Here is a 72089-nt window from a genome sequence, read left to right on the forward strand (position 1 = left end):
GTACTCATCACTTTACTGACATACCTGTAACCATTCTGTACAGCATCTTTGCAAGAAAATAAAAATTTAAAAATATAGAAAAAAAGAAAGTCTTAATATTAGGCTATAATAATGTGAAATGAAACTTTGGTTGAAATAATGACTTTTCTATTTGTGCCAAATGGTGTTTCTTGAAAATGTCTGAAGGTATCTTTAATACCATATTACCTTCTATATTGTGTCCTAATCTTTCCCCATTATCAAGAGGCTGATTGTTCTATATGTCCTTGAATTTGGCTAAGATCTGGAGGAACTTTGATCATTAGATCCTGTCTAGGCATGGTGGTGTGTACCTGAGATTCCATCTATGAAGGATTCCAGCCTGAGGCTAGCCTCAGTATGAGATCCTATCCAAAAGATAACTAAAGGAAAAAGGGTTGGGGGTACTTGCCAAATAAGCCTGAGGCCCTAGTACTATAAAAAATTCTAGTACTATAAAAAAGAAAAGCAGAACACAGTAGAAGTGACACTGTGCTAGTTCTTGGTGTAGCTCTTACCTGAATTTGATTCATGATCTTCCATAATTATTAAAGAGAATCCCTGATCATCCTGCATGCTCACTGTCAGAGACAGCATTCTATAGATGAATCATGCACTAATTAAGACATAGAAAAAGGCTTATGGAGTTACTTTAGTTCCCAGCCCTAGCCATTCTTCCAGTGGACAGTCACCATTGGATTATCATCTGAAGTTGCTATCTTGTATGTCAAACATAATTGAGTCTTCAGATGACTGCCACCCCAGGTGATTTCTGTGTGAGAAATCATATCCAATGAATCATGAACTATGAAAGTACTTTAACTCTTGAAATAGAGATGACTTATACTTGCTCCATAAAAACCTACAGCCCATTTGAAAACTTCAAAGTTGAACACTGAAAGTTAAAGATAATATTGCTTTTTTGTTAGACTCTAAGTTCCTATATGTAAGGAAATATGGCTGTTCAACATTAAACACTCAGTTGAAAACTGTTTAGACTCACTAGGTATGTGTAGCCAATAAATGTTTGCTAGACAAATGGTTCTTTCCTTTCTATTATTAAACTCAGTCCAATTTTTCTACTGAATGAAATGTCTATGCATTTGCATGAGTTATTTTGTAAATTGAAGTTGTAATCCTAGTTCATGATTGCCAAAGAATGTGTTTCTGATGAGTGGACAAGTTTCAGCGTATACTTATGAAGTGATTAGTAATGCTGAACCTTATATAAGGCTTTATTAACACTACCTATGCATGTAGGTGCATACACAGACATTTACACGCAAAACAGGCCAACTTTTCTTTAGTTATTAACCTACTGGTCTGAGGTGCTTTTTTGGAAGCTATGGTACAGAATTTATATCCTTCTTGGATGTATCTTACTCTCTGCAAAAGTTTAAGTCATACCTAAACTCTTAAACACACGCAAAGGCTTAAATGTAAATCTAATTTTAGGAATAACTCCGAGGGTTGCCAGTTCCTCAGAGTAAACATAAAAAGATTCCATTTCAGGTACATTTTAAAGTATCATATAGGTCCATATTTGACACTATGCCAAGAAAGTTAAAAGTGACAATTTGCTCTCCCAATGTGAATCTGAATGTGAGCACTTGACACGCGATGTTCACGTAGGATTCTCACTGTAATGAGGAGGAAACTGAAGTCTGAGCATGTGCTGGCATATCTAAGGATGCACAATGAATAAAGTAGATGGATTTGACTGCAAAACTGCAATTCCATAACCTGTAATCCTGACCATGATGACATGCTACCTTCTCTAATGTAGAATACATAAAGAAATTTATGTACACAAACCCTTAATAAGGGCCTTGTGGCTCAAAATGTAACTAGAATGCATTCTGTATTTGTCATTCTGATTTGTAAGCTGCCCTGCCACCAACTTTCCCAGATGAACTTCTACATCTTCTCTGAACCCCAAGTATCACCCAGCGGATTTCCAATTTGGTAGGATAAGCTCTTTATTTTGTGTCATCTTATATTTCAGGATTCTTTCCTCTTCCTCCCCAAGAAAGACAATGTTCACTAGGCATACCCTGTCTGGAATCCTCTTAAACCTGGAGCAAGCCCCACTGCTCCTCAACATCATAGCAGGGACCATTAGCCATGCATTGAAGAGACTGTTACTTATCATTGCAAGAGAGGATATCCTAGAAAGTCAATTGTCCCTCTTACTCTCCACCATTAGTGGGTCTACTACTGCTTCCTGTTAGAGGGCTGCAGAGGTCCTCTGTGATCTCAGGTAGCATCCTTTTCCCTTGTCAGTGTTACATTAGTGCATAGAATCCTATTTTTTGAAAGAACAAAGTTTACTTATGGCAGGTACAATTGTACTTGGTAAACTGATTTGTTGTTTAGTCTTGTATATTCAATCTTGTACCAGAAAACCAACTTTTAAACGTATTTTGGAATTGGGCCAGGTACTGGTGGTATCTCATGCCTGTAATCTTAGCTACTCGAGAGGCTGAGATCTGAGGATTGCGATTCAAATCTAGCCCAGGTAGGAAAGTCTGTGACTGTATAATCTCCAATAAACTACTAAAAAGCTGAATAGGAGCTGTGGCTTATGTGGTAGAGCACTAGCCTTGAGCAAAAGAGCTCAGGGGCATTGTCTGGGCCAAGTTCAAAGTGGGTGCGTACACACACACACACACACACACACACACACAACTTTGAGTTAGACTTAATTTTCATTATTGAAATTAAAAGTGTTTATAGAAATACCACCATCCACAAAACCTTTCAATTAGAAAAGGCTATTCTGGGGTTTTCTTTATGCAAGTTTGGGGGATTTACTTTGGGACATTTCAGCTGACAGACTGTTTAATTAACTAATTTACTTAGCATTCTAATGAGGATGAGCATAGATTCCACTCTGCCCAGTGTGTCCTTCTGGCCCTTAATGCCCTAGTGTGGAAATCTACACACCACTCAGAAGACAGATCTTTGGGACAATATCAGTGGACCAATCTCATATGCTGGTTTATTTGCAACAGCTTGAGGCTTATAAGAAAACAAAAGAAAACTATAGCAGTAGTAAATAGTGAGCAAATAGTACAAATTGTCAGTAACTATTGAGATTTTGTAATGCCCCCCTCCATTCCGCAGCTGTTTCCCAGCTTCACCAGCAGGTGTCACTATAATCACAGAACAAACATTCCACAGCATGGTAGGTAACTTTTATTTTTCTAGTATAATAATTTAAAGTATTTACACACTGCACACTGTCTTACAGATACTTATTCATATTCCTATGAACCACATCTAAAGATTTCTTTCTAAAGACTCAACACACTGGGGAAAAGAGGGGTTTTCAAGCACAACGGAGGACAAAAATTTTGAGTCTTTTAAAGACAGCCATGTGGAGCATCTGCAAAACCCAGTGTTTCCCCCATGCTTTAAGCTCTCCTGGGAGACTGCTACAGCCTATCCACGTGTTGCCATTATCTTGGTTAAGAAGGGTATCGTGGAACAACACGTACACAACATTTTCTCTAGGACCTACAAAATCCAAACCCAGTCCTTATCTTGAGAAAGGCTTGTATCTCCAAGTTATCTTGGGGACTGAAACGTTTTTTACAAAGACAATGATAAAGGGAGAATCAATCAGCAGATTGCCACTAATGCTAGCAATGCATGGTGCTCTTTATGCATTTTCCAGTTAAAGGACACACAATACAACCCAGTTTTGTTTTCCCAACTATGAGAGGGGGTTGTTTGGTTCACTCTGAAAAGGACATAGAAAAGTCTATCATTGATTTTACTTCTTTTACACAATTTGTACACATACAGTGGCTAAAATTATCCTCTATATTTTCCCTCCTATTTTACTCAGTTATGAGACACTGCTAGCTCACGACGGCTTCTGAACTTGGCACGTGGCTCTACCGGTGAATACAGGCAGCTATGGTTCAGAGCTCAGTCCTAATCTAGCTTCCATAATAGGATTTTAAAGGATATTTCAGAGTTAAGTTCCACCTCTTCGGAGTTGAACCTTTCCAGAGTAAGAATCAGGGTGCCTTCATTTTTTTCTACCAAGCTGGCTAAGATTATTCTACCATCATCAGAGGCAGAGGCTTGGACCTTGAGGTGAACTCACAATTCCACCAGTGAATTTTGTACTGGTATGTGAAGTAGAATGTCATAAAATGAGATTTCTTTGCTGCCAGCCCGGGCTTCTGCCAGTGCCACTGGTCAATAGGCCAAAGGCATGGATGAACCAAAATGAAAACATTATTTTGGTCTACATTAAGCTAAAATTATGAGAAGTACAAATTGCATCACCTTTTCAAGCTGAACATTTACATTTAGATGTCACGACCTAAGCCTACCTATTCTGAAGTTAACTTTGCTATTCTCGCTTCCTTTTCTTATTTCCCTTTTGCAAGGGACGTCAGCAATGGATGTGAAAAATCAAGATCATTTTACTTCTGAGGGATTTCACTAAACAACCTAAACAACTGATATCCAATTACAATTAAGAGGGAGAAATCTAAGGAAGGAAAAACTATTTGGGACACACAATATTCAGCAAGAACATCAGGACTAGTGAGCATGCACAGTTAAGTGCTCACCAAGTCAGGTCAAGGAAGATTTTCTGTCCTAAGTGCTCTACTATGTCATGATGCATAGACACAGGCCGAGGACTGTGAGGAAGACAAGAGAGGGACGTGGCAAGGAAGACTGGAGAGCTTTGTGATAAAGTCTGGGCCTCCACATCAGAAAAACTAGCAGAGTCCAGTCCTTGGTTGAGAAGGGCTTCCTGGGGTGGACATGCACAATGGTGCTTGAGGCCCAAATAGCCAAAGAAAAAAAAATAAAGAATATATGGGCCTCCATGAATTACAGTGGCAAAAAACAAGGCATGGTTATTAGTAAATGTATGATTTCATGTTTTTGTTTAATGATGAGTAGTTAAAAGAGAAAAAAGTTACAATTTAAGCCAGGGCACAGGGGGAAATAAAGTCTAAGAGCTCTACTGAAGTTGACAAGAAGCCTGGTATTTACCCTATGACATTGCCATCACCAGACCTTTTTATTCCTACAGTAATAGTGGTTTCAGATGCGTCAACCTGAAATACCATGTGTGTTCATATGGACAAGCAGCATCGAGAGGAGCAAAGATTGCAGTGACATCCTTCTGCATTCTGAAAAAGAGACAGCTGTTAAGAGGACTCCTTATGGGGCTCAGTGTGTGAGAGTCAAAAGCACTTACAGTGGAAGAGATAACTGTCCTCTCGAGAGGGCAGAAGGGGTAAAGACGCCCTTCAGAGGGAAGGAGGCCACTCCACCAGGACGTGGCTGGTGACAGATCAGTAGCAATGGGAAGGGCAAGAGGGAACAGCCAGAATAGCTACAAACAACTGGTCACCTGCAAAGGGAATGCTGTGTATGGTGTCTTTGTATGTGTAGTATACATAGTAACCAGGTACACACATAAATATTTAATATATAAAAAATAAAGTGCTTTCTAACAGGTCCCTAGGCAGGGACATTATAAAACATTTCACAAAACTGCAAAACAAAATTGATACAAGCAAAAGAACACTACATCCAATGTTATGTGAAAACAGCCAAACGCCTATGTACAATCTGGTGGTGTCCAGGACAAACATCCTGTCATATACATGGTATATACATATATACTCTTTCACTCAATATATTATGACAATATATATTTTTAAAACTTTGTTATAGATAAAAACAACCACAACAACAAAACCAGAACAAAACAAAAACCAACGACCAACCCTACAAAAACACGAGAAGGATGAGGCATGTGAGTCCCAGGCTGCCAGGCGGGCTGCTGCCTCTGCGCGGAGTCCCGTTGCTGCTGCTGGGGAAGATGTGCCAGCGTTCCTTCCTCGGGTGCAGCGCCTCCACGTCCTCCAAGGCACTGTGGGCTGCGGCAGTGAAGTTGGCATCACCGGTGGTGAGCAGGTCAAAGACACAGGACTGGAAGTAGATGTCCTTCACAGGCATCTTCTCATGACACTGAGAGTTGGCAGTCTCCAGTGTGTACCCTGGCCAGGCTTGCACCAAGGAGGTGTGAGGCAGACTGTGCCCTACGATGGCAGACACCTGGCCCTGCCCGTCATCAATGCGCTCGCTCAGAGGGCAACCGTTCACACACAACTGCAGGTCCTGGCTTTCCTCATAGGACATGGCCAGCTCCTCTGGCATTCGAATGGCAAGGGTCAGGTAACGACCCAGCTGTCTTACAAACACGGTGGTGCCTATGTAACGGGCGTGCATCTCCACGTACCGCCCGCTCTCCCTCTCTACGATATGGAGGCTCTTGGTTTCGCCATCCCCACCACTGGTGGTGCCATCCACAAAGGCAGCTGGCAGGTCGTCTGTCACAGCTTGGTACACTTTCTGGTCAGTACACTCATGGTGAGCTTTGAAGATGATGGTGATCTGTGGGAGAAACACGGGCAAGTTTAACACATGGGAAGGAAGAACTCCATTCGGAGTTGAATGGCTGGAGACAGAATCTCCAACTTCAATTCAAAAAGTGCTGCTTCACAAATAAATGGTGAAAATAAAAAGTCCCGTGTGTTCAGAATGAAAATTTAACATGTATCCAGGAAATGTGAATCAGTAAAAAAACATTAACAAAAAACGAACTCCCTTTCCTAAGACAGAGAAACAACAGTGTTGTTATTGGGATATAAGCATTTCTTTTCTTCTTTTTTAATTTCTTTTTTTATTGGTTGTGGGGCTTGAACTCTGGGCCTGGGTGCTGTCCCTCAGCTCTTCAGCTCAAGGCTAGCGCTCTACAACTTGAGCCACAGCAGCACTTCTGGTTTTCTGGCGGTTTGTTGGAGGTAAGAATCTCACAGACTTTTCTGCCCAGGCTGGCTTTGAACCATCACCCTCAGATCTTAGCCTCCTTAGTAGCTAGGATTACGGGTATGGGCCACCGGCACCTGGCTTTATTCTGAATTTCTGTCTCCTTCCCCAAATGCAGAAGCCATGGCTCTGGCTTCCTGTCTAAGTTACATAGAAACCCAAAAGGAACCTGTAAGACTTAGGGAACATTATCTTGGCCGGAAAGTTGCTTTCTGTGAAGACTCCTCACTAGCCTAGCCCCATATATATCCATTCATCACTATGAACAGTATCAATATCGAGCAATGAAGGAGAATTGGGGTGGAGGGAGTGTCAGCAACAGCTACCAATCATGTGACTCAGGAAAGATTTCTCTTAAGCCCTTAATCAAACGTTTCACATTACCAGCTAATCCCTGTGACATGGAAATCATTTGGCAAATACAGCTCCCAAGCGTTGGCAGAGACCAAAGACTCCAAACCTAGTTACAGCAAATGTTTTCTTCAAACAGCAGCAGGGTCCTTCAACTCCTCTAGCAGCTTCCCTATCAACTCTCAATACCTCACAGCCCCAAGGGAATGAAAAAGTCTCCCAGAAAATATAAAGGCTTCACTGCAGCAAACTCCTTTTTTCCCCTGTAGAATTCTTTAACTGGAACAACTATTTAATCAACCACCACCACAACAAAGAAACCCAAACCAAAAAACACTTGAACCTTCAGACACCTTTGTGTCCAACATGGTGGGGGGAGAAAGGAAATGAGGAAGACAGGGGTTTCAGGGTCACACAGAGAGGGAAAGGGCTGTACTTGGTAATTGAGGAAAACAGCTTCTTCCTTCTTCCTTTTGCAAAGTGATCAGGTGACTTCAGCCAAGAAGGAAGGCGGATAGATATTGGTGCAAACACCCTTCTAGCTCTGGCTAGGAACTAATCACAATAGACCCTTGTTAAAAAATGCCAGAAAACGCCCCCCCCCCCCCCAAGTCCTTTCTACCACCGTCAAGTTTATGTCTGAAGGCTTTCCCCAGCTCAGCCAGCATTTGCTCACACTATTTAATTCCACATGTTCCCACTGGTGTTACTTGACTGGAATTTTCCAGCCATTTCATTTTACTTCAGCCAGTTTTAGAGCCAGATCTGAACCAGCTGCACTGTAACAACTGGTTAAACTCATATCCGTTGTTTGCAGCTGCAACTAAAAGCCAGACAATGTGCTATGAGAGAATGCTGGGCTTTCTCTCCTCCTAATTACTTAGTCACAATTTGATTTCACTACCAGCCTTCTCATATTTCAACATCATCTTAACAACTCAAAGGAGGTGAACTAGAGATTTCAGGAAATTTGCTGTGCATCCAACCATAGTACCTTCCAGAGTGAATGGGGTTTTGAGCTAGATATCTAATGGGACTATAAAATAGATTTATTTGGTGGTTCTAAAATCAGTTTGACAAGTACTTTTCTTTCCCTCCCTCCCTCTCTCCCTCCCTCTCTCCCTCTCTCCCTCCCTTCCTTCCTTCTCTTTCTTTCTTTCTTAGGCACACTAGGATCTGTTGCAGGTGAAAAGATTACCTCAAGTAAATTCTACACCTTGAGGGTGAAGGTTAGCAATAGAGGTGATAAAAATAGAGTCATGGACTTTTTATATAGTCACTATCCTCAACCATAACACACTCAAAGGTTGAATAAAGTCTACAACAACTATTAGTTTCTAGTCTAATAAACTTCAAGTTTAATCAACACAGCATTATTAGCAAGAACCAGCACTTAAACAAAGACGATTTGCTTCTGTTAGGACAAAGCAGAGATACTCAATTCCAAACAAGTTTCCAAAAGGACAATCTAAATCAATATTAAGATGAGTGAAATAGTTCTGTGTGTCAAACCACACCTGTGTTTTTTTCATTAAGCACACCCATTTCAACTCAGGAATCCCACAAGAGTCCTTTCAAGCACCTCAGGTTTGTGTCCTCTGCTATGCCTTTGACCCTACCTAAAATACCACACTACCGAGAATATCACATAAAGAAAGGCCTGACTGCTTCTCTAGCATCTGCACTTCTGAAATAATTTACTTCAGATTTTGGTGTCTTTCCATTTTGCTAGTAGTGTTTTTCTCAATGAGAGCATTATGGCAATACTTCTCTTGATGTTCCTTTTCTTTGTCCTATTGAGTGAGAGAATTCTCACACAAAGCATCTGCATAGAATTATCTACGCAATCAACAAGCTGAGGTGATGAATTGATCCCAAAACATGAGCCAGTTTTCCTGAGATCACCTCTGTAGTTTAAATTAAGAGGTACCGAACAAGTATCTGGATATATCATCAATGTAAATGTAAAAAAGTCTGGGTAATAGTTGCATATGACTTGAGTTTGGTAACAGAATTTCATTCCTCAGAACAATTACAATGCAAGCTCATAAAAAGCAAGCACTCAGCTGTGAAGAGCAAGAAATTCATTTTCAGACCAGCTTCCTCTTAGAAAGTTAAGATTCGTTCGCTCTTAAAAATTCTTACTTCAAAAACCGTTAAAATTTAATTGGATGTTTGGAAGGTTTAGAAATTCCAAACATTTTCTATTTCCAAATAGCAGCCATCACAGCAATATTAAAAAAAAAAATTCCAAATTGTATTCTAAAGCTTTCATACAACATTTAAAAATTTAAAATCATCAGTTCTGCGGTTCACCCACCCTCCAAGAACTAATCCATATACTGTAATAACTCAATTTGGCACATCTGTTCTATGCCACACCATTTATTATTGATAGATGGCATTTCTGTGCATTTAAAACATCAATGCCTTTTGTTAAGCCTCCCCCTTCAGCCCTTCTCCACCCCACCTTACAGAAACTACTCTAGTTCTTCTCATTCATTTTTAATGTTTCATTCCTTGAGATCTTTGCCACCCACAAGGTCTATTAGGAGAAAAAAGACAGCAGCTACAAATCAACCTTTCCACAGAAGAGGCAGAATACCTTAAGAAGGTTTGTTGTGAAAGATCAAAATTAAGAGGCACCCGCTTCTCCTTTCCACTGGCAAACAAACAAAAGTACATTATGTGAAAATGAAGTACCCCAGGAAGTACCCACTACCTCTCCACGAAATACAGAGATCTCTTTCCTCATCCTAACAGCCTTGCAAAATGCTGCACACAGGGTATTTGGGGAAGGGAGAAGGGGGGCTTGAACCTAAGGCCCTGCACTTAGAGGCATATGTTTACTACTAGAGCCACACCTCCAGCTCTCTTTGCTTTAGGTTATCTTCAGATGAGGTCTTGTGCTTTTTGTTTAGTTTGGTGGACCACTATCCTCCTACTTATGCTTCTGAATAGCTAAGCTTACAGAAGATGCACTACCGCAGATGGCCTAGTTGTTGAGATAGAGGTTTCAGTAACATTTTCCCCTAAGTATTAGCTTTGAACCGTGATCCTCACAACCTTGGCCTCTTGAGCTCACATTACAAGTGTGAGTCACTGAATCCAGTCTGCACAATGGTTGATAGTAAAGAATTCTCCAAAGGATTTGTATTAATTAGCATGCATATATTTTGGAGGGAACATTTATCAGTGTTTAATCAGACCAGTTAGCACTGAAAGTACAAGGACCTTTGTAGAATCTTCAAATATCAAAACTGAACTTTAGAATGAGAAACCAAACAACTTGTGGGTTAGGATGGGACTGAAAACTACAGTAGATACAAATTAGCTTGAATTATAGATAGAATTTTAATATAAACCTAGTTAAAATTTTGCTTATGTGAAGTTAAAATAAATTTTATTTTATATAATTAGCTTATTTGTCATTTCTGACTGTAATTATATATATATGTATATATATATTTAAAAACAACAGTAGATTCAGCTGGGTGCTGATGGATCACACCTGTCATCCTAGCTACTCAGGAGACTGAGATCTGGAACAGCCCAGGCAAGAAAGTCCATGAGACTCTTATCTCCAATAGACCACCAACCAGAAGTAGAGTTGTGGTTCAAAGTGGTAGAGTGTCCTGAGCAAAAAAAGCTCAGGCCCAGAGTACAAGCCCCAAACCAACCAACCAACCAACAAAAACCCAAAGAAACCCAGTAGATTCTAACAACAAGTTTAAGACTGTTCTTGGGTCTTACACATAAATGTAATGTACAGCCTTGACAAGCAGTCCTCTAAAAAGAACATCAAAACCATTCTAACAAAAGTATAAACCTCAGAGAAGAAAAAGAAATATGCAGGCTTTATCTCTATCCCTAACACAATTAAATTCTACTTTGGATGGTTGTTTTTTCTGAGAGTTGAGAAATGAGTGACTAGGAAGCTGCTAAAGCCCCCAAAGGAAACAGAGTCCCAAGAAAGAACCTTTCTCGGGTATCTCCCTGGTCCTCCCAGGGTAAGTGGACAGTGGATGTCAGATGGAGTGGCAGGGAGGCAAGTCTACTTTGGTTACATAAAAAATGGGGAGGAGACGTCTGCCTGTCTTCCTTTTGTGGGGCAGGGAGAAAAATACCAACCACACACATTTATTTAGAATGACTTTCTGTCTAAATAATTCCATGCAAAACCCAGAGGGCTTTTTTTTTCACATGTACCAAATTTAACAAAACAACGAAAAAATATACTGAGCTGGAAATATGTGAGGTTATTGGCATTTTTTCCAAATAATTAAGGAAGACATATGTGAGGAATCTGTGAATTCAATATGCCAGAATATAATTTTACAGTTAGTATTCAGCCTACATATCAAATATCTGACATACAGAAAGCTTAAAGATTCATAAACAGTACAAGGTATTAAATACTTTTACTGGAGAAGATACTAAGGGTACATATGTCTACCCTAGACTTCTTTTAGGGCTTAAATGAAATTAAGAAATCTACCTTCAAAACAGATACCAACTACATGGGTTTCTCAACCCTTAAGACTGTTTCCACAGTGATCTCTTCTCAGAGCACTTATAAGATCCAAGGAAATGGAATGATCATACTTAATTCTTCAGTGTTGCCCTAGGTAATAAATACATGCAGGAACAGGGGCTGCCTTGACTGCTGGAGGGGTACTTGGCAGCAAATAGAGGAAGCAGCCGCTAAACCAAAGGGTAAGGACACCCACAGCTAAAGGCTGCTAGGGTGGTCCAGTGAAGCATGGAGCTCATTGGCTAGAAAGAACTCCAAGAGTGAAGAAGCTGGTCTAGGAATGACAATGAAAGGGACAGGCACACAAGCACTGACAACTTTCAGGAATCATTTCTATACACTTAAAACAAGAGGCAGGGAAACTGGCTAGAGTCCTGTGTCAAGCTTGAGGAGAAAGGGTCTTCAGGCTTGTAAGTCTTGGCTATTGTAACAATTCCAAAAGGAATTCTTCCTCGGCTTGTCTGATAGATAGGGTTAGACTTTGCACTGTAAGGAGGCTGTAACACGTAACGTAGGAAGTCACGGTGCTTCTACAGGTGAAGGTAAGCAAGCACGTGTAGACACTATTATAACCCAAGGCTGCCCCAGCCTTTCAGACTAGAGGCCAGAAGCATTTCTCAATGTTGAGAGTCTGAGCTGTTGGCAGTAACTCTCAGCATGCCAGAATCTGCCCCAGCAGCTCTTGCCTCCAGGTATCACCTCCTGATGGAAGTAGGGGGCAGAGACACTGATCTGGAGTTTTGCTGGAACCTTAGGCAAATGCTCCAGGCCTAGGCTCATCACTGTTATTCCCCAAATTGATGGGAGGGAAACCATCACCCTTTTGATCGCTGCTCAGCACAAGGAAGTACATAACCAAATAAAAGGGTGTGAAGGCCTTACAGTACACACAGACCTGGTCACTTCTAGATTCAATTCAGGCCCTTCCCCCTAAAAAAAAGTGGGGGTCACAGAAAGGTGGAAAGAGCAACAAAAAATCCAAACAACTACCCAATCAACCACGCAGTCACTACCACCAAGAACAACAAAACAGGGTCTTTGGGAACTCAGGAATGAGGTTAGAAGCAGTGACGATGTATTTCAAAACGCCAGCTAACTGGAATGCTACTCACCAAGACATTTTCTCTTGGCAGTACTTCATGTATGTAAATGAATGTCACATACCTTGAGTGGAAAGATGAAACTCCCCTTCCCTAGTCTCTACAATCACCACACAGCAGATGAGAAGTAGTTAATGATGTCATATCAATTCAATCCACAGTGCACATACTATGTTCCCACATGAAACAACTCCATCAGAATTAAGATAAATGTTCTTTTGGTTCAAAACTCTTGCAATATCCTGCTAAGTGGAGCATAAAAAAGAATTCCCTTCTCTGAGCTGAGGTGCGCAAGTAGGGGGTCCTGAGTTCTAGCTCTCTCTCTCTCACACCCCCCCCCCCCCTCCTCTACTATCCACAGAAGCAGTTTCACTTGAGTTGTCTTGATCCAACAGTACCAGGTGTTTACTGCAAGGCTGTCCCATTATTAGCTTGCATTTTAGATGTGTGTTAGCTACTCTTATTACTTAACACTTAAAACTTGAAGAGTTTCAAAGTCCTTAGGTGACTCCACGCATGAGAACACAAAATTTAAAACAGTGGAAGAGCAAGTTCTACTACAGTTAAAACAAATAAAGACAAAATGGGTAAGGTAGCAGTATCCATTGTTCAACACTGTAGGTAACTACTTTTACATGCCACATTCCACAGAGGCAGAAATTGTTTGGTTAGCATTAATGGAAGCCAACAAAAAAAAGTCCCCACTATCCAGTGTTTCCTTCTTGCCCCTTTCCCTCAAAATGTTGACTCAAAGAAAACTTAACCAGGCAGAGAGATACATTTGGACATGTGACAGAAAAACAAGTTCTGACTCTCAGCTGTGTATCAGACTTGGCTTCCTGCCTCTGGTTTAAAATATGGAGGAGTGTGGATTTGTTTTAAAGCAGCAAAGGCCCACCACACCCTCATGGAATCCTGCCTAGCTTGGACAGACCTTTGGTTAATTTCACTTACAAATGGAGGATTCTGAAGGATTCTTCCTCCTTCCAAACCACATCTGGGAAGAAGCAGTGGCACTCTTAGGGAGATTACAAAGATGGTAAATGACTTCTTACCTAAAGTATTACTATTTTTTTGGATTGGGTACTCTTCCTGAGCTCTTTTGCTTAAGGCTAATGTTCTACCACTTTGAGGCACAGCACCATGTCAGGTTTTCTGCTGGTTAATTGGAGACAAGAGTCTCACAGACCTTCTTGCCCTTGAACTGTGTGTGATCCTCAGATCTCAGCCTCCTGAGTAGCTGGGATTACAGGTGTGAGCCACCAGCACCTGGCTTATCTAAAGTAATTAAAAGCACATGGAAAGCATAAAGATATACCTGTGTGACAGTATAGCAGAAAGAATAACCAAAGTGGGCCAATACACCTTATAAAATGAATGATCTTTCACACTTACAGGTTTATTATCTAGCTAATAATTTCTCCTTTCCTTGATTTCTTTCACCACAAGTACTTGGAAATCTTTTTACTTCCAGGCACTTTATTGAAACTATTATAAAGTGGTGTAGTTCCTGAGACTATGATCTTATAATCCAGTACAAACAAGAGCCTTATAGGCAATAGGAAAGGACAAATGAGAACACTGGCTCCGGAAATTATAGCTGAGATCTATGCTTCTAAAATCCATTCTTTAATATATCAGAATTGTTTCTAAAATAAGGTGAAAAAGGCATGTATAGTATGGTTCCCTGAGGGTTTAAACAATGAGATGGGACCCTGAAAAATGATTAATTAAGACAGATGATTATCAACATAAAGAAAGATAAACATGAGGGGCCATCTTGACTGCGTAAAATGAAAAAAAACTATGCCAAGTCCCAGGAGTAAAAACTGTCCCTTGGAAAAGCAGCCAACTTAGGAAGGGGTATGCCCTGGGAAATCATGTGAGCTAACCTGTAGCTGATCTCTCTGGCCTATTCTCCTTCCTGTTCATGACACTCATGTCAACTTGCTAATAAATAATCTCTTGGAATCAGCCCACTACAAGGGTACTCCGTAAACCTCTGAGTAAATATACAGATCCATATTTTTCTGCTGGTTCTTGCAAATTTACGTGCTTAGACTGAAGCAGAGGCTACAGTCGCTCCATGTCTCCCACACAGTGGTTCCTTTAATACTTAGGGCTGCAGATCACGAAATGAATCTCACACTTATCGGACACTTGATTAGACTGAGCAGGGCATTTTCTCACTGGTTCCCAGTATGCCTCAATCAACTCTATTAGCATCACGATATAAAGTTAGGAAAATTTTAAGTAACACATCCCCCAAAGCAAGAATTACCTGTAAAACACATTTTCCTAAAAACAAGTAAGAAATTTGACATTTATAAGGATTATTTACAAATGTATCTATAAGACAGTGTATCTGGAAGAAAAACGATTTCTCTATATATTCTCAAAGAAAATGTCATTCTCCCTAACCTCCACAACACTGTCACATACAAGAACAGTAATGTCCCTACCTTGCAACCACAATTCTGCCAATGGGAGAAGGAACATCTTAGTCTATAAAGCTAATAGGAATCACTAATCCATAGCACACATAGTCTTTGCAGACATACTAAAAACATAATGGGTTATAAAAACTTGGCTCCAAAAACTGTACTAGGTTTGAGGTCAACAGAGGACAGATTTTCAAACCTTGATCCAGAGATATGTTTAAATGACAGTTGAAAGCCTTTGCAATGCAGGCATGTCTGGCTCTGATTTTGTAACCAACAGAAAATGATCCAGAACACTGATTAACAGGCCCATATGCTGTTGCAGAAAAAATACATACACGCTAAGGGTCAATCAGCACAGAAAAGTGGACACACCTCATGATCTAGGAGTCTATAAACAGGCCGATGTTTCATTTCAATGGCGAACTGTTATATAGAACTTGTGTAAGGTATTAAACCATAAACAACACTGTTTCTCTAAATCTCTACTGAAAGTGTAAGGACCTTCTGAGAAAGTATCTGTAGAATTTGAGACTAAGGGATTATTACAGAAATAGGAAATACATAAACACTCCTGATGTGCCCATTAGGGCCTACTGCTTCTGACAGGCACTGGGTACTGCCCATGGGATTATCAGGAGCTGGCAGATGATGGCAGGGGCAAGAACATTCACAACACCCCAGCATGTCCACTTACTAGGCCAACAGTCATCTGGTTTGGTCAAGCACAAAGAGCCCACTCACTCTCCAAATTCACACTGCCTTAGGGAAAACTCTTTTTCCTCTTTTTCAAGGAAGAAGCACAGTAAAATACATAGAAGATCTGGAATAAGGCCGGATGTTGTTCCAATCAATTCCTCTACTTCTTATTTTGTTTCAATGAAATTAAGGATAGTAGAAAGAACGTAGATGATTTAAAAATTTTAAAATGTAACCTGGTGTTCATTCATGCTATGCAAATTTGTACAATTGAGATAAATCCTGGCTCTATTGATTTTAATATATGCTACTAGGAATTCATTTATAAAGTACAAAATCATTTCCATAGAATAAAGAATTTACTTCTCAATTGCTTTCTGTGATTATGGCTGATTCTCATAGAGCAACTCTGTTTATGTAGACACTCACAGATAAACAGAATAAACTAGAGTTGATGCTGGGAGGGCAGCAAAGAATGTGAAAGAGAATGAGAGAAGCCAAACATCTCCACAGATGAGCTAGTTCCTGTGGAATACGTTGAGACACAGGGGATTTATTCACATGTGTCTTCTGTGGGATACCTTCTCCCGCCCAACAAGAAAAATTGCTCTTTCTCCCACTGTAGATAACTAACTCTGCCAGATCTAAGCTTGTCCCTCTCATTTCAACTCTCCCTCAGTTACCTGCATGCCTGCAGCTGCCTCTCTCAGCCAAGATGGGGAAGATGGCCCAGAGCTGATGTGGATCTCAGCCAAGGTGTGTAGGTGTGCCAGAAACCCTGGCAGCCTTGGGGTGGAGAGATGAAAAACCTGCCCTGGCTTCCTCTTCACGAACACGTCTACTCAAGCTGGCCAACTGGTACAGATTCTCCAGAGAGCATGAGAACAAGCAGGGTAGTGGATGGCATAAACAAAAACAGTGGCCCTGAAAAAGCAAACCTGCACATACCGTGACTGCTAGTAAAACAAGCCCTACCTTCCCAGGGAAGTGGGCAGTGGTCAGTGGACAAGGGGAGTTGAAGCAACACCATATTGAAGGCTGATGTGCTTTTAAAAATCACCATTTAATCAAAATCATTGTTTATCACGTGGAAAAAAAGGCTTCCCTTACAACCTTTAAAATACAGATAACTTCATGTTCTTTCATTCTGTTTCTTAGATTTTGTGTGTACTTCTGATGAAGGAAAGGGGAGTGCTTTGGGAACAGGAAGCCCTCACTAAGCGAAGTTTAAAAATGGCTTAAGAAATCAGGCTCCCAGAACTGAGCTGCGTTTGTGACCAGACACGGCAAAATACCTTGGATCCTGTGCTTCAGTATACAGATGAAAGCAATGAAATGAATGGGTATTTAAAGAAAATATTTCCACTACAAAACCTGGCCAGCCAACACTTGTTCAGATAAAATACTTGGCCATACAAGGCTGCTTTAGTATCTACAATGCATCGTTGGCCACATAAGGATGCTTTAATATCTGCAATTTACCATACTGGTTATTCAATACTGCTTTATGTATGTGCTTGTTTTAAGTAAAGTTGTGTTATGGTTAGGGGAAGTATCTTGCCCTATCCCTACAGCCCACCTCTCACTCCCCAGAAAACTTGTTGACATGTTACTTCCTGATGATGGATTTAATCATTGAGAGGTGAATGGATTGTTGAGGGCCCTGGCCTATCAATGTATGATAGCATTACAGGGAGGGGACAGAAGTAGGTAGGGCCCAGTTGGAGGAAGTAGGTAGAGGGAGGGGCACACGGTAGAAACAGAACCTTGTCTCTGGCCTTTCTCTCTGCTTTCTGATCAACATATTATGACAAGACTTTGCCATGTACTTCTGTTACCAGGATATTCTGCCTTGCTTCTACCTAAAGCAACTGCTTTAATCAATCTTAGACTGAAACCTCTGAAACAATTTTTTCTCTTTAAACTGTTTCTTCCAGGTACTTGTCACTGTGACAAAAAGTCTAACACAAGCTGGGACTCACATGAAAAAATCCTTATGAAATACATGTGTATACTATACACAGTACACCCAAGGGAAAAATCAGATCTTGTTTAGAACTTATTTTGTAAGACATGCTTTTTATACCTCATATGCTTTTTCTTCTTAAAGTGTTTATTTGACCCTGGGTAGGTAAGAGTGTACTACAGTTTTTTTAGACCTTTGCTTAGTTTCACCAGCATGTACCATACCAACCTTGAGACAGACCATCAAGAGTAACCTTTCAGATGCTTATAGGGCCCTGGAGAGACTTAAGAGAAAGAAAGGGCAGAAAACAATAATGAAAAACTCCCAACAACTATGAGAGGTCCTGAAGCCATTCAGCAATTTGCCTCTGATACAACATGGTCACCAGATGTGTCAAAATAGTTTCGAATAGTGTAATTAAAGAGCCACACACTCTCCTTGCCTTCTTGAATTCAGGCCAATAGACCAGTTTTTTTTTCCCTCTCTTCTTTTCTGAAATGGGTAAAACCTTTGTTAGTTGCCAAATAAAAGGCTAATACAAAATTATACTTTCATTTGCTGCAATGAAATCATTTTAAGTACCTTGGTGTGCATTGTTCCACTGATATAATATTGTACAGGGTTACTGGGTGTCCCTCAAATATTTTCACCATCATCAGTAAAATGTACAGAACTTTTGAGTCAAATGACAAAAAGAAGTGATGTGTGATTGGAAGGAAGGCATGGGAAATACTATTTCCAAATGCACCAGCTCTCATTAGTCTCTGTAGTCTTAATCTGAAGTGATCCTTCCAAGTCCTTAATTATTTGAACAACTGCTGATAACTTTCCCATTCCCAAGACAATTTGCAATGACTATTCTCAGGTTTTTAGATGCCCTGCAAATCTGCAGCAACAATAGATTTTGGTTATGATCTATCTTATAACCTCACAATGGTGTATTTTCATAATATGATTTATAGTAAATACACAATGTGAGATAGAGCTATGAAAAATTACTTGCTTACATATAAAAACCATAGGAAGAAAAGTAAGTTGTAGAATTTGGTAAGGCAAAAGGTAAACTTGAGCTTTTACTGGGAGTTAAAAGATAAAGCGTTTGGAGATCCCCTAAGATGTCTGGACCAATGTGCATGTCATCTTTGTTCAGAGCAATGACTTCTACTTTTAGATTTGTGACATCCCTAGGAGACTCCAGGTATCTCCTAAAGTGTTATAAAATCCTTCTGTCTCACAAAATGCCACATAAAATAATGTTTAAATTCATTTAAGACAATATGCCATGCATTTTAAGATAAGGAAAGGTGACCTGGAATCCAAAGAATAGTCTTAAGGATTTTAAAAGCTTGATCCTTGTCAACTGTATTTCAATCTAACCCAACTTAAGGTATAGTATACTTAGGAAATTAAAGTAAGATGAGATGGTCTGTGTGCAGTTTTATGGCTGGGGAAGAAAGGGAAGAGAGTGGTTTACTTAGAACACTATTCTAATAGAAATCATGATTTTATCTAATAACGATTAAATCAGCACTAAATTAAATCAGCAGCTAGAAACCTCTCCAACTACGTCTGCTAAGACAATGGTGCACTGAAGTTGGTGTCAACCATCTCTGTACATTATCAGCTTCTTTGATACAGACAAACATGGACTACAGACACTGAGTGGCAGGAAGGCAAGTATGACTCAATTTTGCCAGCTTTTCCCTTAGCTTCTGATTTAAACTGTTAACCTGCAGCCATGACATTGCATGAGGTGAATATATCATTGTTCTACAACATTCAAGTCTTTAACTTCCTTGGTCACTAAGAAGTTAATAACTAAAACACCATTATGGGCTTGACACTGGGAAGCAAGGTTCATGGCCAATACATTCACTATAACTTTTTGTTTTTTAAACTGTGAAAATACCATACAGAGGGGTTACAATTACATGAGCAAGGTAATGAGTACGTTTCTTATCAAGCATTGTTGCCTCTTCCTTTGTTTCCCCTTACCATCTCTTCCCATCTCCCTCACCCACCACATCCCCTTCGCCCCCTCTGCCGCCCGCCCTCCCTCCCTCCCTCGGCGCCCCCCCCCATTCACTATAACTTTTAAAGCTCCAATAAAGTATGTTTCTTGATGGGTCACTGCCTTAGGCTTGACACCTTCCCTTATCCAGATCACCCACTTCAGTTATCTAATAAATCTGAACATATTTCCTTAAGAGTCACACGCATATGCACTCAAAAGGTATTACTGAAAAAAAGGGACACATTTTTTTCATTAAGTAAGCTTGCCTTTTCTCTCTGGAGAACTCCATTTCAATGTTTACTTTTTATTCTTCGTATCACTGCCCATTTAAATTTAGACCCACATTCTAGAACGAATTCCCTACTAAACAATTTTTATTTAATCTTTTACTAGCTCTGTAATTGCTTTCCAAGAAGACAAAGTTTTCTCTAAACTAGGCCATTTATAATAGATTTCAAAAGTTGTCTGAAGAACTGAACATCTGCAAGTCATGCGCAGAAAGAAAAAGAAAAAGTAAACTTGCCTTGTTTGTAGCAGTAGCACTGGATCCAGGAACTACGGGTACATTTGTCACTTGAACTGAAAGATAATTATTATCTATGAGTGGCCAGGCACCTTCTACTTTGCATGTTTGGAAGTGATCCTTGAAAGTTCTAAGGTGAGGATCTCCAAACAAGCCACAGAAAAGGTAGTTGGGAGGGATCTGGTCCCCTCCCCTGTGTTCTCTGGCTCCTGTGTGGCTGTGATAATTACAAGGATCATGGGTCACTTCCGGGTTGGTAGAAGACGTGGGTCCATCCTTGGAGCAGTTCCTCTGGCTCATGAGGTCACTGATACCTAACACAGCAGAATGGTATACTAGATTGCCACGGCAGGCTTTTGAAGTTCGCTGGGTGCAACCAGCATAGGCACGCAGTGCCTTGCAAAACTCAGAGTCAAAGCCGTCAATGGCAGAGTTCAGGTGTGAAGTCAGGGACACAAAGTCTGTGGTACACTTTTGGATTCGGCATTGGGCTGGCTGTTGGCAGTCACCTATGGGAAAGAAGAAAAACCAAACATGTGTAAATGCTTCATAACTTCCTGAGCTACATGAGAAAATGACATTGACATTCTCCTCTGGGAACTGTCTGTTCTAGTTCATATACTCCTATTTTAAGAGTCCTTCAGGAATAGGGTTGTGTTATCCTTACATGTCTCTCAAGTTAAGGCACTGTGAGAGAAGCTGCATGCAGTGGGTTAAGCTTAAAGCTTCAAAACGTGGGCCTTCAGGCATGAATCTGAGTCAGGTCTACTGTTCCTCGGTTAAAATTACAAGGGATAGTGATATTTTATGAATTTTGCTACATTTATAGAATTCGACAAAGATTCTTTTGCACTAATGCAAAGGTGAAGACATGAACTTTGTTTTGATTTTAAAACTGTGTAATTTGCTTCGGAAAGCATTGTAAGAGCAGCACTTTGCAAGAACTATGATTAAAGCCTTTACATTTGGGGAAGGGGTAAAATCCTAAATGATAGTATAGATTACTTAAAAATTTTTTTTACTTTACTCATAAGTTACAGGATCAGAATATTAGGGCGAAAATCTTGAGGCATGTTAGCAACAAACATGGTCACAATTTTCTCGTTTCTATAAAAATGTCAATTCTCTGCTTACAAAAAAAAAATGGAGTGATTCATTTGATCAAAACTTGTATTACTTTTCTTCATAAACATCCAGTGCTGTCACCTCAGCATACCAGCTCTCAAGCAGATTACAAATGCACTACATTAAAAAGTATACAAAATCAATGATGACCTCTATAATTTTTTAAAATGTAATTAGAGATCTTTAGAGCAGAGAATTAGTAATTATGTATCAACTTTACTTCTCCTCTCAAACCAGAAATTCATATAACTCTAGCACAACGCCCTATGTTTTGAAAAAAGAAAACCAAAACCAAAAAACCAACCCTTCAAATTAACTTTTTTTTTTGTCAGCAGCCTATCAAATAACAATTTATAAAAACACAAGAAAAAGAAATCACAAGAACTGTGAACACTACATTACTCATATCTGCCAATCAGTTTAACAATTCTGTTTCACAAAATTGGAATAAAATTACTGAAAGAGAAATACTTTATCAACTGCAGATTTTTACGGGAATGAGCTGTCATATATATTTGTCTTACTAAGTTCTTTTCAGGCTTTTAAACTACAGAAGTTTCTTAATTTCTCAAGTTGGATTAGGCCTCTCCTTTGAGAAATGAGGTGGTACTAAGATGACCTTTGTGACCTCCAAGCATAAAGTGTTTTACAAAATTGAAGCCAGGGGCTGGGAAGGTGGCTCAGTGGTAGAGAGCTTGCCTTGCATGCATGAGGCCGTGGGTTCGATTCCTAGCACCACATAAGCAAAAGGAAAAAAGCCGGAAGTGGCGCTGTGGCTCAAGTGGTAGAGCACTAGCCTTGAGCTGAAGAGCTGAGGGACAGCACCCAGGCCCAGAGTTCCGGCCCCATGACCGGACCCAAAAGAAAAAAAAAAAAAGAAAATTTAAGGCCAGTGGATTATGCGTTTGCTCATTCGTTGTTTTTCTGCAATGGTCTGCATGAGGCCCAAACTGGCCTTAATTACAGATCCTCCTGCCTCAGCCTCCCAAGAACTAGGATTACAGGCATGGATCACTCCTGGCTAACACTAGTGGTTTATTTTTATTTTTTTGATTTGTCATGGGGCTTGAACTCTGGGCCTGGGTGCTGTCCCTCATCTCTTCAGCTCAAGGGGAGTACTCTACCACCTGAGCCACAGCGCCACTTCTGGTTTTCTGGTGGTTAATTTGAGATAAGAGTCTCAGGGAGGGCTGGGAAGGTGGCTCAGTGGTAGAGTACTTGCCTTGCACACATGAGGCCCTGAGTTTGATTCCTCAGCACCACATAAGCAAAAAGAAAAAAAGCCGGAAGTGGCACTGTGGCTCAAGTGGTAGAGGGCTAGCCTTGAGCTGAAGAGCTGAAGGACAGCGCCCAGGCCCAGAGTTCAGGCCCCATGACTGGACCCCCTACCCCTACCAAAAAAAAAAAAAGAGACTCAGGGATTTTCCTGCTAGGGATGGCTTTGAGTTGCAATCCTCAGATCTCAACTTCCTGAGTAGCTAGGGTAACAGGCGCAAGCCACTTGCACCAGTCTTAGTGGTTTACTTTTAAATACATAATTATCTGAATGTGGTTCAAATAGTACAGTACTTGCCTGATGAGGCATTGAGTTCAATCTTTAGTACCATATATGTGTATGTTTATATGTGCATATATGCATGTATATGTATTTCAATAAATATCAGAATATTATCAAGATTTTGGACTTCATCTGGGAAAATTCATCAAACATTAATCCTAATATTGTGTTAGAAAGACATTTTAATATTTTCAGTAGCAAACTGCTTTTAAGTTTGAAATAAACAGCCAGAAATCTATTTCTGGCTTTACTTAGAAGAACGGGGGGTGGGGGGGGGAGGGGGAGCCCCACAAACTCTGATAACAACTCTATCATTTAAACATTTGAAAGACCAAACAAGAAAAATATTATACCTAGACTTCACATTCATTTTAACTGCAACATAAGATAACAGCAAAATTATTACTATCTTTTAATTTTTTTTTGGGGGGGGGGTTCTGGTCGTGGGGCCTGAACTCTGGGCCTGGGCACTGTCCCTCAGCTCTTTAGCTCAAGGCTAGCCCTCTACCACTTGAGCCACAGCACCACTTCCGGCTTTTTTCTTTTTGCTTATGTGGTGCTGAGGAATCGAACCCAGGGCCTCAGGCATGCAAGGCAAGTGCTCTACCACTGAGCCAACTTCCCAGCCCTATCTTTTTTTTTTTTAATTTTATTTTATTTTATTTGTGAACATACTGTACAGAGGGGTTACAATTACATGGGCAGGATAATGCGTACATTTCTTACCAAGCATTGCAGCCTCCTTCACATCTCTTCCCAGCCTCCCTCCTCCCCCCCAATCCCAATCCATCCCCCCCCCCCCCCCCCCCTGCACCAACGTTGCAAAGTTCGTTTTGGTCATGACAACTTGTACTTCTCATTGTTGCAACAGGTCCACCTGTATCCTTAAACAACTGGTTTTTCCCCATCTCCTCCACAAGTTATACTGACATCAAATATAGTGAAAGCAGGGGTTATACTGTGGGGGAGGGTCATACAAAGCAACAAAGAGATAATCTTATAAATGCGTTTGAAACACATGCATGAAAGAAAAAAACATTAAAATACATATCTAAGTGTTCATTTTCCTGACATCACATTATCGGACCTTTTCCGCTTGACTCATACATATACTAGATATTGCAAATAAGGGAAACCATGGGACCTATGTTTCTTTGGGCCTGGCTTACTTCACTTAATATAATTTTTTCCAAGTTTTTCCGTTTCCTAACAAATGGGGCAATGTCATTCTTTCTGATGGAGGCATAGAATTCCATTGTGTATATATACCACATTTTCTTGATCCATTCATCTACTGAGGGGCATCTGGGTTGGTTCCATATCTTAGTTATGGTAAATAATGCTGCAATAAACATTGTTGTGCTGGTAGCTTTAGTGTGGTCTTGTTTGTAAACATTTGGGTAAATGCCCAAAAGTGGGATTGCTGGGTCATAGGGGAGTTCTATGTGAAGTCTTTTGAGGAACCTCCATACTGCTTTCCAAAGTGGTTGAACAAGTTTACATTCCCACCAACAATGAAGTAAGGTTCCTTTCTGTCCACATCCCCTCCAGCATCTGTTGTTGTCAGAGTTCTTGATTTTTGCCGTTCTAACTGGGGTGAGGTGATATCTCAATGTTGTTTTGATTTGCATTTCTTTTATGGCTAGGGATGTTGAACATTTCTTCATGTGTCTATTGGCCATCCTTCTTTCTTCTTCAGAGAAGTTTCTCTTTAAGTCTTTCGCCCACTTATTTATTGGGCAGTTGTTTCTTTGAGGATTTGTTGTTGGGGGGTTTAATTTTTTGAGTTCCAAGTATATTTTAGATATGAGACCCTTGTCCGTTGTATGGCTAGTGAAGATCTTCTCCCAATCCGTGGGCTTTCTATTGATCTTGCTAGCTATGTCATTTGCCCTGCAGAAGCTCTGCAACTTTATGCAATCCCATTTGTCCAACCTTTCTTTGATTTGTTGTGTTTCCGGGTCTCTATTCAAAAAATTTCGGCCTGAGCCAAGGAGACCTAGGGTTTCTCCTATTCCATCCTGTAATGTTTTCAGAGTTTCTGCTTTGACTTCAAGGTCTTTGATCCATTTGGAGTTGATTCTGGTGCAGGGTGATATACAAGGATCTAGCTTTAGTTTTCTACATGTTGTTAACCAATTTTGCCAGCACCATTTACTGAAGAGGCTGTCTTTCTTCCATTCTATTGTTTTAGCTCCCTTATCGAAGATTAGATGGCTATAGGTCTGTAGGTTCATTTCTGGGTTTTCAATTCTATTCCATTCCCAGCCCTATCTTTTAATTTTTTTTTGCCTGCCCTGGGGCCTGAACTCTGGGCCTGGGCTCTGTCCCTGAACTTCTTTTGCTCAAGACTAACACTCTACCACTTGAGTCACAACGCCACTTCTGGTTTTTCTGAGTATTTTACTGCAGAGAAGAGTCTCATGGACTTTCCTGAGCAGGGTTGGCTACAAACTACAATCCTCTAATCTCAGCCTCCTGAGTAGTTAGGATGACAGGCATGAGCCACTGGCGATTGTTGCAAAATTAATTTTTAATAGTTTTGAACCTAAAAATTTATAGCATTTTACAAAAATCATTTTAGAAAAGTCACAAAACCACTGTCATATATTTGGCCTGTTTTACACTTGCTTGGTCCAAAACTGATAAAAATAGCTCTAATCTTTACAGGATAATACCTTTCTCCATAACAGATTATACCATTTTCAGTGAAAAACAAAGCCAAACAACTAACATTTACTGAAAATCAAAATGAAACAATGACAAAAACTCCTAAAAGGCAATACAAGCCATTTTACAGCTGGGAAAACCAGCAAATGGTATTAAAGGCCTTGAGCTGTTAGGACTGTGCACAGCTGCTCTGAGCCAGAATGTGACACCTTTCCTCAAATCTTGTTTACCTTCTACCATAGGCTATGTCTTTATTTAATTCCATAACAACAGTATTCTTGACAGCTGAACAAAAGACTATTACTTAAAAAAAGATCAGATTCACAGTAAGTAGAAAACAAAAACAGGGCCAAGATCACTCAGTAATGAACAACTCTTAGACTACAAATGACGGCACACGCAAGAACTTTCCGCTAAACTTGCAGGGCCTATTTGTTCTTTTTATGGTCTATAAAATCTATCCTAGCATACGTTTACTTATAATTACTTCAAATAGTCATAAAATACCAAAAGTAAGAATAGCATGGAAATTAGGATGGAACGGTGCAGAAGGTAAAGGGAAACACAATTTGGCTTCTGAGCTCCTTTTCCTCTCTTTTCTTCCCCACCCTCACTCTCAAGCTTTCCCTTTTTCCTAACAAGTAGGTGCTGATGGCTCTGGGAAATTACACACAAAACACAACTCTAGTTCTTTTCCTAGGAGCCATTTGAAGCAAGAGATGACTGGAGGGAGGAGGGCTAACCAGAGAGAAAATGCTTCTGGGTCAGCATTTTCAGCTGCATTTCAGGCTCTGGATAATGACTAATTTGTAGCATACACCCAGAAATATCCAGGCTTCATGAATTTATAATGACAATGCACACTTTGCCTGTTACAGGCGGTAAAGTAAGCCGTCTGTCAAACTGCCAAGACAATGCAGAGCAGAAACCATCTCAAGAATGTAGCCAAGAAGGCCATGAAGTATATAAGTAAGCAAGTAACTCCCATACCACATCTCTATTCAGGAACTGCAGAGGTTTGCTTAAAATAAAATTTAAAACATGCATGCATATGTAAATAAGCAAGACCCATTTCCCAGGGGCAAGATTTGAAAGCTGCACTTACACGTTTTTCTGTATGAGGGGAGATCATCCATAGTTGCTGTGACAGTATTTTCAGGCTAGATATTGAAAGTGGTAAAGGATTTGTGGCTCTAGAGCTTTCATTTCATCATTTTTTAATGAGTCACACATAAAAGGCCTCACCATTCAAGGCAGTTTCCCTAATGCCAGGACTGCATGTGTGAATTTGCAGCACAATTACCAGTTTATAAGAAAAGAAATGAGATATGCTGAAGCCGAATTGAGTGAAATGGCAGGGCCATATGGGGTGCTGAGGCAAATGATACGGATCCAGACATAAAACATATGCTAGTCCATCTGCAAAGGGCACTTGCTAGGCTCTCTACTCTGGGAAACAACCCCTGCATCTCAATAGCACCACTCTTCAAAGAGACTTCTCAGAAAGCGCCTTCTTTCTATAACCAGATTAATTGTTCTACTCCAACAAGTTGTCCACAGAAATCAAGACTCATCGACTGTGCTAAACTGAATAGTGACTAGTGTGGACACACAAACACTGAGAAAGGCCTCATGTTCCAAATCTAAAAACTAAGCTGCCTTAATTTTGTGAGCCTTTAAGCAACCAACCTTCTTTAGGCCTTTCATGGGTGGCAAAGAATTTTCAAGGACCACATTCCAGTCTCATCATAGATAGGGCTATGACAATTATGGGAAACAATATCTAAGCAGCCAATGGGGGCTTGCTAGCTCGCAGTCCAACTTAGCTATTTCCATTTCATAAAACTCACTTTAGCATTATGGACACGTTTTTTTTTCTTCCACAAAGAACACTTACTAATGTATCCGGTTGGTACATTAATAATTTTTCCAGAAATTGCATGCAGATTGATACTATTTTCTAAGATTACTAATCTAAAGCATTCATGTTCTAAAACTTAATAGTTTTTTATTAAGACTTCAGTCCATTTCTCCACATGACAGGGTGAAAACGCAGCGGCAATTTTACATCACAATGCAAAATTACACAAAGTACATGAAGCCCCATCTTTCCATGACAACTTTTCCTGTACTCCTTAAAAGACCTTTCTGATTTTCAGTGAGACTGGTATAACTGAATAAGGAACAATTTCTCTGCACAAGTTGGGTGGCATCACAGTGAAGGACTTTCCCAATCTGGGCCTTGCAACTGCTGCTCTAGACAAACCTGGGTCAAAAAAAAAAAAAGGACTTAAGAAAAAAGAAACTCATCTAAGGCTCTGGTTCTCAAACATGGGGGATAATTCCTCTTTCAGTATTGGCACTCGGGAAAAATTCCGTGTCTAGGCAAACGCCTGGAAAAAAAAAAAAAAAAAAAGCAGCGCCTATTTGTGAGAAGGCCCACAGGCAGGTTTATTTCCCTAAGAAAACATCTCTGCGAGCAGCGTTTGCAGGCAGGAGGACCGCCGGCCTCCGGAAGGCGGCCGCTGTCACCCCCCTGCACGGAGCCCCCTAAAACACGCGGCCAGTCACGAACCCGGGTTCCACCCCCCCGTTCCCTCCACCCCCCCCCCCGCAGGGGCCACGCGCTGAATTCAAAGCAGCTTGGACAAATCCTACAACTGAAGCTTAAGTAACTTCGCGATGAACCTCGGGGTGTTCAAACTCGGGGGGTTGGGGGGGAAGGAATCTCTCCATCTGGTGCAACTGCTCGGCCTGGCCGCCACCCCCCGACTCCAGGGCGGCCGCCGCACAAGGCTCCTTGTCTCCGCTCCGAGGCGGCGGCGGCGGCGGAAACCCGATCCCCGCCTGACTTTCGGTAAACACCAAGGCCGAGGGCAATAAAGCATCCGGAGCATTTGTCTCGGGGGGCTACAGCCCCCCGCCAACTCACTACTCGGCTGCGTGCGGAGGGAAGATGAAGCGGGGAGGGAGAGCGCCCCGGGCGCACGGTCGGGCCCCAGCGCCCCGGGTGCCCCGCACCGAGCCGTGGGTCCGGCTTTCTCGAAGGTGCCTGTCGGGGAGAGGGCCCCCCCCAGACCTTTCCCGCCCGCTGCACGCCACCTGATGGGGCGCCCCGCGGCCCGAACCGGAGGGGAACAAAGCCCGGCCCCCCCCCTTCCCCGCCCGCGCCGTACCTGCGTGGGGCAGCCCGAGGCTCAGCAGCAGCAGCAGCGGCAGCAGCAGCGCCGGCGGCGGCGGCGGGCAGAGCCCGAGGCGGCGGCGCGGCTCAGCCCCGGCGGCAGCGGCGGAGGCGGCGGCGGCGCAGGAAGGTGCTGCTCTCAAGCCCATGCCCGTCCATGCAGGTCTCGGGGGCTCCGGCGAGGGCGGCGGCGCGGGCGCCGTGGCGGGTCCGGGCCCGTGGCTGCGGCATGGGCCGGGGGGCTCGCCTCGTTTCCTCTTCTTCTTCCTTCAGGCCGAGGTGGAAGACGGGCCTCCGCCACCGCCGCAGCGAACGGCGAGCCACGGGCCGAGCGAGTCGGCGGCGGCGGCCACGGGGCGCGAAGGCATCGCGGCGGCCGGAGACGGCGGGCAGGAGGGGAGAGAAGACACAAAAGACCGTGAGCGAATACGAACACCAGCCCCGAGCGCTTGGGCGCCCCGGCCCGGGCCAGCGTGGGCTCGGCGGGCGTGGAGCGCCGGCGTAGACCTTGCGGGAGGGGCGGCAGTCTCAGGGAGCAGCGGCGGGCAGCCCGGATATCTCCGCACGCCGGGCCCCGCGGTCAATCAATCTCAGTCCTACATTGTTGTTCCGCCCCCTCCCCGCACCCACCAATCCGCGTTGTTCCCACCTCCGGTCACACCCCTTCTCCTCTTCCCATTGGCTGTAATCAGACGTCCGCCCTGCTGGGCCCGCCACTCTTCGGTCTCAAAGCGCCTGCACCCGCGCTTCCTCCCGCCTCCTTGCCTGCTTCTGGCAACTCAAGTTCCGTGTCTGCTGGCTGCGGGTGGCTTCGCGGCTCCCGGCCCTGCCTTCCTCCCTTCGCCTTCTGCTTTCTCTCCTCCACCCCCTTCCGCGATGTACTGCTTCCTTGCACCCAATGGGAAACGGCGATAATTCCAACATATCTTTAACCTCCCCTTGCATTAAAATGATCAGGTTCCCTCTCCCCCAAGATTTTTGCTAGTTTGTGTTTGTCCATCCATCTCCCGGCCGCTCCAGCTTCTCGGAAGAAGCTGGTGCCTTTTCTGAGCTCGGTGCAGCAGGTCCCCCATCTCAACCAATCACAAATGATACCCGCGGTCGAGCGCGAGCTGCTGGGAGGGACTGGAGGGTACCGGAGAACTCCAGGAGGAATTCGCTGGCCAGCACCAGAGGATCCGGTGAGGATCCGGTGTTGTTCCTTTGACATTTCCCTACCTCAAAGCAGCGAGGAGAGGGGTCTGAGAGTGGGTGAACATCCACGTGTTCGCCTACAGTGTAATTACGCAGTGTAATTGTGCCACGATTTGTTGTTACTCAGTGGCTTTTCCACAGATTTCCAGTCTTGTGAGATTAATTCTATGTCAGGTCACGTCCTACTTTTAAATCTTTCCCCCAAATGGCTCTATTAAGTGGAGATAAAGCAGCGGTGAGATCGATGACAGGCTCCAATTTGTTATCAGTAAGTGTGAAGTGGTATCTCCTCTCAGAAATGGCCCCAAGTCTGGGAAACATCGCTTACTGGCCTGGCCTCTGCCCTGCCCTCTGCTCAGGACTGCCGTTCTAAAATCCACTTACTGCATCCAAATTATAGTTTGCTCCTTTACCCGCTACGTTACTCAGAATCTCTAATTAGGAATTTCGTATCAACCACAGACACATTAACATTCCAAGTTACAATGTGCTAATCAATGGACCAAGATAATTGGGGGCAAACCTTAGATTTCACCAGCTTAGTCATTAGACACATTGTGAATTGCTCAAACCACTAGGTCCCCCTAATGAAGGATACGTATGTGTTTTTACTGTAATTTTTCATTACTTATTACATACTGTGATGACTCAGCTGGTAAACACACCTTTCACTACCCACGATATAATCCAAGCCCTGTATCTATCTTTAATGTGCTTAATAATAGCTTCACAGTTGCCCGGAGAAATGACTTTTGGTGGGGGGGAGGGGTAGGACATATCTGACATTTTTATATAATGCTGAGGACTAAGTACCTTAGCCCAAAATTACTCTTTTGAACTTGCTATATATAATCTGTGAAGTAAAGTCTACAAAATACTCGTAAATGTCTTTTAAAAAGTCATACTGTAATTCATTTTTTGAAACTGTTTAGCTCACAAAGACTAACGGTAAGCTGTAGGGTTTTCTTCTTAAACCAAGATTGAATACGGTCCCTATAAAAAGCACCCCACTTCGTTAGCAATACGTCAATAACCAAAGTGAAGGATCAGCTGATGAAATTTGGTTTGGGTCTTTCTATTGGTGACTTTCTGTGTTCTTCCTACTACTTCATTCTTTTCTTTATACGAGTGGCGTAGACTTTTCTTATCGCTAGAGGGAAACCTCGAGTTACTTCAAATGCTGGTGTCATGAAACAAGAACTGAAGAGTCCGAGGAAAAACTTCATCTCCGCTAAGGTGCTTTATTGCTCCTCTGTTGTAAAATTTGACAAGCTCAAGATTTATAAGCCTAACAATTCACTTTTTATTGCTGCCTAAGTGTTCAGCCGCTGTAAGAAAAATGCTAATTTTCCCAATTAAACCGCAAGGTGGTTCCTATTTTCAAGACATTAGCTCGGGTGACACACTTGCGAATAAATCGGGACTGTTGGCCAGATCAAGAATGGCTTGAAAATCAAGAGTGTGCTGAATGGTCATGTACACCCCAGCCATCCCCCAGGCTCGCATGCTTCAAATTTAAGGAAGATTTTTGAACTCAACAAAGACAAATCTGGGAACGCAAACGTGAAAGTGATGACTTTTTATAACTTTTACATTTTAATTAGAAAGAATCATGAGGTGGCTGGCGACTTGAATAACTGAACAGATTCAGCCTGCTTGTGGCCCCTTGTATTCGTTCTTCCTTCCCCCTTTGTTGTCAGGAAGGAAAGATCAGCAAAGCATACCCCAGTATGGATATGCAAGCGGACAGCATTAAAACGCATGCCAGGAACATTAATGGATTCTAAAGCAGATGCGGTTTCATTTCCTGAACCCATACACGTTGTCTTAACTGTTTCCCAGTTATAGCTCCGTTTCCAGAAATCTAACACGAGGAGGACACAGAAGCCAGGAATCAGACCTGGGGTTGCAATTTCTGCAAACCCATTCTGGAGGAAGGGCTCCCCTGCCGCTCCCGGTCCACTGTGTAAGCGAAGCAAGGGCAGAAATAGCCAGAGCCCAGCAGCCCAGCGGCCAGCAGCTCGTGGTTTGTACTTACATCATTCTTAACCCTTCCGCTCCTGGAAGGGGCTCAGCGGGATCGAGGGGCCCCCGAGCTCCGGAACACGCAGGACCTGGGTGTAAGAGAAGAGCCCCAGAACTCGACATGAGCGCAGAGACCCAGGAGGGCGAGAGGCCTGGGGGTGCGAGGGGTTCATCCCCCGCGCTTGCCCCTCGGGCCCGGGATCCCTGCGGACTCGAGCTCTGCTCGCCTGGCTCAAAGCGGCAGGTGCAGAAAGCATTTGGGAGCCGCTTGCCAGCGCGCGGAGGTAATGCGCTTCCTGTCCATTTATCTCAGGAAACCAGCTCAGTCTTCCCTTCGAAACAAAATTAACCTCTCATTAGCCGACCAATCACTCCCAAGAAGGCCTTAAAAGCGTTACCAGCTCTCTAATGTATTTAGGCTTTTCTGCCAGGCCCAAAGCAGCCTCTGCCGGTGACTAACTTCCCACCCCAGGGGTTCTTCTGGATCCCTCCCTCCCCAACCCCACTTCACCAGGACCCAAACATCTACTTCTCTCCAGCCTAAACTCTGGAAAAGTCTGGCTAACCTATCACCCCAGTTTGTATTGCCCGGCCAAGCTGACAACCCCTACACCAACTTCACTGCAGAAGCCTCTAGAACACCTTCCCTCTAATTTCATAGGTGCCCTCCATGTCAGCTCCACTTTCCTCAAGGAACAAGGAAGGGAGCTTGGGACGAAATTCAGTGTTCAGCTTCCCCCCCATCCCCCACCCCAGATCCTGGACACTGACTGCCTTCCCCTGGGGCGTGCAGCCAGGCTCTGGGGTGGAGGGCAGCATTAGTTAGGATCTAGTCGGTTCAGGCATAGAGAACGAGATGGGGTCCTGGTCTGCCAGTGGGAAGAAGGGGCTTTCTCACCCTGCCCCCCCGCCCCCCCCCCCGCGCCGCCCTCAGGCTGGCAGATTTATACCACACAGGTGGAAGGAGACCAAAACAAAACAGTCCGGGGGCCCGCTGCCTGCCGTCCGCCCCCCACGTCCTCCTGGCCCACCGCAAACTTCAACAAAATAAACAACTCACCACAGGCATTCCCTTGTCTGCAGCGCGACGCTTGCCAGCTGGGAAAATAAGCCGCAAGCCACGCGGCCGGGGCGCAGAAGGACGGCGGAGGCGCGGCGCCCGCCCCTCTGGTCCAGGTGTAGGGGAGACCCGGGCCCCCCGGGGGCGGGAGGAGGCCCCGCCCGTGCGGGAGGAGGGGGTGCTCGCTCAGCTCCCTGACGCTGGAGTGGGAGCAGTTGCACCCTCCCGCCGGCGTGATCCCTCTGCCACCTAGGGGAGAGGCCGAGAGCCAGAGCCCTCAGTCCCTCGCCCTCACTTCCTCCCTTCAGTCTTGCACCCCGCGGAGCGTGCCTGCGCCTCTCGGAGCCCACAACCTCCCCAGCTCCATTCCAACCCCTGACGGGGTCCCCCACCCCCACACACCAGGTTCTAGTGCGCTCCAGGGGTGCCTGTGCCAGTCTCCCCGGCCCAGATCCCTACTTTCAAGTCCCGGCTCATCCATCTTCTCCCCTAGTCCCCCCCCCCCCCCCCCCCGCTCTCGCACAAAGACACTTTTCACGCCGCCAGTGCCACCCTCCGCGCTGCCCCGAACGCGCGCGCCTTACCGCCTTGGCCCACCCGTGGCACCCCCCGATTCCGGGGGGCGATCGATGCCTTGGGCAAAGCAGCACTGACCCACCCGTGCGGGTTGTGCCCACTTCGCGCCTGGGCACAATGCCTTTCTCTAGCCGCTCACCAAGGCCTCGAAAGACATCCCTCTCCACAAGGAGACTCGGGAGTCGGCTCGACGTGCCTAGATAGGAGGTGTGTGTGTGTGTGTGTGTGTGTGTGTGTGTGTGTGTGTGAAAGAAAGGCATCTCTAGACTTATGTGGAAGAAAAGGAATCGAGTGATTCCCCCCCCCCCCCCCCCGTTCACAGGAAGTGCCAATGTGACTTGAATTTATAGTTTAAGAAAACCCAGGGTGAAGAAGTGCGAATGACCCGGCGAGAAAGAAATCCCTGAGACCCTGGTCAGGAAGGACATTATAAAGACCATGTCTAGGAAAGGCTCCAGGGCACCAGTCTCTTTGATCAGCGTGTGTGTGTGTGCGCGCGCGCGCGTGTGTGTGTGTGTGTGTGTGTGTGGTGCGCGCGCGCGGGGGGGGGGGGGGGGACGGTTCCGTGGTGATGCTCTTTCCTAGGCTAACCTTCCAGGTAAGCAAATAAGCTTCCCAGATATTCAGTGGTAATTATTCAGCGGGTTCAATGTTGCTTCTCTTTTTAAGGTAAATGTTGAAGCATCTTGACTTGCAGTTAGTTCACGATGACCCTCTCTAGCCTTTTCCCACTCCCTAGCTGATCTCTCCCCCCCCCCCCCCTTTTCCAACAGTTCCCGCATCTAACGCTAGAGGCTGCATGGGTCAGGAGTGGGACTCCAACAGGAAGGATTTGGTTCTAACTCTACGTGTAGATCTTTGGCAACTGATTTCACATCTTTGAGCCTTGGGGTCACTAATGAAGAAAGATAGCTAAGAAGTAATGACCCAGTTTTTTCCATTTCTGAAATTCGATTACAACAGACTCCTCTTCTCACTCTTTGCAGATTCCGACGTCTTGGTGTTTTCCTGTCTTGCTTTATCTTTTCCAAATGCCAATCAAACTGGTAAAACAATAAATAAATAAAAGAACGTTTCAAGGTAAATGTAAGACACATTGAGACGTCTTGTTTGGCTATTGAGAATTAAGACGAAAAAGTAAAAAAAAAAAAAAAAAGAATCTCAGCTCCTGGTCCATAGAAACAGGAATTTTAATGTTCCCACTTGCTTTGCCTTTGAAAAGGCACTTCAGCAATCAGCAAAGCAGACCTTTGATTCAGAAACTAAAGGCTGGTCTCCTGTGTTTTTCCTTTTCCTTCTACCAATACAAAGACAAGCTGCCGCATAAAATAATGATGAAAGAGAGTTCAAAGCAAACCCAAAGAGCAAACTCAGAGGATGTTTTCCCAAAACTTCCCCAGCCCCTCACTATTCTCCTTTGCTAAGCTGTACGGATGCAAGCTGACACCATCTCTTCTTCAAGCTACCCATTTCCTACAAATACTGGTCAGAATAACTGGGATGCTAATGTACCCTATGTAGTCATATAAATAACCACCAAACCATTCATTTAATTTTTCCCTAGTCTCATGACAACTTACACAGTCTTGAAATAGTGATAGTTCCAATAATATTATTAATAAGGAATATATTTTTTGTATCAAATCATTTTATTCAATTTGTGTTCCTTTCCAGAGTCAATAAATGTGATGCAAAATGATGTTAAAAAATGCCTTACACCTTCTCTCTCCTGTTCTCTGCACCTGGGGACAGTCTCTTTGATAACTTCACTCTGGGATCTTCCATTTGGTCAGCAAATTAGGTTGAATTGACATCTTATTCCCCACTGACTCATTTGCAGAGGGGTTCTGTTAAATATAGGATCATATCTGCATAGGGATAATTTGGCTTCTTTCTTCCTTATTTGAATCTTTTTTTTTTTTTTTTTGCCTTAGTCCTCTGACTGGGAGTGCTAGTACCATAATAAATGAGAATGCTAAGAGTGAACACCTTTGTCTTAATCCTGACATTAGGGGAAATAATTTCAATTTTCCCCAATTTAATATGTTATGATTGCATTCTCCATGTGTAACTTTTTATTAAGTTCAGGTATATTTCTTTTATTTCAGAACTTTGATCATAACACTTTGTTGAATTTTATCAAAGGCTTTTTTTTGCATCAATTGAGGTGATTGTGTGAATTTTGTTTTTGATTCTGTTTATGTGATGTATTATGTTTATTAACTTCCCTATATTGAACCATCCTTGTACCTCTGCGATGAAATGAACTTGACCATGCATTGCTGAATTTGGTTTGCAAAATTTTATTGAGAATTTTTTAAATGATTGGTCTATAATTCTCTCTCTTTTGTTTCATTTCTCTGGTTATTTTTTGTTATACTGTGTTATTCTGGCTTCATAGAATAAGTTCAGTAGTGTTCCTTCCCTTTGTACTTCATGGAAGAGTTTGAGGAGTAGTAGTGTTCTTTAAAGGTCTGAGGGAATTCAACAGTGAATCCATCTGAACATAGGCTTTCCTCTGTTAGGAGGCTCTTTATTACCATTTTCATCTCATTGTTATAGATCTGTTTACTTGGAAAACACTTATTTTTTGTCTATATGAAAGCTATTTTTATGCTTATTTTAGTCATTCTAAAAGATTTTATACTTTTCCCACAGTGTAAAATAAAACATAAAACAGCAAAGGCTGGTGGTTTTACTGTTGTATTTGTAAATTACAATCACAGTCTATAAACAAACACTCACATCTCTTTTAGATCTTGTAAGATGCATCCTAAGGGGCAAATACTAAAGATAATTATATTTTCACATTAATTTTCCTCTAAATTTCACATTATACTTTCTCTACAAAATGAACTTCAAGAAGTCAATAAAAAGCCTTTTTAGAGGTAAATGACAGTGAAGGTACACATCTATTAACCAATTTACACCTAAAATCTCTTTGTTGACACTTTCTTAAAGCCACATGACAAAAAAATCATAACACCAATAAAAATGTTGTATACTATAATCCTTAAAGTACCATGATATCTAAGATAAAGGGGAAATTGCATACTCTGTATTCTAATAACCCATACTACTAATTAAAACATTAAATGAAAGGGAAAATAGGGCATATTTTAATATATAGGTAAAATATGTTTATATCTTAGCAATACTTATATATTAACAAAACTAGCAAAAATCCTAAGAAATTTTTCAGCCAATTTAATACCATGAAACAAAAATATTTACAAATACAAAATATTCAATATTCTTTTCCTTCTTATTTTTAACCATCCCATCATTTCAAATTGTCTGAGCTACACAGGAGGGTTAAGTAGTATTTGTATCAGAAGCAACTTTAGAGTCAAACCTGAGGCTAAACCCAAGACTACATATAGTATATACTCACGAGAAGTTTGCATGAAAGAAATCTCTCTAAATTCAGAACTGTGCTTATTTCAAAAGAAGATAGCTTGGAAAATAGGGCCGGACTCTCAGAGGTCTTGGCTGTGGCTATTGAATCATTGAAATGCTGTTCAGCTGTCTCAGCTGTTACTGTCCATCAATGAAGAATGTGAGGAATGCATGATTGGTGCAAGTTTCTATGTGAAGATAGATAAAGTTTCCTTTCCTTCCTCTTGGGGAATGGGGGCTGACAGAGGAGATGAGGATCTACGCCTTTACACACCCTACTAAGCAATCAACATCATTCATATTTGCTCTCTGTGAAAGAAAGGTTCTGATACACATTCATGTTTGATTAGAAACCCTTTCATTTTTCATGAAGCAATATTTTTGGACATCCACTGATGAGACTGGCAATCTTCTAAGACCTTGGAGGTAATGATTGTAAAGAAATAAAATGAGCTCCTTTGAATGTATATTCTTGTAGTGGAAAGTTAAGTTAGGAAATAAGTCAATAAACAAGCAAGTCAATAATGTTATAAGGCAGGGAGTGTTATGGTAGATACTAGGCAGGAGTGAAAAGGAGAAACTACTTATAGAAAGGGCAACTTTAGATACTACGTGAAAGCCTGAATACAACATAATTATGTAATAAAATTGGGGAAAGGGCCTAGAAAGAGATCAATACCTTCAGGCAGGAACAGTTTAGAACGTTCAAGGAACAGACAAAAGTTATGGCAGATTTCTTGATTGTTCTCAAACTCCAGTGACATGAAGAAAGGAAGCATTCTTCATTATTGGTTACTATTAGTCATTTCATCTGGAGTTCACACTCTCCAAATTGTATATATCATCATAACCTCACTCTAAACCTCACTCTGAAGGAAGTGGAATATCCTTATACAAAGAATGAAATTGGACTCTTAGGTTACACTATACACAAAAATCAACTCAAAATGAATTAAATATAAGATCTGAAACTATAAAAGTACTAGAAGAAGCAAGACATTGGTAGCTCACATCTGTAATCTTAGCTACTCAGGAGGCTAAGACCTTGGAGGATGGAAATTTGAAGTTAACCCAAGTGCAAATGTATATGAGACTCCCTCTCCAACTGACCAACAAAATGCTAGAAGGGAGGTATGGCTCAAGTGTTGGAGCACCACCCACGATCAAGGAATCAAAGCAAGATCATGAGACCCTGAGCTCAGGCTCTGGTATTGGCACCTACCCCCTCCCCCAAGGGACTTAAATAAATATATATATATATATATATATATATGGAAAATTTTTCACAGTGACTTTATAGATAGTACATCGAAAACAAGAGCAACCAATGACAAATGAAATATATCCAATTAAAAATTCGTCTTCTAGTTATATTAAATCTTTCTGCTCTGTTGGGTATGAAGTACAAATTAAAGGAAAGTTAATACTTAAAAAATTCATCTGTAAAGTAGTGGAAAATAATGAAGAGTAAAAAGGCAAATCCTTTTTATTGGAAAACAATATTTGTACACCAGGTATCTGTCAACAAGTGAATCTCTTAAATATAGAAAGAACTCTTATGACTCAAAGGCCAAAAAAGAAAAATAAAATGAAACAAGAATCTAATACTCGAATTAAAAAATGTGTCAAAGACTTGAATATACATTTCTCCAAAGAAGACACACAAATGGCCAACCTATGTGAAAAGATACTCAATGTCACTAATCATTAGGGCATCTCAAATTAAAACTAGAGTAAATTAATATTATAATAAGATATTATTTCATACCTGTCAGAATATTTGGTCCTTTAACTTTTTGTGTTCCCAATTTTAGAACCCAGGTTACTCCTGTTTGGATAGTCCAGCATTGTCTGTGAACTTGTTGGAAATGTAACTACTCAGACTACTGAATCAAACTCTCTAGAAATGGGAATCAGGGGCAACCTTTACTTTTAGCAAGGCCTTCCAGTGATTCTGGTTCATGCTTTGGACTAGGCCTTTTGCTATTCAGTTTCTTTCTTTCTTTTTTTTCAGTTTAATTCTTAAATCAGCTGCAAAGTTATCATTTGGAAGATATAAAGAAATCCAGATTTCTTTTTTATCTTTTTTCTTTTTTTCATGTATTTTTTTATTGTAAAAATACTGTACAGAGGGGTTATAGTTACATGAGCAGGGTAATGAGCATTGTTACTTTCTCCTTTGTTTTTCCCCTACTATCCCTTCCTTCCCAACTTTCCCAACTCCTCCCTCCCATGCCCCGCCCCCGAAATTGTAAAGCTCATTTTCAACATAGTGTCTTGTACATCCCATTGTTAAGATGGGTCAACCTATTATCCCTTCCCCTTTCCAAATTATAAAAATGTATATACAAGATGCAGGACACCGGAATCAAATACAGTGAAAACAAGGGTTATACCGTGGGGGAAGAACATACAAAAGAAACAAAAGAATCACATAGTGCATTATAAGTACATTAAAAACAATAGCAAGCAAGAAAAAAAACCCAAAACATTTGTGTAGCCGGGTGTCCATGGCTCACGCCTGTAATCCTAACTACTCAGAAGGCTGAGATCTGAGGATGGAGGTTCAAAGCCAACCGGGGCAGGAAAGTCTGTGAGACTCTTACCTTCAATAAACCACCAGAAGACTGGAAGTGATCCTGTGGCTCAAGTGGTAGAGCTCTAGCCTCAAGCTAAAGAGCTAAGGTGAGGGAGAGTGACCAGGCCCAGAGTTCAAGCCCCACGACCAACAAAAATAAAAACAAAAAAACCCACATGTGTCCCTGTCTTGGGGTTCGTTTCGCTTAACATCATCTTATCTGGTCATATGTACATAACTTTTGATCTAGAAACTCAGATTTCTTGACTCTAGTCAAGACACTGGAATAAGAATATCCTTTGTGATACAAGTGGACCCGTCGCAACAATGAGAAGTACAAGTCATCAGGTGGAAAACGAACTTTACAACTTTGGTGGGGAGTGGGGGAAGGGAGGGGAGGCTGGGAAGGGATGGGAAAGGTAAACAAAGGAGGAAGCTGCAATGCTTGATATGTACTCACTATCTTGCCCATGTAATAGTAACCCTTCTGTACAGTATTTTCACAATAATAATAAAAAAAATATCCTTTGTTACCCGGCCCCCCCAACCAGGGTTAAACTTCAGGCCTAGGTGCTGTCCCTCAGCTGAAGGCTAGTGCTTTACTACTTGAGCCACAGCTGTACTTACTAAGAATATGCTTTTAAACAATCTTCTCAAATAATTATATATCAAAATTTGACAATTTCAACCATTTTTGTATGGGTTTTCTTTTGGGATCCTTGGGGTACATAAGGAAATAACTTAGGGAACTCTGAAAAAATACCCTCAGAGATTAGGATTTAATAATTCTACAATATTATCTAGTCACTAGAGAGTTTCAAAAAGAATTCTCTAGGTGTTTCTGATAAGCAGGCAAAGGTTGAAAATCACTGCTTCAAATGCACAAAGATTACTTACTATCATTTCTAATAAGCTAATTCATTATTTTTGATTCTGAAATTCCTTCAAGCAATCTTAATCTTCAGCTACATTAAATGAAGGGTAAAAGATCATTGTTTCAGCTTACTGTAAATGATTAGAGCACACTCAAAATGCTATCTTCACTTCTGGTAACCTACTGAAGAAGAATATAGAAAAACTAGAGCAGGCTTTAGAAAACAATCATTTGGTAAGAAATGCCAATGGGAGTGTATAATGTTTTTTTCAGCCAGAATGATTCTTTTTTAAATGGGCATTAGATTTATTTCTTTGTCATGTCTGGTCCTTGGCATTGCATTTAGAAAGAAATTGCCCTTTTGATTGAGGCCCTATATGATCTGATGCTGCCTACATCTCCCACTCTTCTCAGGCTATTACTCCACCCATTTCTCTCCTTTCCAGACACAATCACATTCCTTAATGATCCAGGATGATTTTTGAGAGCTTTCTTATGTTAGAGTGAATTCCTTTGCTCTTCTTTCTACCCTCTTTTTGTTGTTGTTGTTGTTGTTGTTGTTGTTAGTCATGGGGCTTGGGCCTGGACACTGTCCCTGAGCTCTTCAGCTCAAGGTGAGCTCTCTACCACTTGAGCCATAGCACCACTTCTGGTTTTCTAGTGGTTATTTGGAGATCAGGGTCTCCCAGACTTTCTAGCATGGGCTGACTTTGAACTTTGATCCTCAGATCTCAGCCTCCTGAGTAGCTAGGACTGTAGACGTGAAACACTGGCACTTGGCTCTACCCTCACTTTTTATTAGTATGTTTTAATTGTACAAAGTAAGAAATTTCAGGGGGGGGGAGCAGGGAGGATTGGGTGGGAGGGGTGGGGGGAGGATGGGAAGGGATGGGAAGGGGATACAAAGGAGGAGGCTACAATGCTTGATAAGAAATGTACTCATCATCTTGCCCATGTAATTGTAACCCCTCTGTACAGTATTTTCACAATAAAAAAAAGAAATTTCACTGTGATACTTCCATCAATACACATAATGTAATTTTATCATGTTCATCTTTCGCTATGATTCTTTATACTCCCCAATCCTCCTGCTTTTCTCTTTCCTTTTTCTCGTTGCCTTTCTTTTTTCTCTGTTAACTTCCACAAAGGAGAAAAAAAATGTAATAATTTGTGAGACTGATTTGCTTCACTGAGTGTGATAACATCTAGTTCCATATGTTTTTCAGCAAATGGTGAAATTTAATTCTTATTAATGACTCAGCCTCTTTTGTGTATATATACCACATTTTAGCCATTCATCATCACCTAGGCTAGTTTCATGGTTTACTATTGTGAATAGTGTCATAATAAAAATGGCCATGCAGGTATGTCTGTAGTAAGCTGATTAATTCTTTTGGGATATACTCACAGTAGTGTGACTGAATCATTTGGAAATTCTAGTTTTCCGTTGTTGAGGAACCTCCATACTGATTTCCATAGTGGCTGGACTAATTCACCTTCCCATCAAAAGTGATTCAGTGCCTTTATCATTGACAATATTTGTTACTTGTTTTCTTGATGATAGCCATTCTGACTGGAAAGAGATAGAACATCACTGTAGTTTTGATTCATATTTCCCTTGATAAAAGGATGTTGAACTTTTTTTTCATGTATTTATTGGCAATTTGTGCTTCCTCCTTTGAAAAGGGTCTCTTCAGTTTCTGTCCATTGACCTTCTCTCTTGGCTTTTCCCCTGGGTGGTGCTTCAACTTTCAGGTATCTACTGCATTCAACAGCCTGTCCTATGCACCTTTCAGAAATAGAACTCTACATCGTTTGTTTCTTCTTTATGGTCTGTATCATGTGGATTTTCCTTAACTGTCCTATTTGCATCTTTACTTTATTGTTTCTAATCTACCTGGTCAGAAGGTAAATCTAATTAAGGGAGGTATTGCTCTTATTTGTTGCTTAATTTTAGGATCTAAAGTAGCACCCAGAACAAAGTGGAAGCATTATAATGGTTCCTTTGTGAATGAAAAATGAAGGAAAAAAGACAACTTTGGTTACTGTGATTGATTTTCAGATACTTGAAAAAGAGTGACTAGAAACGGTTTTTTATTTGACTGCTTCAAATTTTAGGACTGAAATTAAAAAAGAATGGATTGGGTTGGGAAGGTGGCTCAGTGGTAGAGTGCTTGCCTTGCATGCATGAGGCCCTGGGTTCAATTCTTCAGCACCACATAAACAGAAAAAAGAAAAGCCAGAAGTGATGCTGTGACTCAAGTGGTAGAGTGCTAGTCTTGAGCTGAAGAGCTGAGGGACAGCGCCCAGGCCCAGAGTTCAGGCCCCATGACTGGACCAAAAAAAAAAAAAGAATGGACTGTGATATAGTAGGTATGAAAAAAAATCACAAAACTTAAACGAACAAAAATAAAACCAGAATTGAGCTGTCATAAGTAAATAAGCACATATTTTCAGCAGGGCTATTAATAAGGTGGGAAGCTTAGTAGTTTGAATGACCACTGATATCTCATGATTCTGTTTTTTTTTTTTTTGGCGGGGGGGTACCGCCGTGGGGCCTGAACTCTGGGCCTGGGCACTGTCCCTCAGCTCTTCAGCTCAAGGCTAGCACTCTACCACTTGAGCCACAGCATAACTTCCAGCTTTTTTCTTATGTGGTGCTGAGGAATTGAACCCAGGGCCTCATGCATGCAAGGCAAGCGCTCTACCACTGAGCCACCTTCCCAGCCCCTATCTCATGATTCTGTAAAACAGGAAAATGAAAAAGGGCTGCTTTGGCCAGGTTCATTGTCAAAACTGAGATAACAGGGAAGGCAAGTTTATAGCAATGGAGAAAAGCAGGAACATATCAATGGTCAGGAACAAGACTGAAAAATAACACAATAAGTTTTGGTATTTCTTTTGTGTTTACAAGCAAACAACTCTACACTTATCAATAGGTTTGACCAGCACCACTAAACCATTGAACAATATCATAATATTTTTAGAGTAACATTTACATTTTCCTCATTTAAAATACGAATTTTTTCATCTTTGTTAGATTATTGTAAATGTTATGTATTTCATTAAAACAGTTATTATTGACTATTTTAATGACTTTTGAATATACATTGCATAAATAAATTATCTTTTAGGAAACCAACCCATCTCATATTATACCCCTACGGTAAAATACTTGTGAACAGTTATGATCATGTTGTGAAGATCAATTCCTAGAAATGAAAATATTAGGTTAGAGAGTACTTAAATACTTAAGGCTTTATTAGTTATTATTTATAATGATAAACTTGAGCAATCAGTGTTCCTCACTGGAGAATTAGCTAATTTATATTAGAAAGAATTCTATCCAGGAGGATAGCAATAAAGTAGAAAAGGGAGGGGTAGTGAATCTGATCACATTAGATTTTAATGCTTATAAGAAAATGTCACAATGAAACCTTTCATTCTCTACAATTAATATACACCAATGAAAAATTCCACAAAAGAAATTTTAAAAAATATTTAGCACATAAAATTTTGAAGTCAATCTTCAAGAGTCACCAGGTCAGAAATATCTATTCATCTAAGTTTCGTAGAAGAGATACTCCACTTTCTCTAATTTGTATACATGGGCTATGTTAATTGAATCAAGATATGGTTAATATTGTAGTTAATCTACAAATGACCTCACTGGTTTCTGTTGGCATTGCCCCTAATGGCAGAGAAAATATACTGTTGTAATAAGTTTAACTCTTTTTTTCCACTAATGAAAAGGGATTAGTGAGCTAAAGTAGCTTCATTTATTCATCTTTCAATGACTACATTAAAAGATATTTTGCCTTCCACATCACTTTGATATTTAGATTTATTTATCTAGATATTTGTCTATCATGGTGTTTCTAGCCAGCAAATCGGTTTTTGTTGTTGTTTTTTGTTTTTGGTCGGTCATGGGGCCTGAACTCTGGGCGTGGGCGCTGTCCCTCAGCTCTTCAGCTCAAGGCTAGCACTCTATCATTTGAACTACCGTGCCACTTCTGGCTTTTTCTGCTTATGTGGTGCTGAGGAATCGAACCCAGGGCCTCATGCATGCAAGGCAAGCACTCTACCAGTGAGCCACCTTCCCAGCGCACCTAGCCAGCAAATCTTACCACAAAACTTCAGTGGACATTTTGTAGAAAGGCACAGGACTTCACATATGTAGTAACTAAGTACTAAGGTAATGCATACCTCATTTTCAGTATTGAGGAGTTTCTTTTTATATTGTTCCTCTATGCATGGTTATTATCAAATTGCTTATTACAGATGAACTCTGTGCATAGAATGTATTGGAAAATTACTTAGTGAAATGATTGATAGGAGCCCTAACAGAGAAATAGAGCTTGATTAGTTAAAAAATTCACAGAAATTAAATTATAGCTCACTATTGCTATTGCCAGTTTGATTCATTGTTAGAACTTGGAGAGAAAATTTTTAAACAGTGAATAATATGGTTTGTGTTTATTTTCCATATCCTGATAGAAATCCCCTCTGGTATTCATATGTCTTCAAGTCTGCTCTGTTATATTTAGCTTTCTTTACTTTCCACACTATCTAATGTGTTTCCAAAATTTGTTATTTTTATCTTCACATTATTTACTAAATTTAGTCATTTCCATTGTCTATATCCACATTAATCTCTCATGTTCTCATCTCATTCTTGATTTATCAGTTAATGCAATGCTCATGGGGATTGAGGTTGAAAAACTAATAATGATAGGGAATTTTCTCTAATGTAGGCATCATATAGACATTGCAAACAAGATTTCATTTTCATCACAGTCATAGATGATACATTATTATACCTACTTTACACATGAGACTATTAAGGCACTAAGATGTTCATTAACAAAACAGTTGGCTAGTGGGAACATATGTGTGCATGCTTTCTTCACAGCTCTTTCTACAACATACTATTCCTATAATTACTGGAAGTCTCTGCTATGTCCCAGAAATTAAGTCAGATAAATAGATTGTGCAGGTATGAAATGAACGCAGAATAATCTCTTTCCTAGAGAAGCTAATAGGACCAATCTTTTCAAGTACATTGGGAAAGAGGTAGAATGAGCCGAGTCAGAAAATAAAGAAGACAGTTGTGATTCACAGATAATAAAAGGAGAAAGAATAGAGAAAAGTAAAGCTGTGTGAAATAAAATTTTTTTCTGTGATTTGCCTTTCCTATTTTTTGCTGAAAGCTGATTTCTAATAAAATTGACTGTAGATCATGGTCTGGCTAGATACCAGGGTTCAACCATTGTTGCTGGAGATAGGAGACAGGCACTTGTCCACACACATCTCACTTCTTTACTATCTTGTCTTGTTTAACTCTGACCTGAGAAAAACACCTCCTGGTCCCAGCAGCTGTCAATCTTTTGTGGTCTAGGTTTTAAATCTCACGTCAAAGGGCAAGATTCTTTGCCCAAGGATTCCCTAGAAGTGCCTTTTGGTTTCTAACTAGGTTAAGCGTCTATTGCTGAATTAACCAATATAGCTCAAGGTAATGTGAGATACTGATTGGCTTAGATATAGCTGAATCTCCAAGGTGGGCACGGGAGCTCACATAGACCCATGGGCTAAAAGAGAGGCCTCGCTGCCTTTGGGACATGAGGAGTATGAGAGGATGGTGGATGGAGAACTAACCAACCACAGGAGCTCACTTTCTCCACAAGATCTTGTTTTGTTTTTGTTTTGCCAGTTCTGGGGTTTGAACTCAGGGCCTGAGCTTCTTTTGCTCAAGGCTAGCCCTGTACCACTTGAGCCACAGCACCACTTCCAGCCTTTTCTGTTTATGTGGTACTTAGGAATGGAATACAAGTGTTCATGCATGCTAAGGCAAGCAATCTATCATGAAGCCATATTCCCAACCCCTACACCATATTGTTTTTATAGTGTTTCTTCCTTTAAAAAATGATTTTATGTCCATATAAATATTCCACTATCTCTTTAATTCAATTCCATTTAACAACAGAGTACTATTACACAGAGTACAAAATAACTATTTTATGCTGTTTTCAAATTGGGAGAGTATCTGTGGAATTTTTTAGATATTTGTGACTTCCTTCTGTACTGCTTGAGGGTCTTATATATTATTAAATAAACATGGGAACCCTGGTTTGGATGGATATTTTCAGATTTATAGAAACACATTTCAGTTCTTAGCAATACTGAATTTGATTAGGAAAGGCACATTAAAGCCAATTTTAAAAAAATCAATCTTTTTTTGTCCTTATAAGATTACATGATGTGAATAGAACCATTTAGACTCTGAAACTATTTAATGTGATGAAATTGCTACTTGATGTAATAACATAGTAAAGAATATTCACAAAATTAAAATGTTCTTTGCAGAAAATGCAGTTTGTACATTTGCACATCAAAAATATTCACGTTGAGCGCTCATGAATATACCAGCTGAAAAACAATGCAAACTGACAAAACAAACTTACTAAACACCCCTCCTTCTGTCTACAATATTCTCACTGGTAAGGGAAATTAGACATTTAAGATGTCTTCCCTCTGTTCTTTTAATAAGGTGTCAGGAAAGAACGTGAAAAAAATTTTTTCTACAGAAATTCTCTGCACAACTTGAACATTGATTTACTCAGTCTTTAAAATTTCAAATAAAATTAGGAACATGTTTCAGAACAGAGAAGTAGTTTTGTGTGGGTTGTGCATTCTATATTTCTGTGGGCTCACAGAGTTGCTGCATTTTATAGTTTCTAGAGGCCACAGTCCCAAGTCCACAAAAAATGTTATCCTATGGATTTGTCTGGTGTGGTGCAGTGTGCAGTTTGTCCTATGTGGTTGAATGTAGGGGCTCTTCCTTGAATCTTGAATCTATTTTACATTATCGTTAGAATAAACAAGTGGAGAATTATTCTCATAATTAGGTGTTTTTTTAAAAAGCAAATTCTGACTGAGGCATAAACAAGGTAGGTAGGAACTTTTCTACAGGCCTCTACCTCAGAGACAGCTGTGGGAAAGGCTGGTTTGATTTGTAAAAATAACCAAAGGAGGCAAAGGAGGTGTATGGGTTTGGCAGAAGAAGAAACAATACCATGTGTGCCAAAACAATGATGGCTGGTATGCCAAGGATTTTGCTATGGGCGAGAGTATTAAAAAAAAGACAACTTCAGGGCTGGGAAGATGGCTCAGTGGTAGAGCGCTTGCCTTGCATGCTCAAGGCCCTGGGTTCGATTCCTCAGCACCACATAAGCAAAAAGAAAAAAGCCGGAAGTGGCTCTGTGGCTCAAGTGGTAGAGCACTAGCCTTGAGCTGAAGAGCTGAGGGACAGTGCCCAGGCCCAGAGTTCAGGCCCCACGACCGGACCCCCCCAAAAAAAAAAAAAGACAACTTCAGTATTTCCAGTTATAGATGGCAGCTTTCATTCATGGTGAGCTTTTGGCATTCTTTGTTTTTGTTTTTTTGTTTTGTTTTTGTGTTTTTGTTTTTTTCTGCCATTCCCAGGGCTTTAACTTAGGACCTAGACACCATCCCTGAACTTTTTTTTGCTGGAAGTTAGCATTCTACTACTTGAATTATTGTTCCCCTTCCATCTTTTTTGGTGGTTAATTGGGTATAAGAGTTTCACAAACTTTCCTGCCCAGAGTGGCTTTGAACTGAGATACTCATATCTCTTGAATAGCTAGTATTATGGGCATGAGTCACTGTTACTCAACATTTTGGTCATTCTTGATTAGCTCCTCAACAAATACACATTATTGGTTATTATTTTCCTATCCTCCCTTTAAATTTAAACTGGCTTTACTCTACATTAATGATGATTCCAAAAGTAAGTATTCCAAAATCAAATGTAAAATATAAGTCTTATAAAAATGACTTGAATATTTAGTATGATTCCATATTTTCCTTGTGCAAAATGTTTAGGACAAGCAGTCTTTGGTTTACAAAAATTTTTATTTGAATAGTTTTTTTCTGTGGCTCACACTAAAGTTCTCTATTTTAGAGGACTTTGCTACTGAAATTTGTTTGGTAATTCTCCTTCTAATAACTTCTCTTTCCTCATCAGCACACTCTACTCTCAAAGAACTCCAAGGAAGATAGATTAGTAATGCAGGAGCCAACTTACCTTTGATGTTATTGTTGGTCTTAGCCTCAGTTTTTTCATCTGAAAGTTTTATTGTATAAATAAGTTTTATTGTTTTTATTGTTTTATTGTTTATTTTGCTTGGTAGTGCATGTTATAAGGGACATGTGTGTGTTTGTGTGTGTGTGCTGCTCCTGGGGCTTGAACTCAGGGCCTGGAAGCTGTCCCTGAGCTTTGGTTGTTCAATCCTAGTGCTCTACCACTTGAGACACGGCTCCATTTCCAGCATTTTGGTAGTTAATTGGAGATAAGAGTCTCAGAGACTTTCTTGCTGGGCTGGCTTCAAACCTTGATTCCTCAGCTCCCAGCTTCCTGAGTAGTAGGAATATAGGGGTGACCCATTGGCACCCAACTAATTCAAGTCTCTGATTACCTTAAGTTATATAAAGGTAAAGTATCTTTCTGGAAGAGATAACTTTTTTTGTAAAATAGGTGATATTCTTTTTAAATTTTATTGTTTTAAACCTTAATGAGCATTGCTTAGTTGTGCAGGGAGGTTTCATTTTGGTATGTCCCTATATGTATACAATGTACCTTGATCAGAACACTACCTCACCAAACCAATCTCAGCAACTTTGTTGTTCCATTCTCTGGATATCACTGTTTCAGGTGATCCCTGGCACTCTGCCCAGTGCCTCTCCCTTTGCCAAGACCTTCATTGCTAGGTTTAATTGCTTTCAAGATTTTGGATTCTACCTGATTAGAATTTCTGTAATACTTGGTTGCTTGAATTTTTAGTTAACTCATCCTTGACTGTTTCACACTTTTATTTTTCTAGTCTAGGGGCTTGTATTTGGGACCTTGTGTATGTTATCCCAAACTTTTTTTCTTTTTTTCAAGGCTAGTGCTCTACCACTTGAGCCACAGCTCCACTTCCAACATTTGAGTAGTTGATTGGAGATAAGAGTCTCACAGACTTTCCTGCCCAGGCTAGAGTAGCTAGGATTATAGGCATTAGACATGGTACCTGGCTTTGTCTCATACTTTTTTTTCTTGTTCTGTGTTGTCCTTTGTATTCCTAGTTCCAATCCTAAATTGTTCCTAGATTTCTCTGTGGAAGTATATGATTGAGTTTATCAACATTTAAAGCCAATGATAGTCATGACATCTTGTAAAAATCAGGACATTAGCCAAATTCTCTCTCTTCTATGTCCCTGAAGAGGGAAGAAATTTGTTCTTCTTTAATGACTAGAACTTTTCCAGTTCTTGAGATTAGTGTTAGCATTATGCAGAAAACACCTCCAACCTTGGCTTCTTTTTGTTATTATGCAGACAGGGAATAGCACAAACAAATCATATGAGAGCTGACTAACAAACCAATAGAAACTATCATTCAGAAAACAAATCATGCAAAAACAGCCAGGAAAAAGACTCAAAAAGGTCCAGATTTTGTCCTCAAGTAAACTACACGAAAGGCACTACTTTCTTCTTTTTGATAATTTAACTCAAAATAATTTACAGGTATTCATTAGTACTCAGTTCTCTGTATGCTGCCGTTTTTTGACTGCTTAAATTGAGTCAGAGAGATGATGATTGACTTACTCAAAGCACTCAGCATGTCAGTGACTGAATTTTGTGGAGATCTGTCATTTACTGTAGACCACACTGCTTCCAATGACCTATATATAACTCATTTCAGTTTCACCCAAATTAGGACTGGCTCCCCCCTTTTTTTGAAAACACAAATCATAGTCTCTTGTCAGTAAATGGACTCCAGTGTGGGAAATGCAGATTGTAAGGAGATCTAGTGTACTAACTTTTTTTTTTGGTACAGATTTGAGAGAATTTAACAGTTTGCCACCTTTGTGTTGGCACACACATTCATATGTTTATTGATGAAGTTGATTTTGCTTCAAGCTAGGTATTTCCTGGGAAAGCAGGAAAAAAATCCTTCTGAGGAATTTTCTTCAGGGTGGTTTGCCATGAATAAATAACAACTCATTAAAATGCTTTGAATTCAAACACTTTAAAAAGTAATGATTGTGAACAATAATTGTAAGTCTATTCAGCATAATTTTGAAATTATAAAAACTTTCTTTTTCTGCATGCTGCCTAGCCCTCTTGCCTTTGAGATTCTCCTCAAGTGCATATGTGTGACAAAAAATCCCTTTCTCTGCTACACTGCTACTGGTTTCCAGACAACTTTAGGGTCACTCTGAGTTTTACAAACATAAAAAGAGATTATAAAGCTTGGTGCTGGTAGCCCATGCCTGTAATCCTAACTACTCAGGAGGCTGAGATCTGAGGATCATGGTTCAAAGCCAGCCAAAGCAGAAAAGTCCCAGTGAGACTCTTATCTCCAATTAACGACTGCACAATTGAAAGTGGTGCTGTGGCTCAAAGTGATAGAGCACTAGCCTTAAGAAAAAGGGCTGAGGGCCAGCGCCGAGGAGGATCATAGTTTAGGGCCAGCTCTGGACAAAAACATAAGATCCTATGTGAAAAGTAACTAAAAATAAAAATGCTCTGTGGAGGATGCCTCAAGAGGTAGAGCAACTGCTTAGAAAGCAGAAGGTCTTGAGTTGAACTTTCACCAAAATGTAAGTAAATATTTGATAGTCAAAATCAAATGCTAGCACAACGACCACCACAAAAATCATACAGACTATTTGTTGTAAGAGACTGTTACTGATTTTTGATAGAGGAGACTAGAGCTGAAAAATGCTTATTGATAGTGCACAAATAATTACTGTTCAACTCATATTCCAACTACAACATCTAATTACACATAAAAGTTGAATGACTCATTTTATTTTCCAAGATAATCCATCCAACTATCAACCAATTCATTCATCCATCCATTGCAGAGAGTTTATTCTCTGTATATTCAATATACATACATTCTTATTATTAAGTACTGTGGAAAATGTTTAGCATTCTTCTGTTAACTCTCTATGCTAGGCACAGGGTTTAGAATAAGAAGTGCTAATAGTATCCAACCTATTTTCTGTGAAGAGGACAAATAGAGTAGACAAACTTAAAACTCAAATTGACTTTTGAGAATATAATAACAGGCAATTGATGTAAGACAGTAGCTACAGTTGTCCATAACATAAATAATTAAACCAATTTTCTGTATAATTTTCCCATTAATTAGAGAAGAAGATAAGTTGTTCTATCTCAGGCAGCTGAGAAGCCTTCAGCACAATGCCATGTTTAATTTTGGTGGCCTTAACTAAGGCAAGAAATTCTGGAAGTTGAGGAGATACATAGGAATTGGCTACCTTCATCATTTCATTAAAAAGTGATGAAGTTGTATAAACACAGCCACAGCATCAAATATACCTCCAGTTTTGTACCAGGACAGTTTTTTTTTTTGCAAGACAATAGTTCATGCTGTGTATTCCTACTTTGTGTTTCTAAAATAGACCTCAGTTATTAGCAATGATGTTGTAACTCAAAACAATGCTTAATGCAATATGTACTAATAGCAAAAGGAAAGTGGTAACAGTTTTATATGTTTTTCTTAGTAGTTAAAAATTTTCAGTCATAATTATAATGAAATATGCTTTTGTTACTGGCAAGTCAGGTTGTCATTTCTTTTAGTATTTCACTCCCAAAATACATTGATGATTTCAGTAAACATTTAAAATGGAAGACCTTGTACATATTGGGCACAAATTACACATGACCTGTTTCTTTTGGTGACAAAAGTTTTTTCAGGACCACAAATCTAAGGGAACAGCTGTATAAATTTTTGTTTGGTTCGACACTTGTCACTTTGCTGTTTTTTGTATGAGGTACTTAGCATCGTAGTGAAATTAAGTTGTTTATCATATGCAGAATATGAAAACAGCACACCCAAATCCAGTGTAGCTCAAATGTATGATATGCTGAGAAAACAACTTGGTCACTTTTATCTAATACCCAATAATTTTTTGTGGTGATGAAACTTTCCCAAACTAAGTTGCACATAAACATGTGCATTTATGTTTTACAATCTATACATTTAAAAAATCGTGAGCATGTACTGATGTTCCTAATTCCAATGCAAACAGAAGCTTCATTCTAGGTTTCCATTTTCTCATACTGTAACTTCTTTCCTTAACCCTGACAAACCTGGCTGTCATTATCATTGAATTTATTAGATGAGTCTTCCTTATGTAAATCTCATCTCCCTTTACAGCTTCTTGCTCCTCCTCTGTGTGGAGGGTTTCTTTACCCTATTTTGTGACTTGCCACCCTATTATGGGATGCTATTCTCATCCTGGCCAGACTACTGCCAATATAAACTGATGCTGGGTTGCTTAGTAAATATTTGATCGATGCACATATATCCATAGTACCATGCTTGGAGTTTTCATACAGCAGCACATTGTCAAGAGACCAGCAACTTCCTGTAATGCCAATAATTTTAGGCTTTATTTCTGGGTTAAAAGGAAATGGTGTTGGTGTCAAACTCAAGTGCATTTGTGGTATTGCAAGCAAATAGAAATGAAGCATGCAAATATATCGTCTAGATGTTTGTTAAGGTTCACCATCAATGAAAAGGAAAGCTGATTCATTTAACAATTTAATTCTCCTTGGGTTTGTAAAAGAAAAACAAATGAGGTGTTTGAAGATACAATATAAAGAAAGGTCAAAGAGCACAAAGAAAAGAGTAAAGAGATTTTTAAAATTCTTTGACATTTCATAGGATTTTCTTAATATAGGTAGAAAAGAAACAATAAAGTTTATTTTTAATTAATGTTGTTAGCTTCAAGTGTAAGTATATTTTATTTCCAACAGAAAAAATGGTAGAAAATTAAGATGTATTCAGGATATGCTACCCTAAATATGATACCCTGGCACTTGAGAAAACAATAAAAGCAAAAAGATCACCCTGACGGCCGGGCGCTGGTGGCTCACGCCTGTAATCCTAGCTACTCAGGAGGCTGAGATCTGAGAATCGCGGTTCAAAGCCAGCCCGGGCAGGAGAGACCGTGAGACTCCTATCTCCAATAAACCACCAGAAAACCGGAAGTGGCGCTGTAGCTCAAGTGGTAGAGCGCTTGCCTTGAGCTGAAGAGCTGAGGGACAGCGCCCAGGCCCAGAGTTCAAGCCCCACGACCGACAAAAAAAAAAAAAAAAAGATCACCCTGACCTTGCTCTCACCAGTCTCCTCTGAATTAGATAATAGAAGAATTCTCTGTCCTTCAAAGAAGGTCAGAAGACCCTCATGTGAAAATAAAAAAAAGAGTTGTCCTATCTCTCAGACTCAAGGACAGAAAAGAATTTTGACAAAATAGTTTTGCTTAGTTTCCTCCATTTATTACTATTAGATTGTACCCTACTCTGTCCAACTGTATGTCTGCACCCACACAATTCACTCTTCATTACATCTGAGCATTAAAATACACAGGAGCCTTTTTCTTTGTTTATGAAGACTCTCAATTCAATATCAAATTTATAGTAAATGACTTTATGTTTTATCTTCTGAGTCTATCTTTTTGCCTCAACCATGAACTTAGGCATGAATGAAGAAAAGATTTATTTGTCTTTCCTTGGTATTTATTTGACAAAATTATGACTTGGGAGATAAGGTTTAACATAGGTCATAATCATGCATCTAATAATGAATGACTCATGTCAGGAAACCAGAGCAACATTGGTCTCTGTGTGTTATTAGTGGGATATTAGTGACATTGGATGGTAAGTAAGTAGACTGCTGCCAAAAAGTTGTTGGCAAGGAATTTGAGAACTGTAGGATCATGTGTGTGTGTGTGTGTGTGTGTGTGTGTGTGTGTGTGTGTGTGTGTGTGATATTTCCTTTTTGTTTTCTTCTTTACTTTGAACAACTCAGTAAGTAAGGAGCATGTTCTTTAATGCTAAAATGTGTTTTACTTTAGAAGATAATGTACAAACAGTCACCATATCTTTATATTCTACATAAAGATGTAGTGAGAGAATACTGAATTGTATCAGCTTTGTTGTTTGTTGCACTTTGGCCCAAAGGAAACAGAGTAATTTTTAAAGAAGTCACTCAAAAGCATGTAGATCTAGTCCCTCCCTGTATCACATATAAATGCAAATTAGACCAATCAGCTGCATTTTTTTCACCAGATGTAACTTCTGGGTGGTCTTTAAAGAGGACCCTAATTAGAGTGCATTTCAATGATGTAGGGGAAATTTCACCGACTGCTATATGAAGGTGGGAGGTCTGCAGTTTCAATCACCATACTATGGACAGCAGGAGAAAAGCTTGTCTAGAATACAGCTGTTCTCTGAAATATCAGCCATGTTACCCACCAAGTGTTTTGTTCATAGCATTCTACTATTTCCCCATACTCTCTAGATGAATTTTGAACACCATGATATTCAAGGTGGTATCATGGCTTAAGAAATGTATTTCGTTCTTTGTCCACAGTCTTCAATATTGAAAAAATATACTGTCAATGCTACCTTTTGCGTAATGAAGGGAAAACATGCTGTAAGAGGATTTCATAGTTCAGTTGTGTGATTTCATATGAATACAGTATGCAAAATTATTATTATACTTTTGCATTGAGTACTAAGGTAGGAATAGGATTCTGTCAGTCAAGATTAACTGAAAAATTTGACTGGATTCTGAAATCTAACATTAAAGACCAACTTGTCCAATCATATCTACCTGGAAAATTTTTACAAATATAAATCAGAACTGTTTGGTGCAAAAACACTTGATTGTAAAGGCACTGAGAAATATTTAATCCATCTTAGAAAAAGGGAGGCCAAACATTTGCTGAGGTAGTTAAAAGATGGAGAATGTAAGAAAGTAAGTTAAAAAATAGAACACATAGAAATAAGTCAAAGCTAGGAATATAGAAAATGTAATGGTAAAGAGTCTCCAATAATGAATTAGAAAGGAAACTAGAAAGAGATCTGAAGCCAAGGTGTTAATAATCTAAAAGTAAAATAATCTCTTTCTTATTTACAACAAATGGACTAAGGCTTGAACTCAGGGCCTTGCACTTTCTCTTGGCCTTTATACCTAAGGCTGATACTCTACTACTTGAACTCTACCTTCTCTGGAGTTTTGATAGTTAATTGCAGATAATTAGCTTTGAATCTTAATTCCCAGATCTCAGTCTCCTGAGTAGCTAGGATTATAAGTGTAAGCCACATATAATCGGTTTACAATTTATTTTTATCCAAAGAACAAAATTTTGTTGCACAACTGAATGAAGCTCTTTGCCATGGTGAACAGTGGGTGATTCTAGCTGTTTCTGTGAAGATTATAAGTCCAGAAGCAGCACAGGTAAAAAAGAACTGTTATTAGGTTTTTTTTCCCAAATGTTGATATACTTAAAACAACAGTTTCAGTATTTAAATTTTGTAGTAATAACATCAAATTATTATTTCAAAGAATTAAAAATTAAGCCATTTTAATGTATTTTCTTTTTATTTAAACTTAAAAAACCAAGGCAGCTTGGCATCTACATGTACATATATATTTCAAATTTATTAATTTATTCTCTTTAATGCTTGACATTTGAGAGTATCCATGACTTAGAATTATCTGCAGGAAAAATATAACAGAAAAAGTATTTTTCTTCCTTTGTCTTTTAACCACTGATTCTTGAATGTATTCTCAGAATCCACATTCACTGAATTGTTAAAATGTATTGTCTTGTGGCCCATTAAATTAGACAGTCATAATATTTAGGTTGTGGCAATTTATTTTCAAGTCCTATATGTGATTCTTTTTTTTTTTTTTTTGGTCGGTCATGGGGTTTGAACTCAGCCTGGGTGCTGTCTGAGCTCAAGGCAAGTGCTCTACCTCTTGAGTCATAGCACCACTTCCGGTTTTCTGGTGGTTAATTGAAGATAAGAGTCTCCGGATTTTCCTGCCTGGGCTGGTTTTGAACTGCGATTCTCAGATCTCAGCCTCCTGAGTAACTAGGATTATAAGTGTGAGCCATTGGCACCCAGCTCCTATATGTGATTCTTAAGCCTTAATAGTATCAGTATTCTGCTAAGTAGCCTCCTGTCTTGCTTTCCCCCAGCAGCAAGTCTACCTTAATCTTAATTGATTACTTTCTCTGTTCTTACCAGCACCCTTACACCAACTAAATATATAACAAACAAACAAATAAAGAAATGGTTCTTGCTGTGTTGCCAGCTGTCCCAGGCTTCACTCATCCCAGACAAACAATGCACTTTGACTGTAAAATGGGAATGACTAATAGGCTGGGAGAAATTTTGTATAGTTATTCTCCACCTCCAAAAAGTAATTCAGAGGGCTTGTACAGTCTTGGGTCAGTGAGGATTCTTCACAGATTCAGAGGGCTTGTACAGTCTTGGGTCAGTGAGGATTCTTCATAGATAAAAGGACAGCTCATTGATCACTAATTTCCTTGATGTTGTGAAGGGAGCACAAAGGTTTGCAAAGCACATACTGTTCTCTTTCCTGTATCTTTGTAATAGAAGTGCTTAGACCTCATTTTGGGGGCATCTATGAAGTCAGCTACAGAAATACTCAGGTTTAGCAAAGGCAGTGTGGAGAATAAGCAGTAGACAGACATAGTGTGCTTCCTGCTGACCCTTCTCAATAACCCTTATCATAAAGGGAGAATCATGAGGGAAGTCTTGGATCTAAGAACTGAGGTCTGAGTTCTTTTATCCTGCGGAACAACGGGAAAACTCTCAATCTACTTTATTGTGTTAATGGTTAAGATAGGGCAAAAGGTTTTGAGAATAGAAGTGCACTAAAATGTGTAAAATTCATTGTGTAATAGTGTTGGAAGGCAAGGAGGAATAGAAGATACAGAGTCCTAATCATAACATTCAAGAATTCCATTCAAAATTAAAAAGTGCTTAATAGACAAGCACACATTGTATATATGTATTTTGTATTTCATATTTTGATGTTTATATACTGTGAAGTGGCTACAGCAAGCTATTTAGTAAGTATCACTTCATGGATATACATACGCAAAGGTTTGGCGAATGTTTGGTAAGAAAGCTTAAAATCTACTCTCAGACAATTTTATGTATACAATGTATTGTTACTAAGTACATCACTGTGATGTGATTTTGTCTTCTCATTTAACTGAAATTTTGTGTCCTTTGACCAACCTCTCCATAACCTCTCTTCCCTCAGCCTCTGAAAAAAATAATTTTATTCTGTTTCTGTAAGTTTAACTTTTTTACTTTCCACATGTGATAAGATTGTACAGTATTTGTCTTTCTGTGTCTGGCTAGTTCAGTTACTTGAATATCCTATGAATACATCTGTTTGTCAAAAATGACAAAATTTGCTTAAAGTACTTTTAATGAGCACATCATGATTGTAAATGTTTATGCTAAAGATGTCTCTATGACAATACTGATTCTAATTCATTTGAACATATACTAGTAGTGGGACTGTTGAATCATATGGTAGTTCTAATTTTTTTTTTTAGAACAGATGTGACTGAACTAATCTGTTTTCAACTAATCGTGAGTAAGGGCTCCCTTTCTTCACATTACCTCTGACATTTGTTATCTTTCCTTTCTTTTGATAATAGCCATTCTATCATATATATATCATTATAGTATTAATTTGCATATCTCTGAAAATTAGTAATGTTGAATTTTTTCATATATTGGTTGCTTAATTTTTTGTTGCCTAACTTTTTTATTAGCATAGATCAGTTTTCCAAACTAATGGGTTTCAACATGTCATTTTCTCATGATCATTTTGATTTCTTCATCTGAGAAATGAAGCCAATGCCTATTTTTATTAAGTGATTTTTTTGCTATTTTATTGCTTCATTATGCATTTTACATATTAACATATTATCAGATATATAATTTGCAAACATACTCTCCCATTTCATACTTTCGGGATCTTTTTTTTTTTGCCAGTCCTGGGACTTGAACTCAGGGCTTGGAACTCAGGGCCTGAGCTTCTTTTCTCAAGGATAGTACTTTACCTCTTGAGCCACAGCACTACTTCTGGTTTTTTCTGTTTATGTGGTGCTGAGGAATTGATCCCAAGGCTTCATGCATGCTAGTCAAGCATTCTACCACTAAGCCACATTCCCAGCCCCCATTTGATAGTTTTAAAGATGATTTGTTTATGGTCTCCTTTGGTACCTTTTGTATGTTTTTGCTTTTGTTGCCTTGCTTCTGGGAGTATATGTACAAGATCTTTGTTCAGATCATAGCGATTCCCTGTTTCCTTCTTTGTTTTATAGTTTCAGATCTTTAGTGAATCACTTCAGTTTGATTTTTTTGATTCAATTGGGGTTGATTTTTTGATGCCTCATGAGGTGAAGACCTCATTTCAATCTTCATATCACTCATTTCATTCTTCAGTTGACATAACTCCATTTATTGAAGACGTGAAGAGAGGAAGGAGGGGAAAATACAGTTATATTCAATGTATATCATGAAATTTAGAAAATTGAGGGGAAGGGTTAGGAGGGAAGAGGAGAATCATGAAAGAGGTGACATTGGTCAAGACGCATTATAGTCATTATTTATTGAATGGTAACTCCTTTGTATAGCTACTTAAAGATAATAAAAATACAATTTTAAATTAACTAACCACAAATACATAGATTTATTTTTGAGCTTTCTATTCTGTTCTATTGTCTAATATGTCTATTTTTATGCCAATACAATGCAGCTTTGTTTTTTATAGCTTTGATACACACACACACACACACACACACACACACACACACACACAGTCCTTGGGCTTGAACTCAGAGCCTTGTAGTGTCTTGAGCTTTTGTGCTCAAGGCTAGCACTCTACCACTTTGAGCTATGTCTTCATTTCTGACTTTTCAGTAGTTAATTGGAGCTAAGAGTTTCATGCACTTCCCTTCCAGGACTGGCTTTGAATTGAGATCCTTGGATCTCAGCCTCCTAAGTAGCTGGGATTATAGACTTGAAGCACTGGTTTCCATTTGTAGTATACTTTTAAATCAGAAAGTATAATACTACTTTGTGCTGGAGTACAAGGTTGCTTTGTAGTTCTCTATATATTTTAAGATTTCTTTTCTTTCTGTGAGAAACATAATTGGTATTTGGAAAGTATGGGCATTTTAAACAATATTCTTTAACATTTCTTTTTTTTTTTCTTTTTTCTTTTTTGCTTATGTGGTGCTGAGGAATCAACCCAGGGCTTCAGGTATGCAAGGCAAGCGCTCTACCACTGAGCCATCTTCCCAGCCCCAACAATATTCTTCCTATCCATACACATTTGAGATTTTTATTTTATTTTATTTTTTATTGGAAAGATACTGTACAGCCGAGTTGCAGTTAGATGAGTAAGGTAATGAGTACATTTCCTAAAGAGCATTGTTACCCCCTCCTTTGTTTGTCCACTACCATCCGTTCCCTCCCCATCTCCCCAACTCCTCCCTCCCCTCCCCTGAGATATTTTTGTGTCACATTTAATTTCTTTTTTTCTTTTTCTTGTTTGGTCGGTCTTGGGGCTTGACTTTTGGGCCTGGGTGCTGTCCCTGTGCTCTTCAGCTCAAAGCCAGTGCTCTACCACATGAGCCACAGTGGTTTTCTGGCAGTTAATTGGAGATAAGAACCTTATGGACTTTCCTGCCCGAGGTGGCTTTGAAGGCCACCCTCAGATCTCAGCCTCCTGAGTAGGTAGGATTACAGGCATGATCCACAGGTACCCTGCACATTGACTTTCTTTAATCAGTGTTTTATAGCTTACACTGAAAAACTCATCTGCTTGGCAAAATGTTTTTCAGTATTTTTATTTTTAAAAATATTGTATATCAATTATACAAAATAGTTCTATTGTGATATGTTCATGTATTTGAAATCACATACTGGTATATTGATCATACTTTCTCCCTCCTCCCATTAACCATACTGTAATAACCTGTGGGGCCCTGATAATCAGTGGGGCCCAATAGTCTGTGTGGCCCGGTGGCCTGGCCTGCTGGAGGGGGCGGGGCATCAAGAGGTGAGCCCCACTGCTCCACAGACCAGGCCACCGGATGGAGCATGGCTTTGAGAGGCTGATGTCACCGCCCCATGGGGCATACCACCGGAGGGGCGTGCCGTGCCTTGGAAAGGGGGCGGGGCATGCCTCCGAAGGAGTGGGGCGTGCCACTGTAAGGGGCGTGGTATGACACTGCAGGGGTGGGGCATCGAGCCCCACATGGTGAGCTGTCAGGAAGCGATTGGACAGTGCTGCAGCTTGGGGAGGAGCATAAATGGCAGTTGGAAAATCGTGAGGAGAAAAACCAGAGGCCGGAGGAGTGGTTGGGGGGGGTTAGGGGAAAAGCAGTCCGGAGGAGACCAGGGGTCCTGAGGGAGAGGAGTCCCCCGGGAGTCCTGAGGAGAGGGGAGGTTAGGGGAAAGCCTGCCGGAGCAGAGCAGGGCAGGCCTGTGGAGGACAGGGCCAGCCTCGGGGGGTCATTTAGGGCTTTTCGTGGAAGCCATTCGGGGCCTCCTCTGGAGGTCATCCGGGACCTCCTGTGGAGGTCATTTGGGGCCTCCTGTGGAGGTCATCGGGGCCTCCTGTGGAGGTCATCTGGGCCTCCTGTGGAGGTCATCTGGGGCCTCCTCTGGAGAGGCCTGCGAAGAGGCGTCTCCCGGGCAGGGCAGGCCTGTGGCCTGTGGAGAGCGAGAGGCCTGCAGTGGAGGAGGAAGGGGAGACAGGGAAAAGCCTTCCCCTTCGGAGCTTCGAAGGTCTGAGGTTTGGAGGTTTGCAGACCGACTCATTGGTGATTTGCAGACCAGCTAATAAAGGTGGAGGGGTCGGGGCTGCCTGTTGGAGGCTTGGAGGTTTGGTGGTGGAGGCTGCTCTTGGTTCTGGGTATCTGGTCTAGGACAAGGTAGTCTCAGTATAAATAGTGCAAATACACTTCTTCTGTCCACCTTTGACTGTCTGTGCCTCGATGGATTGTCTCGCTCTCCGGAGGACATAAGTATACTTTTCCCCTTCCCTCTCCCACTGGTCATCCATTTCACTCCCTAATAGTACTTCCTTCTATCTACTCACATATTTTTAAGATTCTACATATGAATGAAAGTGTAAGGTCTGCACAGGGACACCTCCCTACCTCTTGGCTAAGTAAGTTTCTACCTAGGTAACTGGAAGACCTGGAAGCAGTCACCTTCCCTTCTTGCTAGGTCACACCCTGGGCCACCTCTGGTCACATGCCTCCCATCTGACCTTAGGAGGGTCCCAGACCCTGAGGTCATGTCCAGATCCAATGTGGCCACACCTTTCCCCCACCTGGCCACATCTCTTCCTGTCCCTGGCCTAGATAAGTCTGGCCCAAGGGTGGGTCGCCCCTTTCTTCTCAGCCGAGCCTATCCACCATGCATGGCAGGGACAGCAGTTAGGTAAATAAACTTCTTTTCTTCCTGAATAGTGTGTGATGTTCTCTCTCTCTTTTTTTTTTAATGAGCTTTTTTGGTGTGAAAATACTGTACAGAGAGGTTACAATCACACGAGCAAGGAAATGAGTACATTTCTTATCAAGCATTGTTGCCTCCTTTGTTTTCCTCCTACCATCCCTTCCCTCCCATCTCCACATCCCTTCTCTTCCCATCCCTCCCCCCCCACCTAAATTTTATTTTATTTTATTTTTTTGTCGGTCGTGGGGCTTGAACTCTGGGCCTGGGCGTTGTCCCTCAGCTCTTCAACTCAAGGCGAGCGCTCTACCACTTGAGCTACAGTGCCACTAACCCCCACCTAAATTTTAAAGTTCATTTTTTGACATCTTGTACATCTCATTGCTGTGATGGGTTAACCTGCATCTCTATTTAAACAATTTATTTTTTCCTTCCACTCCCCAAATTAATTATGCCAACATCAAATACAGTGAAAACAGGGGTTATACTTTGGGGAAGGGACATACAAAGCAACCAAAAAATCATGTGGTACCTTATAAATATGTTAGAAACAATAGCAAGAAAGAAAAAACCACTTATGTCCTTATCTTGGGGTTCATTTCGCTTAACATCATCTTATCTGACCTTTTCTGCTTGTCTCAGGTATATACTGGACCGATAGCCACCTAATCTTCGATAAGGGAGGTAAAAACAATAGAATGGAAGAAAGCCTCTTCAGTAAATGGTACTGGCAAAATTGGTTAATTACTTGTAGAAAACTAAAGCTAGATCCTTATATATCACCCCGCACCAGAATCAACTCCAAATGGATCAAAGACCTTGGATCAAAGTAGACACCCAGAAAACATTCCAGGATGAAATAGGAGAAACCCTAGGTCTCCTTGGCACAAGCCGAAATTTTCTTAATAGAGACCCAGAAACACAACAAACCAAAGAAAGGTTGGACAAATGGGATTGCATGAAGTTGCAGAGCTTCCGCATGGAAAGGACATAGCCAGCAAGATCAATAGAAAGCCCATGGATTGGCAGAAGATCTTCACTAGCCATACAAAGGACAAGGGTTTCATATCTAAAATATACTTGGAACTCAAAAAATTAAATCCCCAACAACAAATCCTCAAAGAAACAACTGCCCAATAAATAAGTGGGCTAAAGACTTAAAGAGAAACTTCTCTGAAGAGGAAATAAGAATGGCCAATAGACACATGAAGAAATGTTCAACCTCTCTAGCCATAAAAGAAATGCAAATCAAAACAACATTGAGATTCCACCTTACCCCAGTAAGAATGGCTACAATCAAGAACTCTAATAAAAACAGATGCTGGAGGGGATGTGGATAGAAGGGAACCTTACTGCATTGTTGGTGGGAGTGCAAACTTGTTCAACCACTTTGGAAAGTAGTATGGAGGTTCCTCAAAAGTCTCCGCATAGAACTCCCCTATGATCCAGCAATTCCACTTTTGGGCATTTATCCAAATGATCACAAACAAGGCCATACTAAAGCTACCAGCACAACTATATTTATTGCAGCATTATTTACTATAGCTAAGATATGGAACTAACCCAGATGCCAGCTTCTTCCCTCATCCATTATTTAATTCAAATTGGCTTTTCGTTGTTCAAGGAACTATGCCATGTACTTGGGGAAAAAAAAAAAAGCAACCAAAAAACACTGGGAGGAAGACAAGGAATTGAATATTAAATTATGCTCTGATGCATAGTAGGTTTTCTTTTTTTCTTTTTTCTTTTTTGGGTCTGGTCGTGGGGCCTGAACTCTGGGCCTGGACGCTGTCCCTCAGCTCTTCAGCTCAAGGCTTGCGCTCTACTACTTGAGCCACAGCGCCACTTCCGGCTTTTTTCTTTTTGCTTATGTGGTGCTGAGGAATCGAACCCAGGGCCTCAGGCATGCAAGGCAAGCGCTCTACCACTGAGCCAACTTCCCAGCCCCTCATAGTAGGTTTTCAGTATATAGTTAATGAACAATTTTTTTCAAGATTTTCTGTCTAGTCTTGCCTTTTATAGATCAATGCAGCCCATACTCTATTCACTGCCTGAAAGTCAATACGGAAATAAATGAAAATAGACTTCCATGTTATATTTTACCCACATTGGCCCATATATTAGTCCATGCATGAGTCTATGCATTGGATAAGCCAAAATGTTTTTTTTTTCTAAGTATAGAGGAATTTTGTATTTTTTCAAGCTCAGTTTTGCTTTAAAAGTTATCAAACAACAGTCAATAGAGAATCGAAAGAGATGGATCTACTTGCATAGTATTTTCTATTGATCTAGTGGTCATGATTTTCAGCACTCTTATATTCTTTTTTTTTTTGGGTCCGGTCATGGGGCCTGAACTCTGGGCCTGGACGCTGTCCCTCAGCTCTTCAGCTCAGGCTAGTGCTCTACCACTTGAGCCACAGTGCCACTTCCGGCTTTTTTCTTTTTTTTTTCTTATGTGGTGCTAAGGAATCGAACCCAGGGCCTCAGGCATGCAAGGCAAGCGCTCTACCACTGAGCCACTTTCCCAGCCCCCATGCACTCTTATATTCTTATCAAACCTGCTCATGTTATTTCAGTGTGCTCCTGAGGAGCTAATATTGTTCTATCTCTTATTATCCTGCTAAGAAAAGCTCTCTTCTACTTCTACTGATAGACTCTAACACTTCATGATAGCTTTTTTCTGCATAAACATTTGTAAAGAACTGGTTTTATATGAGTATTATAAATTTGTTTGTTAATGATTTCAAAATATGAACTCAAGTATGGCAAGGAGATTTTGCATTTCTTAACGTCACGTCTAGTAATCAGAAGAGTAGCTATTGTATAGTAACTCTTTGAAAATGGTTAATAAATTGAGTTAAGAGTTTGTAATTTAAAATGTATTCTGTAAGAATATTAATTAGAAACAGCCTTAAAATGCCTTTTGGGCTTAGAGATCTGATCAATATGCTCTTCTTATAGTAAGGTTTCCTTAAATGAATTTCTTAGAAATGCTTTATAGATTTTTAGAAATGCATATTGCTCTTTAAAATGCTTGAAGTCAAAAAAGCACAGATACAATGCACTGTAATCGTTCTCCAAGCATTTCCTTCTTCATGCTGTATTCCTTTTCTCATATTTGCCGATCTGTACAGGCTATCACTCCTCTTCTTCTAATATCCACTTCACACCTCAGGGTTGAGGTAATACTGTTCCCTCACCCCTCAACACAATATTGGAGCTAGAATTCATGGCCTTGTGCTTATGTATTCTTGACTTGAGTCATGCTGCAGCTCTTTCCTTTTTATTTTGAAATAGAGTCTAGGTCTCTTTGCCCAAGTGGATCTCCAGATCTTGATTCTCTTTGCCTCTGCCTTGCTGGTGTTAGGAGCTGATGTTACTGTGTTAGGCTGGTTTATATTTTGTTTTTTCCTTTTCTCTCTTGTATCTTTCTGGCATTGGATTTATAGAAGAGTCAGTTCCTGTGGGAGCAAACTCTCCTTCCTTGGTTGCTGCCATTTGATTGGCCAAAGGAATCTTCCTCTGGGGAGCAAAGAAAACTTATCTCAGAGCACGTGTGGGTATGACTTCTTCAGGGAAGCCCATTTTTCTGTTTTGTTTCCCCCTAATACTTACAGGAAAGCTATTAAAAACTTTACATATGGTAAATATATTAGCAACGTGTATGATCAATGATTGTTTTCCCTAATGTTTTTCTTTTTCTGCTGTGCTGAGAATTGAACCAAAGATCTCACACATGGCAGGGAAGTGTGCTATCATTTTGTTATACACCCAATCTGTTTTTTCTTATGTTTAAATGATTCCATTAAAGAATCAGTAACAAAAAAAAATTTAGATTGGTAGATCATGAACAGGGAATTTTTGTGTGTGTGTGTGTCCTGGGACTTGACTTTGGGGCCTAAGCATTATCCCTAAGCTTTTTTTACTCAAGGCTAGTGCTTTGCCAGTTGAATCACAACTCCATAGTTAATTGGAGATAGAGTCTTATGGATTTACCTTTCCTGGATTGGCTTCTGAATTGTAATCCTCAGCTTTCAGACTCCTGAGTAGCTAGGATTACAAGCATGAGCCACTAGTACCTGGCATGAACAGCAAATTTAAAAAGAAGAAATACAGATGACAAATATTTGAAAATGTTTGAACAGATAGATAATCTGTCATTTAGTCTGTCATTTTGAAAAAGATTTGAAAGACTGATAATGTTTGTTAAGTGCTTTTGCAATAAGTATTCTCAACTTTGTTTGCTGAGCATTTTTGAGAATATATATATATATATATACATATATATATATATATAGTGAAAATACCATACAGAGGGGTTACAATTACATGAGCAAGATAATGAGTACATTTCTTATCAAGCGTTGTTGCCTCCTCCTTCATTTCCCCTTCCCATCTCTTCCCATCTTCCTTCCCTCCCCCCACCTTGAGAATATATTGGTTTGTGAATGATCAAACACTGAGAAAGTGTACTTCTGTAAAGTTATTGCTTTCCAAAATATTTAGAAATATATGGGAAGATATATGAACATGGATGTTAATTGACATTTTTAGTACAAAAAACAACCATAATAAGAATTTTGATGCAATCCCATTTGTCCAACCTTTCTTTGATTTGTTGTGTTTCTGGGTCTCTATTAAGAAAATTTTGGCCTGTGCCAAGGAGACCTAGAATTTCTCCTATTCCATCCTGTAATGTTTCCAGAGTGTCTACTTTGACTCCAAGGTTTTTGATCCATTTGGAGTTGATTCTGGTACAGGGTGATATATAAGGATCTACCTTTAGTTTTCTACAAGTGATGAACCAATTTTGCCAGCACCATTTATTGAAGAGGCTGTCTTTCTTCCATACTTTTTTTTTTTTTTTAACTCCCTTATTGAAGATTAGATGGCTATAGGTCTTTAGGTTCATTTCTGGGTTTTCAATTCTATTCCATTGGTCCTGAGGTCTGTTCTTATGCCAGTACCAAGCTGTTTTGATTACTATAGCTTTGTAGTAGAGTTTGAAATTTAGTATTGATATTCCTCCAGCACTGTTCTTTCTGTTAAAGATCGTTTTTGCTATTTGGGGGTCTTTTATTGTTCCATATGAATTTTTGGATTGCCTCTTCTATTTCCTTGAAGAATGAGGTTAGAATATTGATAGGTATTGCATTGAATTTGTAGATAGCCTTGGGAAGTATTACCATTTGCATGATGTCGATCCTTCCAATCCAAGAGCATGGGAGGTTTTTCCACTTCATAAGTTCTGTTTTGACTTCCTTTTTCAGGTTTTTAAAGTTTTCATCATAGAGTTCCTTTAGTTCTTGGTTAAGTTAATTCCTAGGTATTTTATTTTTTTGTGCGGCTATTATGAATGGAGTTGCTTTCCTGATTTCAGCCATGCTTTTCTCATTGTTGGCATACAGAAAAGATTGTTGGTGGGAGTGTAAACTTGTTCAACCACTTTGGAAAGTAATAAGGAGGTTCCTTAAAAGACTCCACATAGAGCTCCCCTATGACCCAGCAATCCCACTTTTGGGCATTTACCCAAATGATCACAAACAAGGCCATACTAAAGCTACCAGCACAACTATGTTTATTGCAGCACTATTTACTATAGCTAAGATATGGAACCAACCCAGATGCCCCTCAGTAGATGAATGGATCAAGAAAATGTGGTATATATACACAATGGAATTCTCTGCCTCCATCAGAAAGAATGACATTGCCTCATTTGTTAGGAAATGGAAAGACTTGGAAAAAAAATTATATTAAGTGAAGTAAGTCAGGCCCAAAGATACATAAGTCCCATGGTTTCTCTTATTTGCAATAACTAGTACATGTCTGAGACAAGCAGAAATGGTCAGATAAGTTGATGTTAGGCAAAATGAACCCCAAGATAAGGACTCAAATGTTTTTTTTTTCTTTCTTGTGATTGTTTCTAACATATTTATAAGATGATTTCTTTGTTGCTTTGTATGTCCCTCCCCCACGGTATAACACCTGCTTTCATTGTATTTGATGTTGGTATAATTTGTGGAGGGGAAGGGCAAAAACAAATCATTTAAATAAGGATACAGGTGGACCCATTGCAACAATGAGATGTACAAGTCATTATGTCAAAAATCAAACTTTACAACTTTGGCTGAGGGGGGGAATGGGAAGGGATAGGAAGCAGAAACAAAGGAGGAGGCAACAATGCTTGGTAAGAAATGTACTCATTACCTTGCTCATATAATTGTAATCCCTCTGTACGGTATTTTCACAATTTATAAAAAAAGAATTTTGTGCTGGGAAGGTGGCTCAGTGATAGAGCGCTTGCCTTGCATGCATGACGCCTTGGGTTCGATTCCTCAGCACCACAGAAGCAAATAGAAAAAGCTGGAAGTGGTGCTATAGCTCAAGTGGTAGAGCGCCAGCCTTGAGCTGAAGAGCTGAGGGACAGCGCCCAGGCCCAGAGTTCAGGCCCCATGCCTGGACCCCTCCCCCCCCAGAAAAAGAATTTTGACAAATAAATTGTAGAGAAATCCATCGTGGAATTTTGAAGTTTTAAAAATGATAACTTTATGACAGTAGGATCGTGAATTTGAGTCCAGCCTGGGCAATGCAGGGAGAAGCTATTTCACAAAACCCACTAAAACAAAAGGAAAAAAAAAGAACTGGCTTTTGTTGAACACTTATATCTACCACTCAATCTATATCTATTGACTCAATCTTTACAATAACACCATCAAGTCAGTACTATTGTAAAAATCATTGTATAAATAAATAAGTTGAGGATCATATGTTTAATTATCTTGTATATGAGTCAAGATGACCGTGGTTCACTGGCTATATTGAATGTAGAGTAGATAGGCATTTTGTTATCTGCAAAGATGGTTACTGGTCAAATTGCTGCTATACATCTTGGAGGATGAATAAGTAGACAAGTTCACTAGAAAAATACAAGCTTTAGATGAATTAGATAGGGGAGCATACAATCAAGAATCCAATATAAATCCCACAAAATTAAGAAGAGTAAGGAAAGGGGTGGTTTCAAGTGGGGTGAGGATGTTGAAGGGTTGAAACTGACGAAGATGCACTGTACTCAATAACCTGCTTTGTTATATAGCGCTTAAAGATGATAAAAAAAGAATAGGAAAAATAAACCTACGAGAAAGGCTTACTATCCATTCTCTTAATAAAATAAATGTACCTATTCTTTTCATATGCAGTCAGAGTCTTGTTAATGATTATATTATGGTCCTAAAACATAGACCCCAAAACTTTAACCATTTCTGCAATTTAAAAATAAACTATGGTTTGACATAAAATAGAAGTAATTCAATCATGTTTGGTTATCATAATTTGACCTTCGTGCAATAATTATTGTATAAATTGCCAAAAGTAGATTATTTACTTTCTTTATTACTTAACAAGCATGTCTTTTTTTTACAAAAAAGAAAAATATGTCCTCAATGTTAGAGTTCTTTCTTTCCTTTTGGAATCCGGGCAAAAATAGAGTTCTTTGTAGAGACTAGGAGCAGACAGGATCTTGGCATAGGAAATTTGAAGGTCACGAGGTATCACAATCTAAGTAAACTTGGTTCAGAGCAGCTGGTGTTTAATTCATTTATGACACCTTATAAAATAGAAGTAAGGCTCTAGAACTAAGGCTTAAAAGCACAGGAAACTAGAGAGAGGGAGAGCAACTTTTAATAGCTGAGTCCTAACGTGTACCCTCCAAAGAAAGTTTTTGTTGTTGTCTAGATGTGTTTCAATTGAAATAATACTGTACATATTTCTACTGAAATATATTATAAAATTAAGACAGCTTCATAACTCAAGGAGTTCGCAGGATTGTGTTATCATGACTCATTGCTGCCTACTCATTCTAACTAGGCAGTGTAGGGACAGAATTCTAAGAATGGTGACAGTTACAAGCAAAAACCAAATTGTGTAAACATCATCATAAAAAGAAAAGGGTGAAAGAAAAATATCCTGACCAAATACCCCGTTGCTGAAGTATGATTCCTACTGCTTAGAAATGATCTGATAGGCTGAGTTCCTAGAAAATAGATACAAAGTAGATGTTATATTTTGCAATACACTTGTAGTCAGTAGAGCAAAACAAAAGGGTCTTCATTTTTTGCTATGACTATTAAACTGATTTCAGAGATACTCAACTACCAAATGCATAGGAAAAACAACAATAGAGTGAAGTGGAGATTTGGGGGTAGAAGAGCAAATATGTATTTGTGCTATAAATATTGTGAATAATATGAAGCATTAAAAAAGACTGGGGCATATTGTCTGGTCTCAGACCTTGTGCTTAAATGCTAGGAAAAACTGTTTTTTTTTTTTTTTTAAATAATGTATCTTCAAGATATAAAATTGAGTAATAAAAATAGCACAATATGTATGAAGTGAAATAAGTTGTCACACTTACATATATATGAGTATATATACACATATATATTTGCCAAAACATTCTTAAATATTAGAGTCATACAGCTCTCAATCAGTTTTCAAGGTAAAGATAATAGGGTCATTATTTGTCTTTATGTACATACAGTACTTGGACTCTTCCTCGTATATCCATATTACCCCATCAATAAAGCTATATAACAGAAAACAATAAGCCCTTGGCCATGTCTGTGTGACCAATGAAAATATTTTCTGTTACTTTCTGCATTAGTGTGGCCTGTGTAGCCATGATCCTCCTGATCAGGAGAAAGATGTGGATATATAGGAGTTAAGCAGGGAGCAGAGGAAGAGAGTGAGGCCAATAGGGAGCTCAGGGGTACTGTATATAAACAACATGGATAATAGATCCACAGGTTAGTTACTTGAAGTATTTCTTCTATGTTTCTCTAAAAATCAACTTACAATATACTATAGAATCAACCACCCCATAGACCTGTTTATGCTGGGCACAACTTAACCTTCAGTGTGCTTGATGATAAGTTGTTTTAGGTAGATAGATAAAAATAATATACAACAACCTGTAATAATAATAAAAATATAGATTTCTAATAACATTCATATGAAATGGCTTAAGTTACACTTTCATATATTCTTGAGACCTTTTCTGAGGAAAGGGATATCAGCTAATCATAATCTCCATTATATTTTTGTTTGCTTTCTTGTGTGTGTGTATGTGTGTGTGTGTGTGTGTGTGTGTGTGTGTGTGTGTGTGTGTGTGTGGAGAGAGAGAGAGAGAGAGAGAGTGTATACTGAGGCTTGAGCTCAGGTCCTCATATTTTTGCTTGGCTTTTTCACTCAAGGCTGATATTCTACCACTTGAGCCACAGCTCTACAACCCAAAATTATGATTTTGTAATAACATTTGGAGGACTTGATGCCTAAATTTTATTTTTGTTAAATTTCTTTGAGACAAAATCTCAGTTTGTAGCCTGGGTGCCCTGAAATTTGCTATGAAGGTCAAGCTGTGCTCAAACTTGCTATCAGCCACCCAAGTGCTGGGGTTATAAACATAACCTAACATACTTGGTACAATATTAAGATAAGAAGATTCACATTCAAAGGTTCTTTTGATTTCATGGTAAGTTGAAAAGGCAAACTTTCAGGATAAGGAAAGAGCACAAAATGGAGGGACAAAGGGTGAACAAATGCCGCAGTGATATTCACTAAACACTATTTGGAAAATGAACCATACAACTGAGGGTGGTGGTGGGAGGGAAAAAACTGGGAGAGAAAGGGAAGGATTGGTGACATTATTCAAAAAGAAATGTACTTTTTATTGAGTATGTAACTGTCACTCCTCTGTACATCACCTTTATAATAACAATAAAAAAACATACTGGGAATCTTCTTAAAGATCACCATGGTGACTGGTTTACCTCCCATATAATGACTAAATTAAGCATTGACTGTAAAATCCAGAATTGCCAAGTAAAGGGTTTCAGTTGGTATTTCCTCAACACTAATGGCTGTCAGATT

The 72089-nt window shown here is 40.1% G+C and overlaps 1 protein-coding gene across 2 annotated transcripts; it reads right to left on the reverse strand.

Annotated features, from left to right (window-relative positions):
• Positions 1-3193: 3193 nt before the first annotated feature.
• On the reverse strand, positions 3194-33443 carry Rgmb (repulsive guidance molecule BMP co-receptor b). 2 transcript variants are annotated; one of them, XM_042690984.1, is made up of 5 exons: positions 33333-33443; positions 32286-32361; positions 29049-29320; positions 20520-21028; positions 3194-6456 (listed from the first exon to the last, which is right to left on the reverse strand). In XM_042690984.1, the coding sequence occupies exons 2-5, from the start codon at positions 32288-32290 to the stop codon at positions 5788-5790; spliced, it is 1455 nt and encodes a 484-aa protein (XP_042546918.1). In that variant the 5' UTR covers positions 32291-32361; positions 33333-33443; the 3' UTR covers positions 3194-5787. The 2 variants fall into 2 exon arrangements, with proteins under 2 accessions (XP_042546918.1, XP_042546917.1); XM_042690983.1 differs by having other exon boundaries at positions 32286-32604.
• Positions 33444-72089: the final 38646 nt, after the last annotated feature.

Source organism: Dipodomys spectabilis, unplaced genomic scaffold (genome assembly GCF_019054845.1).
Source record: "Dipodomys spectabilis isolate Male_0828 unplaced genomic scaffold, ASM1905484v1 ptg000140l, whole genome shotgun sequence".
In the NCBI taxonomy this organism is placed as follows: domain Eukaryota; kingdom Metazoa; phylum Chordata; class Mammalia; order Rodentia; family Heteromyidae; genus Dipodomys; species Dipodomys spectabilis.

What these genes read in the sequence shown, in the direction of transcription:
- Rgmb (XM_042690983.1), bottom strand. Translation starts at nt 32,395, where the DNA reads ATGTCGAGTTCTGGGGCTCTTCTCTTACACCCAGGTCCTGCGTGTTCC. An exon ending in GCGGAAGGGTTAAGAATGAT is followed by an intron (nt 29,321 to 32,285) that starts GTAAGTACAAAC and finishes CTCGGCCTGAAG; the next exon opens with GAAGAAGAAGAGGAAACGAG. An exon ending in GTGCTACTGCTACAAACAAG is followed by an intron (nt 6,457 to 20,519) that starts GCAAGTTTACTT and finishes TTTCTCCCACAG; the next exon opens with ATCACCATCATCTTCAAAGC.